At 35.8% G+C, this 72,089-nt stretch overlaps 3 protein-coding genes, 2 long non-coding RNA genes and 1 pseudogene across 7 annotated transcripts; 2 read left to right on the plus strand and 4 right to left on the minus strand.

Annotated features, from left to right (window-relative positions):
* Positions 1 to 550: 550 nt before the first annotated feature.
* On the minus strand, positions 551 to 7,866 carry LOC117314610. Its single transcript, XM_033868677.1, has 9 exons — positions 7,839 to 7,866; positions 7,062 to 7,226; positions 5,767 to 5,854; positions 5,253 to 5,440; positions 4,756 to 4,929; positions 4,106 to 4,122; positions 3,553 to 3,727; positions 1,337 to 1,498; positions 551 to 681 (listed from the first exon to the last, which is right to left on the minus strand). Exons 1-9 carry the CDS (start codon positions 7,864 to 7,866, stop codon positions 551 to 553), a joined length of 1,128 nt encoding a protein of 375 aa, XP_033724568.1.
* A 4,645-nt stretch (positions 7,867 to 12,511) lies between these two features.
* On the minus strand, positions 12,512 to 29,513 carry LOC117314611. The gene is made up of 11 exons (XM_033868679.1): positions 29,126 to 29,513; positions 19,914 to 20,104; positions 19,261 to 19,348; positions 18,277 to 18,318; positions 17,678 to 17,868; positions 16,864 to 17,021; positions 16,139 to 16,320; positions 15,191 to 15,253; positions 14,647 to 14,840; positions 13,643 to 13,806; positions 12,512 to 12,698 (listed from the first exon to the last, which is right to left on the minus strand). The coding sequence occupies exons 1-11, from the start codon at positions 29,511 to 29,513 to the stop codon at positions 12,512 to 12,514; spliced, it is 1,848 nt and encodes a 615-aa protein (XP_033724570.1).
* Positions 29,514 to 34,485: 4,972 nt separating this feature from the next.
* LOC117344989 lies at positions 34,486 to 49,379 on the plus strand. Of its 3 annotated transcripts, XM_033907901.1 has the most exons (7): positions 34,486 to 34,828; positions 35,209 to 35,272; positions 35,568 to 35,624; positions 36,627 to 36,819; positions 38,439 to 38,603; positions 47,993 to 48,084; positions 48,375 to 49,379. In XM_033907901.1, exons 5-7 carry the CDS (start codon positions 38,441 to 38,443, stop codon positions 48,789 to 48,791), a joined length of 672 nt encoding a protein of 223 aa, XP_033763792.1. In that variant the 5' UTR covers positions 34,486 to 34,828; positions 35,209 to 35,272; positions 35,568 to 35,624; positions 36,627 to 36,819; positions 38,439 to 38,440; the 3' UTR covers positions 48,792 to 49,379. The 3 variants fall into 3 exon arrangements, with proteins under 3 accessions (XP_033763792.1, XP_033763790.1, XP_033763791.1); XM_033907899.1 differs by having other exon boundaries at positions 35,209 to 35,624; XM_033907900.1 differs by lacking the exon at positions 35,568 to 35,624.
* Positions 44,305 to 45,249, minus strand: LOC117344991. The gene is made up of 2 exons (XR_004536319.1): positions 45,174 to 45,249; positions 44,305 to 44,618 (listed from the first exon to the last, which is right to left on the minus strand). It is a non-coding gene; the product is annotated as an uncharacterized LOC117344991 (long non-coding RNA).
* On the minus strand, positions 49,175 to 49,816 carry LOC117344990. The gene is made up of 2 exons (XR_004536318.1): positions 49,670 to 49,816; positions 49,175 to 49,305 (listed from the first exon to the last, which is right to left on the minus strand). It is a non-coding gene; the product is annotated as an uncharacterized LOC117344990 (long non-coding RNA).
* A 14,023-nt stretch (positions 49,817 to 63,839) lies between these two features.
* Positions 63,840 to 71,745, plus strand: LOC117344988 (annotated as a pseudogene).
* Positions 71,746 to 72,089: the final 344 nt, after the last annotated feature.

Consider the following 72,089-nt stretch of genomic DNA (forward strand, 5'->3'; position numbering starts at 1 on the left):
AGCTCAGCTAATGAAAAACGCTGCAGTGTATATTCCAGTAATGATATCTGCAAAAACATTCACTGGATAACCGGCCGATTAAGTCTATATGCAAATGTGCTTAATTAAATGACCGAGTATTTAATCTCCTTTTTTGTAGAATATCAAAGACGCTTTATTGAATGCCATGTATTTGGTATCACTATTCCATAGCACAAATCGTATATGGCAAAACTTCTTTGATTCCCAACAGTTAGATAGGAATTGAAAATAATTACTATTTAAGTTCATTTGAAAGATAATACAATATTTTATAACATTTATCAAAGCGCACATGACATAGATATATGCTTATGTGCATGCACAGATGTTTTAAAAGGTGACCAGTTCAACCTTGGTTCATGTCTTTTTCCACAACAAATTTTAGGAAGGTATTGTCACCCTATGCAGAATTCTATAATATCCTCACAAAGAGCTCATAACAGAATATTCCTTGAGCAAAAAAAAAAAAAAAAAACCTTTCTCGTACAGAAATTTCTTGTAGTATTCCCCCATTCCAGAAGAATTGATGCTAATCATCATAGATGATGATATAATTCAATTCCGGATCACAGAACATCGTAATGAAGAGAATAAGACACGCAATTAGGAAAGTGATCATTATAGGGATTAGACTGCACACAAGCGCCAGGAAGAACCAAGCTGCAAAATAACAGAGAGTAAAGTTAAACATTCTGTAGACACAAATATGTGTAATCCATCATTAGGTTAAATAAAACCTTAACAATCACACATACAGAAAGGAGATCTATGATGTGAAATATTTAATAATATCATCTAGTGCGTTTAAAAAATCGATGTTCTCATAAATTTGATTTCAGGCTTCGAAAAGACAAATATACTTGTGTATTTCACTTAAATGACATCATCAATATATTTTTTTTTTACAAAAAGTAGACCTTTGAGTATACTGTTAGGTGTTTTTCCAAATCGCTTTCATTTCAACAAGTTTTCTTTCACGAAATAGATATTGAGCAGAAAACTGAAACTGTACATAGACTTCACATATTATTTCTAATAAATACAAATGAGTATATAGTTATCACAACTACAGAGTACAAAGTGACATACATTGCTTTGGAATTGATTGTAGTAGTTCATATGATGTTTCATTCTATAGTTTATTTGATATTTGACATTCATTGATAATATTCAAGATTAAACACAAACAAGAAGATTCCTTCATCAAAGTCGAGAATCAAACTACTGTTTTTAGTATTGACAGTAAATCAGTATAGTTTCAGCAATACCATGACTTGAACTTACCAGTTAAGAAATGACTATAAAAACAACTTACATGGTGGAACGTAGGCATTTTCAAGGACGACGTTAGTAATATCGATGTCGATGAAGCTCATCGACGTCCCAGTGTCATCGGAACAGCATACTCTAAGCTTATAAAAATCGCTTATTTCTTTGTAGTCGAATGCGACACTGGCCGTCAGGAATATGTTGTATGCTGTGAAAGAGAGTAAACATTTGAATCTAAATGAAAAAATCGGTATCTTACATTTGCTGAAGGAAGTAAATTGTTAGCAGGATATCAAAACGAAAACGGTACTTAGAATAGGATATGTTAACAACCTGTATTTCTCCTACGCAAGATGTTAAATTAAAGACATAAAAAACATCGGGTATTGTGCCAAGTAACGGCTATGTTGATACAAACATAAGACGCTGACTCTTCTAAAACACCTGGTCTATTCTCCGGCGTTTCTATGAGAATGCATTTTTGTTCATATTATGCCAATCGATATTTTGAGTCGGTATTATGGCAGATGAATACCGACTTGTCTGTCAATCAACTATCAACACGACAGGTCACTACTCTTGTGGGATTATAAATTTGGGTCTTAACAGCAAACATTATGAGTACAATATTATCGTTTTTGTTCATCGTTAGTGTTAAAAAATATTTTTGTACAGCGCGTGAAATTTATGCATTTTGTTGTTTGTAACATGCAGTTAATAGGCTGTGGGCACTGTAGCATATTAAGGTTTCTGAAAATCTGGTCTTCTGGATACTGGAACAAATCCGAATACGAATGTTTTGACTGACACACTGCCGGGTGAACGGACACTTGAATAAAATAGAGCCCTTATGATCAGGGGCGCTAATAAGACATATTGCGAACATTAAATGGACTGTCATAGGTAAAGAAGCGGACTAATGTTTCTGTTTCTTGCTGGAAAGATATGGATGTAGTTCAGCTACTTTCCGGTGACGCAATGCTGCTCTATATCATAATCAGGTAGGTATAATCACTCGAAATATAATGAACTACCTGTCTTATGTTTTAAATCGGTGACGCGGTTATCAATTGTGTGTATATATGTGTATATGGTATTTAGAACACGTGTTCTCACAATCCATTGTTCCACATAGATATATATATATATACATATATATACAGTTGGATGGTCAAATTGTAATATGGTTATTAATTTGTCACTTCAAAGACTGTCCTCAAAAAGATTGTTATTTGTTATGACAAACTGCCGACGGCTTTTTATCAAAAAAAAAAAAAAAATGATGTCAACACCCCTATGCTGGAATGTGTGTATATATACATACATAACATCGCTTTATTACCTATTGAATAAATTAAAAACGCTAAAACGGCCACCAAATGCACATAATACCAGGGCCTGATTACGTCAAGATCATGATATAATGTTATGAAAAGATTAATTCCACATCAGTTATCAATCGATAATTACTTTCTCTACCATGGCTGTATCATTTAGTTTGGTATGTCTGAATACATTTTTCTTATGGGAGTAAGAGGCAAAAGACAAAAGTTAATAACATCCAAAAAGTCTATTACCCAGCAGTAACAATCGGTTTCTCGGAACATAAAACACAATAAAACGCAAGAGGAGGACTTAACAAAGTTGAATTTGGCTAGCTGTTTTATGTGGATCCATTTAAGTTTGTGATAATGAGACAATAAAATTAAAACAGTAATTTACATGATATGCAATACCTCTACATTGCAAAGGTTTCATATTTGAATCAAAGTTAGTTTGTAATAAGGAGCTAAGACAATTTGGTCACCAACTTTTCATATGTGGATCCATGAAAGTTTATAATAAAGAGGTACGAAAACTAATATATTTAGAATGTGAGATTACTGAATGTCCCATACGTGGATTTATGGAAGTGTATACAGTGTACAAAGACATTATCTACTATCTAAATAGTTGGAGTTTTCGAAACAAAGCACCTGCTGTCATTTCTGGTTATATACTAGTATAGCTTAGTTTAGCAGTCATTGCATTCAGAAAACAATCCATTAAACAAAGTAAAATTAGGAATAATAAACTGGCAGTACGTGTTCAAATATTAATGAACAATATTGATTTTTATTTTTGAATAATTGGCTTTTGTTCACTTCAAAATAGTTTTATTCAATTAACAGGGTATTATGTTTATACAGGACCTCTCTCCTAGGATACATACATCAAATTTCAGTTATTGTTTACTGGTGATACAATCATAAGAAAACTTACAGTTATTTGTAAATCTCATTTCGAAGTTGAAGGATGCTGGTTCCACTTTTGCCAAAGTACAGCAAATAGAATCGTTATCAGAAGGATCATACACATCTACTTGCCATACCAACCGTTGGTCTGAAACATCCTCGGCAATCGTAAGTTCTGTTGGCAGATTCAAGTACACAGGAGGCTGAAAATATACCAATATATTCCGCTAATAATCTTTCAAAAGTATTATACAGGACATGATAGGAATCAGTGAAATTATTTTTAACTTGAATTAGAAACTGACGTTATATGACATTGTATAGGTAAATAATGTTAAACCATTAATCTAAGATGGTGACAAATGTTAAGCATTGAGGTCAACTGAACATGACCCCTAAGCGGCCACCGTCAGATTGTCATAACGTAGTTTATAATGATGATATGTATTTTAGTCAGATTTCGTACTTACTGCATTGTACGTTGTTATGGTGTAGGTGGTGGTTGTCGATATACTACAGGTATCTGTAGACGTCAGTAGTATAGTGTAAACGTTGTAATCCTTCGGCAATTTTCGTTTTACTTGCAAAAACAAGCGTGCTAAAATTTAAAAAAAAGTAATTGAACCAAATGATACAACTGCATTGTATTCTAGTTCATTATCTAATTGACAATGTTATAACCTAAAGAAATGTTTTCATTCTGTTGCAGTATCGTAATCAAATGCAGATGTTATAAGTATAACATGAAACTAAAAATGTATATATAACATTGATATTTCTAATAAAGCCGAACCTCGATATCCCGGTGTCATTTCGATAATAATAAAGAACTTCGAGCTAACGATGTTTGCCTGTGGTAATATACAACTCAATATCTATAACCTCATATATATAGACTGATGTCTTTGAAACACACATTTGCATGAAATCACCTACTCGCCTATATGTTCGGAACATGCAACTTAATAGCCTCTTATTCATATGCCGCAGTTTCTACAGCTTAGATACTCGACACAGATGTTTGTGAATATCTGATGAAGGCAATGCATTGAGGGATTCCAGATTTAAGGATGATATTAAAGATTGATAATCGACTTCAAAAAATTAGACTTTAATTGAGGGCAAGCTCGTAAATGTTCTTGCTATAATAAGACTTCTCTGTTTAGTTTTAGGAAAGGCTTCTTACATTTTTAACTCAATTGTACAAACGAAAAAAATGATGTAATCTTACTTGGATCGTAAGTTGTGTTTAGTTCAAAGTAATCCTCTGCATGGTTAATTGAATGGGTAAGCGGGTCGCCTACTTCATCAGTGAATATCGTGTAGTCTATGGCAAATGTGCCTATTGGTTCATGGTCCTTTACGAATGCTGAAAACTCCGTCTGATTGACGTATGGTGCCGTATCTAAACGCAACAAAGTTTTGCTTAGCGAAAGATATATAGAACTAATTAATGGTATTCCACTTAACTTAAATTGGATGACACATCTAATGCAAAGTCTAAAGATGATATGGAAATCTTAAAGAACATCAAATCATTTCCTTTCCCTTTCAAATGAGAACTGATTATATTTCCCTCTTTGCTAGACTACGTGATTTTGATATGAAATGCAAACACAAATATAATCTTTAAATATTGGAATTATATTATTGTATTTGATTTTGTTAATTGATTAAAGACATATAATGCAAATCATGCTTGGTAAATTATTTTGAATGAATACCTACTTGCGTTAGTGTAAAACTTTATGGCATATGCTCGATCTGTTAGCGTATCCACGCTACCATGTGAACCCCAGGCAAACGAATCCCCAGCTGTTGGTTCGGATGCAAAGACTGCTTTCTTAGTAGCGTTGGGACACGTTTCTTCTCCCGTACAGGTAATAAATGGAATCATATTGGGACCAGATGTATACCTTAAACAGTAGATATTTTAATTAGGTAAATAGCTTTTTTCACATTTTTTTTAACTCAGCGGATGGACATGGCCTGTTAGACGTCTCTAACAGAAGATATTTTGCTTATGAATCACACACATTTTACACGCTTTTAGAGGGACTATCATGACAACAATTCGGGGATTTTGAAGTACATCACAACAAAAACTGTGCTTCATTACTGGAACAATATGAAGGCTTTCAGGAACAGGATAACAATACTAATGAAACGGAAAACCATGGTATATAATATAAATATTGAAGAGTCGGTAGTGTTCTAACGAGAAATATAACTAGAACGTTACCATCCGAGGTTGTCACCAGTTTTGGTTATCATTCTCTCGCCAAGCGGAAATGTGTAGTTTACTGCCAAGGTGCCGTTAGCTTCTTCCGCTGTAGGGTAAACATTACACTAAATACATCAACAAATGCAATTGAACTTGATATTGGATGCACGAAAGAATGGAGGTGAATACGACGCTGAATACACAAAACAATGGAAGAAGAAATTACAATTGATACACAAAACAATAGAAGTGGATATGACACTTTATACACAAAGCAATGGAAGGGTATATGGCACTTTATACACAAAACAATGGAAATGGATATCGCACTTTATACACAAAACAATGGAAATGGATATGACACTTTATACACAAAACAATGGAAATGGATATGACACTTTATACACAAAACAATGGAAGTGGATATGACACTTTATACAAAACAAAGGTAGTGGAAATGACACTTGTTACACAAAACAATGGAAGTGGATATGACACTTTATGCACAAAACAATGGAAGTGGATATGACACTTGATACACAAAATAATTCAAGTGGATATGGCACTTTATACAAAATAAAAAATGGAAGGGAATATGACACTTGATACACAAAACAATGGGAGTATGAAACTTGATACACAAAACATGGAACATGGAAGAGAATATGACATTTGATAAAAAAACAATGGGTGTGTGTGTGTGTTTGGGGTGGGGGTGGGGGGATGGGTCTAGGGCTGGGAGGGGGGGTGTAGGGGTAGAATAAGACACGGAATACACAAAAGAATACGAGTGAATACGACAATAAATTCACAAAAGTTAATATGACAGTTAATACAAACTAATGGAAGTAAACCTAGCACTGAATACACAAAAGTAGGTCGGAATGAACATGATGGTGAATAGAAAATAATGAAACTCAACTCAACGTTAAAACCCACAGCACAATAGTAGGGAATACGACATTTAATACATCGATTACACAAAAGAATGAATGTAAAAAATGATGAATAAAATAATCAACATACATGGAAAGTGAAGACCACATTGAACACACAAAACGAGGAACTGTAAACTTAGCACTTTATACCCATAACAATGGAAATGCAATTTTAAAATCCACATTACTAATAGATACTCAAAACATTTAATATAGGGTTAACAATGAAAACGCACAAAATTGGAAAGCTAGCTTGACATTGAATAACCGTGGTTCATTTCACAATCATAGCGAACAAAACATTTTATTTTATAATAACTTTAGTTAAACCCGTCACTTTGAACTGTTTAAGACAGTTTTACATAGATAACTTACCAGTTACAGCGTAGGATGCCGTCGCTACAACTGTATAGGAGCTCCCCGAAGCCCTCCATACAATAAAGGTTACTGTGCCTTCGTGTAATGGCATAAACTCGATAGCCTCCAAAACCTCACAGCAGATAATCTCCCACCAGGTGTTGGTCAATAGGAAACCAATTCCTACGGTGTTAATAATAAGGAGTATACACATTAATTTTGGAATGACTTACTGGCGTCATATCCTCAATAACCAAATTATCATTTAAAAAAAAGGTTTCTTAGCGTATTGATATGAATGCTGTTGAATATCATGATATAGTTTAGCTTTTGTCTCCTGACTGCTAACCTTCAACGGAATACTTAAAAAAGTGACTTCCGACATAATGACGAAACCGTCATTCTAACTCAACTTCGATAAACAAAATGCGAAAAAAAATTTTTTGGAAATCCTTGAACAATTGCAAGGACCAGATCCTCAGGAAGAGTAAGCGTCTTCTGTTTCCTCTGTGGCCTTACTAATATAGCTCGATGTGTTTTAGTTTAATATTTAATTGATAAAAACTAATATTCTCTTTGTCTCATATCATAGGCTCATATCTAATGGTCTTCGCATACAAATATTACCTCTTGATCATTACATGCCACTTAGTCTCTTATTCTTAAATTGTATTACTTCAAATAAACATTATGATAAATTATACGGATTTTATAATAATTATCATACTATACTTATTTGATGTAAATGACTTGTAACTAATGGAAATGATAACTGATGACAATTATATCACGTACCTGTTGAGGAGTCATTATATGACGTCATGTTTGCTGGTTCAAAGTCCTTGTATCCAGACGCGTGTTCACCGCAAGCTATGGGAGAGTGTTAAGAGACACTACGATTAATCCTAAATATTGAGAATATATATGGAATATATATATTAAAGTTGCAATCAGTAATAAGCAGTTTATATTTGTCGATAAAGTGTTTATTATATTTCTATTTTTTAAAGGATTTTTGTTTTCCAAAATAAGGAAAATGGTCATTTCAATATTGAAATCTTTCTATGATTTCACACAAGATCGACCTGTCTACATTCAGATAAATATGACAAAAATTGGATGAAATACATTGAAGAAGCTTTCATTTTCCAATAGATTAATTGAACATCCGATTTGATGATATTAATAATTTTTGATACATTCCGGAAATATTGGTATTAAAACTGCATACTACATATAGCCCAAGGAAAGACAGTGGAGTTTTGAATAAGTCTTCCAACTTTTGGCCAAAAAGAGTGTCGAACAGTATGTACATTCTGTATATCAAACAAGTGCTTAAATATCTCTTAAGTAATGGTACGAGTGTATGTGTTTCTATACGTGTAAGAGCCGTTCTGGTGTATCCGGTACACATTTCGATACGTGTAAGTGCGGTACTGGTGTATAGGATGCACATTTCGATACGTGTAGGTGCGGTACTGGTGTATAGGATGCACATTTCGATACGTGTAAGTGCGGTACTGGTGTATCGGGTACACATTTCGATACGTGTAAGTGCGGTACTGGTGTATCGGGTACACATTTCGATACGTGTCGTGTGAGTGCGGTACTGGTGTATCCGGTACACATTTCGATACGTGTAAGTGCGGTACTGGTGTATCGGGTACACATTTCGATACGTGTAAGTGCGGTACTGGTGAATCGGGTACACATTTCGATACGTGTAAGAGCCGTTCTGGTGTATCCGGTACACATTTCGATACGTGTAAGTGCGGTACTGGTGTATAGGATGCACATTTCGATACGTGTAGGTGCGGTACTGGTGTATAGGATGCACATTTCGATACGTGTAAGTGCGGTACTGGTGTATCGGGTACACATTTCGATACGTGTGAGTGCGGTACTGGTGTATATGATGCACATTTCGATACGTGTAAGTGCGGTACTGGTGTATCGGGTACACATTTCGATACGTGTAAGTGCGGTACTGGTGTATAGGATGCACATTTCGATACATGTAAGTGCGGTACTGGTGTATCGGGTACACATTTCGATACGTGTAGGTGCGGTACTGGTGTATAGGATGCACATTTCGATACGTGTAAGTGCGGTACTGGTGTATCGGGTACACATTTCGATACGTGTAGGTGCGGTACTGGTGTATAGGATGCACATTTCGATACGTGTAAGTGCGGTACTGGTGTATCGGGTACACATTTCGATACGTGTAAGTGCTGTGTTGGTGTATCGGGTACACATTTCGATACGTGTAAGTGCGGTACTGGTGTATCGGGTACACATTTCGATACGTGTAAGTGCGGTACTGGTATATCGGGTACACATTTCGATACGTGTAAGTGCTGTGTTGGTGTATCGGTGGTTTCATATGACCAAAGTCATCACGGTTGTAATATACTTACATGGACATGCGTTAGAGAAGCACGATTTGCTGTCGTCAAGAGTTTCTGTACAGCCGGTGCCTGGGTCTATCGGTAGGGGGTTGTCACATGTCCGGCTCCTTGTCCTGGTCCCGCCCCCACAGGTTACTGAACATAGTGACCAGGGCTGCCATGTGCTAACACCTCCAGTCCCTACAGGGTATTAGGTTATCATTATAGTGTTAGCCAAGGACAATCTTAAAGTAACGCTCGTATAATATGAATAAAAGTAATGACAGCATGAATTAATTTTAACATACATTAAAAACCTCATATCTAGGTAAGCAATATAGTGTTAACAACGGACAATGTTATCTTAAAGTAACGTTAAGTTTGTATGGTATGAATTAAAGCAACGATAGCATGAATCAATGTTAACAAACCTTAAAAACCTCATATCTCAAAGAAATAAATCGATGACTCGAAATAAGCATTCAGTATTGAATGTGTTCCATGTGAAATATATTCGGTTACCCCGATTACTTTGAGTGTAATAAATAGATAATATAGATACACAAATTAGTATTGTCATTGAATCACACATGCTAAAATACTAATAACGTCAGACATGTTATCATCAATAATGCCAATATTAAATAAACTTCCACAATAGTTGGTGTCATACTTTACATATAAAATGTAAGGATCTATACAAACCAAGGTTAACACTTACGTCCACATTTGAATGTAGCGTAACCAGAAATGTATGAACTAATGCAGGGATAGATGAGTTGAGTGCAGTAGTAACAGCTAGAACTAGTGTATCCGGTAAACATTGAATCATCGAAACTCACAGTACATGACACGGAGCCGTCACAGGCGGATTGTACTCGAGAAAGAGAATACGAATCGTGGCAGTCCGAATAGCTGATGGAACGGCCGTAATACGCTGTCTGAGAATATATGTCGAAGGTGTCAGGGCATGTCATCGTGTAGCTGTTGCCTTTTGTGAGAGTACCACTGGAATACACTGTAAAGCAAGGGGTAATACATTAAGATATGATTGAACGTGCCGACAATAACACGCTGACAACGTTATCATCACTGAATGTGACGTCGCAAACACACCACAAAGCCTGTCCTTGTAAATACATTTCACCGAACGTAATGTCATAAATACACTTGCAACATCATCATCACAGAACGTGTCGTCATCAACACAATAACAATGTCACCATCACAGAACGCGTCATCCAAGAACACTGGCAAAGCAATATCCCAGTATGTGACTTCATCGACACAACGTAACAATCACAAGTTGAAAGTTCAAAAGAGAAATAGTATTTCATGTTTTAAATAGGTATGTATGTATAAAATATGTAATTTGAGCTTAGAAAGGGTCAGATGGAAATAGGTAACCGTATACCAAATTATGAATGGAACTTCACAGTATCCAAGTACTTACACGGGCAAACTTCACTGTCAGGATCACAAACTTCACTTTCAGAGGAACTTCCGGAACACGTGGTACCTGACCCGGACGATGTGCCGTCACATGACCGAGAACGACTTCGCGTACCTTGGTCATGACAGGTTACGCTACATGACGACCAAGAACCCCAGTCCAACCAGTTGGCATCATCTTAGCAAAGAATCATAGCAGAAAGGAATTAATCCACACGTTAACATACATACAGTTGTAGTTTATACACGCCCGCTGACTGAAGATAGATTATAATGCGCATGATATCTTCGTACCATTGCAACCCATGGTAAATGGACGAATCTCTTTGAACTTAACTATTATGACTTACAGCCAGTCTAAGAACAAACTCGAATGGTAAGCGTTTCTGATCCTTAAAATGTATGCACATAACGGTTTTTCCTTAATACGATTACAGATATATTCAATAATGGCATACCTGGGATGGCCCATCAAAGCCTTAGAGGCTTTTGGTCATTATGGTCCCAATTAAAGAGTTATAAATCGGTTCGATATACTGATGATTACCAAGTTTGCAAGTGGTTATCAATAATAATTACACTTAGTGTTAATGAATGGTTCTATTATATTTCAGTACTGAAAGTTTTTTTTTTTTTTTTTTTTTTTCAATCATGCACACATAGGTTGTTGAAACTTACGATTGTCGCATACGGTTCCATAATAATCGCCGGCACACACGCACTGAAAGCGAATCCCTCGGTCATAGCAGGTAGCGCCGTTCTGGCATGGACTCAAACTACAGAAATCTTCAAACGCTAAACAAGATTTCAAATTTATGATTAAGAATCGATCAAAAGAAATAATGTTTTCTAAAGTTGTGAAATTTGATACATTAAATTATCCTTATTGACCATTAATAAATGTAATTGATTAATAAGTTAATATTTCAATAACTTTGTAATTGATGATATCAAACCCACTTATGGGGTATCAGATGATACCCATATTCAATTTGCATAAGTGTTATTTTGTGCAAATACGTGCGTGTGAAACCTAACAATACCATATCGTCGGCATATATACTTTCCTTAAATAAAGTTATATATCATAAGATTTATCAATTACCATTTGGTTGGCATTTCGACATATTCTAATGACAGTTCTTAAAATGTAAATGCATACGACTTACCGACGGAAATGACAAAGACATCAGCCAAATCCATACCTAAATATCAATGATGAATTCAATATTTAAAAAAATCATATGCATGAAACAGTCTACAAAATAAGGCACCACACACTTCAAATGTAAACGTATATGTATTCTGATGTAATATGAAGGGCGTTGCATGCGTATGCTTGATACAACTAACTACATTTCAAACTTTTAAAATACAACTCGACATTTCAGAGTTTTGTCACCGTTTTTGTAGTTTAAAGACAACTCGACATTACGGAGTATTTTCAGTGTTTGGGTAGTTTAAAGAGACCTCGACATTAAGGAATTTTGTCACCGTTTTTGTACATTGAATACAACTCAACATAAAGACTATTGTCAACGTTTTTGTAGTTAAAAGATTCTAAACACGCGTCTCCTTTATTGCATCGCCTATCTGTGCGTACGTTTTAAACGGGAAATAAAAGCCCTAATCATGCGTACCAGAATTCACTTCTTTCGTACTACCAGTATCACTGTATAAGGCATAGGGACTGGTGTATGTCGACTCCCAGGTACACGAACCACTACTCTCGGCTACAACCATCCAGCCATTGTCCACGTCACATCCGCCGTACGAGGAGTGTATGAAAAATCTTCGATAGTTAGATGAGTCTCTGTAATAATTTATGATTTATATAAGCAAGCACATTTGGCGAATTTTCCCCCATCGGATGTGCTATTATATGCAATGAACGCGCAGAAGTTGAATTTGAGTGGGAACTAATTCTAAACATTGAACGTTTGACACCATATTCAATAATTGAATCAGCGGTAACGAATTCATTAATATCAATCATGTTTGTAGGAGATATCACAAACAATGTCCGAAATACAATGAACCACGTCCCAAGTAAAACGTTCCAGTGACCGATAGTCAGGCGATCAGGCCCAAGCATTTATCTCTTTCTTATACATGTACGTAATAGACCAGGATGCCGGTCAGAACTACCTACCTAAGATATTATACACACCGCTTTGCCAAGTTGAAACCATGCTTAGTATAAAGTTCCTAAGGCAACAATACAGGAGAAAGAGCATGGAAAATGTGTTTGATAAAGGTCAGTGACCAATAGTTAGGTCATTGTGACGAACATTTGAGACCTGACAGACCGCCTTGTAGAGCTTAGACAAGGCTGGTCTACTTTTGGAACATAACACACCGTCATGTCCAGGTGATATCATGTCCCAAGTATTAAGGTCCAGTTACTAGTAGTGCAGGAGACGGGTCCCCGGAAAAGCTAAATTACGGAAAATTAGACGAACACAACCCAAAACCAGTGCCTCCCAGTTCCTGGTGGGTGACTAATGATACGGAACATCGTATGATATAGGAATCAACGCGGGTATGTATGACTATAACTGCTGTCCACGTAAACGTATTGATTTTAAAGTCGTTAATTAGATTAGATTAGTTTACCCTCTTATATTGTGATGTTATGGCTAACTAACATATCGTAAAGACAACGTTTAATCCTGTAGAATTCTCCCACCAGACAACATAGCAAAAGAAAGTAAAATTAATTTCCCACTTAAGGAGAAGTAAGTAGAGCTCACTTACCCACTTACGGAACAATACTCAAAGGTGTTACCGCGGTTAAGGTCGCTATAGCTACTGTATAGCAGTCTGTCAGAACAAGACAACCAGTCTGTTCGAGATGATGCATGAGCATCAAATACAAAAAAAGCGACTTCGGCTCCACTCTTGATCAAGGATATCCTTACCTTCAACATAAATTACAGATAACTTACTTACATTAGTCATTACAATTTTAAAGAGTGGTATTTCATGAGGAGAATAACGACATTTAAACGAAATCTTGGAACGAAATTGGTATGATACGGTATAGAAAGTTAGGTATGCTATGGTATGATATGGTATGGTATACTATGGCATGGTACGTATGGTATGGTATGGCATGGTATGGTATGGTATGGTATGGTATGGTATGGCATAGTATTGTGTGGCATGGCATGGTACTGTACGTAACGGCACGGCATGACATTGCATGGTTTGGTATAGTATAGTTTTTTTTGTTTAACGTCCTATTAACAGCCAGGGTCATTTAAGGAATTGTCAGGGTTTTTGGAGGTGCAAGAAAGCCGGAGTACCCGGAGATAAACCACCGGCCTACGGGTATTAAGCCGATTGTAGTTCAATTCGAATATAAAAGCGTTTTTAGATAAGGATGAAGCTTTATCTTGGAGGCATTATCTCAAAGCATAACCTCTGATCATTCATATGAAATCGTTCAGTGTTAATTTGACATCTGCATAAAAATGCACATTTGTATTTTGTTACCATGCGTGTTAGATTTTCTTATACCTAATTGATTTCATTTAATCTAAAAGCTAAACCCATGTATCATGTTCTCAATTTACCTCTCTGTTTTATGGTTTTACCTGGATTCCCTACTTATCTCACAATTTATATTCCATTTAGTCACCGTCTACTTAGTACCCGTTCTAGAAACCTCACGTAGTTACCATTATGGTTAATGTGAAGGTCACCAGTAGAACAGAAACATGTTCAAAAAGTTGGACTTAGGTCAACCTAAGACATACCGCACTTATATAGTAGCTAGTCCAGTTCTCAACGATTCTTGACCGATAGCTCGGGGTCCCGGAACTGAACGAATACGCACTGGAGTCGAATTCATTGATGTTGTAAGAGCTAGATGATGATATCCACAGGTAATATATACTACTGGCGGGTGAGGTAGACTGCCCATAAGCCACCTTCATTACTGGAAACCAGCCTAAAATGTAATGATATAATACACAACTTTCTTATAAGACACTACATTGTGAGTAGAAGATAGACAACATAGGTCAAACATGTAAAACAAAACATGAACATTATTATATATTTATGAATGGAAGAATCGTTTAATGAAATGTTCAGTAAAATCAATAGATACCAGTAATAACAAGAGCTAATATTTCTAAGAAGGGTCAATTCTTTTTCTTATAACTCAGAATTTTCCAAACAACTGCAATACATAAAATGTACTTAGCTCATCATATAATATCAAATTTTAATCTCTGGAAAATATATTAAGTATCCAAACACTCTTCAACGAAAAATATTGTCTAGAAATAAGCAAACCTTTCACGAACAAGCCCATCACATTAGCAGAAGGAAATCCAGCACTGTTCCAGGTCGATTCTCCTAAAGATAAGAAAAACAATTCAAAACATACAGCAAAAAGTTTTACAGGGCATCACATGGCAGAATACTGACTTTCCATTGGCTACGCACATGGTACTGAGACGTTGTCACATTGAACGTGAATTATTGTTGAGTCACTGTTACTGTTGTGCAGGATGCAGACGACTAAAATGACTGACGCTGACAGGCCCTTTGTGATGAATTTTTCAGTTGAATATTGAAATTATAAAAGGAATATGCAAATGTGATGTATTTAAACATATTGCCTTCTCCGACTCTGGTACTTTGCTATTCCTCGGCAACACTTTCAAATCATATTCTCAAAATCAGACAATATTATGTATCCTTTTTTCAGCAGATTTTATGTTCAGTGAAATGCTTAACTGATTTCTGAAACAATGCTATCTCACCAAATGTTTTATTCAAAAGGCGTTCTTCTCTTGAAAGCTATAGAAATTATTTGAAAAATACAAATATAAATATAAATCAAACCAAGCTTCCACAAAAAAAACAAGATAAACTCGTGCTAGGAAACATACAAATAGTTACGTTTGAACTTGGAATTACACATCATTAACGATGTTAAGAAGTATTGTAAATTGTAAAATCGATTATGTCGATATTAACCCTACAGTCTGGACAGGCTTAACCCTACAATATGGGTGACCATACCGTTATAGCAAAAGGACTAGATCCCTAATGTATTGTCAGATTTTATCCTGCAATATGGTCAGACTTAATCCTACTATTTCGGCAGGCGTCATCCTAGAACCAAGGCAATCCTAACCTTACGACAAGGTCAGGCTTAGGCCTACAACTAGGGCAGACTGAAACTTACAATGATTAACATCCTTAACCTTACAACCTGCAATAGCTTATTCATACCAGAGTCCGGATTCACACTGGTTGTGCCGCTGCTGTATAAGAAGTATGGTCTAGTTGTGACGTCCTGGTCAAATCCACATGGCTTATTGGTTACTCCAGCGTCCATTACCAACATCCAATGGTAGTCCGACGTACATCCAATACCGTGTGCGTCCGTCACCGTAAAATGTCGAATGGTGTCTCTACAAACAAATGTTCCGAGATACTAAACATGAATTTTGACCATTGTCGCCTATAAGGTGTGTAAACTATATCATACAATCTAATATCTTCTTTACGACTGACATGGTGCTATTTTTGTGTTCTGAGAAAGTCTACTTTGCTGTCAACCGCATTTGGCTACTACTAGAATGTACAACGATGTTGTATGTATGTGTATATTGCAGAAAACATTCTAAACCAATTGTCCCTCTTTATCAAATATAACAATGGTGAATAATTTGCCTCATTAACATTGAAACTTGAAATAGCTGAAATAATTATTCATGAAGATTAATTATTCATGAAGATTATCAGCAATTGACTACTGTTTCCACTACTACGATAATCGGTGACATTGTCTATACAATAATACACGTCTTACTTTACGAAAGCTCAAATCTAAAAACAAATATTAGAAGCGTCTATATTCAAAATACATGTATAAAGATATACTTCATAATGTACGAGAGGGTGGCACTGGTTTGAATTTGAAGGAACTGAACCGTTACAAAGTTAAGTTTTACCCAGCAATACTGCAGTAGAGAGGGGACGATGTCGATAAATCTGTGTACTTGCTAGCGATGATATTCGCTGCTGAAAAGAATGACGTTTTTGTAGAATCCATAGCTTTGAAAACAACATAGGCCTTCTCTTCCCCGTCATTGAAGAACGCGTACTTCACCTGCAGATGAAATAGAAATAACAGATAACTAAAAAACGTATCAACTAACCTTTTTGTTTTCAATTACCAAAGTCTCTTGCTACAAGCTACAATAGAAAAATAACAAAACGTTATAAGTACTACTGACATAATATCAAAGCCATAATTCAAACACAAAATATAAAAAACAAGGGCAAAATATCAACAAAATTATAGATTTACATGGGACTCCTGAAACAGTTCACGGAGAATGCGACCAGGTGCTCCAGAAGAATAAGCGTCTTCTGCTTCATCGACGAAACCAGCCATACAAATATAGATCAAATAAAGGTTAAGTAACATTCTGAAATAATGAGAGTTAGGGTGGTGACAACGGAACCACCAGACATAATAACAAGTATCAAACACGCCTTGCTTCATATCGCATCAGGAAATAGAAATGTATATAATGTGTTGTACATCAGCTAGTGATTTTCAATATTCAATCGTGGTTTATGTTGTACTATTCGCATAACACAATAAAACATTCACGCGCTGAGATAGAATGAACACAAATTGCTTAATATGAAATTTAATAAGTCATTTGCTTTCAATAATTCCTCATAAATTTGTAAAATAGATAACGAGATGAAATACCAAATCCATTTGAGGACAGAATTCAATCTAATGTAATATACTTGTTCAACGAGAGTGAAATCCTCCGTCCATATCTCAGCCAGGCCGTCCTTATAGTGGCTACTAGGGGAGGTAGTCAGGGTTTGTGCGGCACTCACGGCATCATTCTCGACAGTATCCCCCTCCCAGGAACTCTGAAGGGAGCCGGCACTGGGAGTGACACCCTCTATCCCCTTAAATACCATATACCACTCTGGAATAGCGAGCATATAATACATTGATGTAAGCACGAATGGATCATTTCAGAAAATACGTTTACTGTGTATTCATTTATTTCGTCATCTATCATAAAAAACATACTGTTTGGTATCAATAATTTCTGGTTTTATCACCTTATGTTAATCATGGTCTGCACTTAGAATTGTTTGGATTTCCGCCATGACATATTCCAGGAAAAAAGGAAATTAACACAACTATAGAGTATCCAGGATGATATCGGAGAATAACTACATGTATAAGATAATAACGTGCATTTTTCATCGGTCATCAAAAAGTGCTAATTGAAATAAACCATTTTTGTTGCCAACTCCTTATTTCAAACATGGTCTGTAATCTTCAACAGTATAGAATCGACCTTTCGAGATTGTCCTTAACAACTTACCCATAACGGACAGTGTGACAGCATCCGCATTACTCTTAGAATCTGCATGGAACATAGTAGAAATATATCAGATGTAGTTTGGTTGATACATTAATGTACATGGACAATAGTGGAAATTTGTCAATGGAAAGTTAGTTATCATATAATTCTAATTATTTTGACCTGAGAAACGAGGATACTTATCCTAATTTCCATCACAAAAACAAAACACACAGAAAATACACTGAAAAGGTAACGTTGGGTTTGAAAGAAGATGAATTTATTCCTTATTTATGTTAGTTTTTTTCTACAATTTTGATCTTCAAATTGCACGTTGGAAACCTTACCGTCCCAAACCGTGTATGTCGTCCCTGGAGCATACAATAATGTAACATAACTATAGGCGTAATCCCAAGAACATCCTGAGGTAGCGTCCGTATCCTTGACAATGAGCCAACCGTTATCACTTTCACAGCCTCCATTTCCTCTCTGGATTATAAAGTTTCTTCCGCTGTTTCTACAATAAATAAGTGAATGAATGTACCAGGGTATGTTTTGTTTGAGCTATTCTTTATAATATAGTAACATAGATCATCAAGTTTATCTAAATATTCCTAAATACGAGACTCATATGGCTATTGATATGTAATCAGATCAAAGGTTCATTCTTAAACCTACATTTCAAATTATTACATGGAGTATATGTATAGCAAAGGTTAATCAAAATAAAAGAATTGCAATATTCAAGAATATTTTCGAAAAGAAAGTACCTTGTCTTGGTAAAGATATCTGTATAATTATCTACACAACTTACGAAACTTGATATGTGGTTATTGTTTCGGTAAAAATATCTGTATAATTATCTACACAACTTACGAAACTTGGCAGGTGGATATTGTGTCGGTAAAGATATCTTTATAATTATCTACACAACTTACGAAACTTGACAGGTAGTTATTGTCTCGCTAAAGATATCTGTATAACTAGAGTCGATGATGTTATTACAGTCCATCCAATTGGACAACGTCTTCCCCATAGTACTAAACGTGAAGTAGGCTTTCTCCACATCATTATCCCATACCGCTAGGCGTACCTACAGCACAAAACATACACAAGATACCAACACCCTTCAAAACGAAATGATAGTTACAAAAGAAGTTAGTTATATTGCAGCAGGCATTTATTGTGTCCTTCTAGAGCTTATCGGTGTTGTTCCGGGCCTAAAGCTTTGATAATAAAGTGTTGTGGAGACCAAACACAAAGTTCGAAAAATATCAAAAGAAATGCCAAAAATTGGACGGCGAAGTGCACAAAACCAGCAATTTAATAAATTTGAAAAACTTGAATAAATTTCATAATTTCAAATATTGTATTTCAAAAGAACATTATGTATATGCAGGTATATATTGATAGTGGTTATTAATCAGATTGTGGTATGCTTAGTTTAACAGGCGGTAATTTCAAAACATTGTATTCATGACCTGCATAAAATCAATGCGTTCAAATATATTACAATTACATTTTATTCCTTAAACATCTACAACATGTCTTTGTCAAAATTCTGAATCACTCATTTCTTTCTCTTATTTTTTTGTGTTTGTTGTTGTTGTTATGTACGACGCCCAGTCACTTAAACCAAGTTACCACGCCTCACTTACTGCCGATATTGTCCTAGTGGTTCCCCAGTTGTCCAGGATGGTAGATCTATACCGTGTACCGGTAGAATACAGGTCTGTCATCACAGACACTGAAGTCTCTGATGATCCGCCAGGCGTGGTCAGGAAGTCTGCAGCACTCTCGTACCCCGACATGTAGTCATTACGATGTACTTTAAACACCAGTCGCCATGCTGTGTATAAATGTATATTTATTATATTTTTACCAGTGAAATATCGAAAATTATTCATTCTTGTTCTGATATTTTTCACAAAATTATCACTTTTTCGGATTTGACCAATCAGAACATTGCTTACAAACGACAATGTTGAAAATTAAGGTTTGCATATAGCTCTCCGCTATGTAATATGAAGTCATAATGCAAGATTGAATACATAACGTCACGATTTGGCCTACATTTGAATGAGAAAACCAGCCACCGCCAGTTTGTGGAGAGTGAAGATATCTTTTTGAATATTTGATATGCATCAAATAATATCAAAGTCTTCTGTTTTTGTTGTTGTGGAATGTATGATTATTTGTGTGAGGGTATGGAGAATGTGTGTATGTTGATGACATGTCATAATGTAAATGTGTTGATGATGATATTGGTTTGTTTTTGTTTAACGTCCTATTAACTGCCAGGGTCATTTAAGGACATGCCAGGTTTTGGAGGTGGAGGAAAGCCGGAGTACCCGGAAAAAAACCACCGGCCTACATTCAGAACCTGGCAACTGCCCCACGTAGGTTTCGAACTCGCAACCCAGAGGTGGAGGGCTAGTGATAAAGTGTCGGGACATCTTAACCACTCGGCCAACGCGGCCCCTGACATATACATTTTTAGACATAAAATGATAAGGATGATGATAACGATTATGATGATTTAATTATTTTACCGATGGATGATGATGATATTATAATGAATATATATTAGGATAATATTGTTGATGATGGTTTTGAATTTGGTTGTCTCTAGTCTGTAATCCTCTAAATAAATCCATCTGCTGAGGAAAAACTGCGGTTTAACGCCGACACCAATCGAGTAGCTATTTGCATGCCTTCAGTTTTGTCACGCTATATTATAAGGTGCAAATGTCGAAAGTGAACGTAACCACAGGAGTGTCGAATATGATATCAGAGAATGATTATAAAAATAAACTAATGTTGCAATGGTGCATATCTGGCTACTTCTGACATGCTCATACTGTCTTCAATAGGGGCATTTGGTGATGTACCTATATCAAAATGGCTAATTACACATATTGTACTTGTATTGTGTGTTAATGCGGTGCAATTAAGAGTATTAAAACAGATAATTTATCATCTGCAGAATTTGAAAACTATGTGAAATAGTTATTTTTCATTATTGATGATTCAGAGAATCAAGATCATTAATATGTATACTCACGTCCTCTCAGATGGTCTAGTTCTTGGCCTGTCGATAATGAAAAGCAAAAAAAAAAGTGAAAATTTTGGATCAATTCAGTGGACTAAGAAATCTGGATTTGTCGTATTGCATATGTGCTACAAAATTAGTGTAGTTGAACAACACATTAATTGACAAAATATAGTAACAGTGTAATATTTTTACAATTTGTCCAACGTTTGATGTAACCTGGAAGAGATCATTTATTAGACCTATAATGAACGCTACATTTTATGATATTTTCTTTGATGGATTTGAAAGTTATATGTAGTGGCAAACGCGCTAACCATAGAAAATATCCATGGCCATCTTCGGGCATACTACCGTATACGCAGTAACATTATTTGCAATCCGCCAAGTGTGATGTAATGATGAACCATCACTGACGCCAGGTGTGACTTTGTTATAACCCATCACTGAGGTCAGGTGTGACTTTGTTATGAACCATCACTGAGGTCAGGTGTGACTTTGTTATAAACCATCACTGACGTCAGGTGTGATTTTGTTATAAACCACCACTGACGTCAGGTGTGATTTGTTATGAACCATCACTGACGTCAGGTGTGACTTTGTTATAAACCATCACTGACGTCAGGTGTGATTTTGTTATAAACCACCACTGACGTCAGGTGTGATTTGTTATGAACCATCACTGACGTCAGGTGTGACTTTGTTATAAACCATCACTGACGTCAGGTGTGACTTTGGTATAACCAATCACTGACGTCAGGTGTGACTTTGTTATAAACCATCACTGACGTCAGGTGTGTTTTGTTATAACCCACCACTGACGTCAGGTGTGATTTGTTATAACCCACCACTGACGTCAGGTGTGACTTTGTTATAACCAATCACTGACGTCAGGTGTGACTTTGTTATAAACCATCACTGACGTCAGGTGTGACTTTGTTATAAACCATCACTGACGTCAGGTGTGATTTTGTTATAACCAATCACTGACGTCAGGTGTGACTTTGTTATAAACCCTCACTGACGTCAGGTGTGATTTTGGTATAACCCATCACCGACGTCAGGTGTGACTTTTTATAAACCATCACTGACGTCAGGTGTGATTTTGTTATAAACCATGATTGACGTCAGGTGTGACTTTGTTTTAAACCATCACTGACGTCAGGTATGATTTTGTTATAAACCATCACTGACGTCAGGTGTGACTTTGTTATAAACCATCACTGACGTCAGGTGCGACTTTGTTATACACCTCCACTGACGTCAGGTGTGATTTTGTTATATCCCACCACTGTCGTCAGGTGTGATTTTGTTATAAACCATTAGTGACATCAGGTGTGACTTTGTTACAAACCATCACTAACGTCAGATTTGACTTTGTTATAAACAATCACTGACATCAGATGTGATTTTGTTATAGCCCATCACTGACGTCAGGTGTGATTTTGTTATAACCCATCACTGACGTCAGGTGTGACTTTGTTATAACCCAACACTGACGTCAGGTGTGACTTTGTTATAAACCATGACTGACGTCAGGTGTGACTTTGTTATAACCCACCACTGACGTCAGGTGTGACTTTGTTATAACCCATCACTGACGTCAGGTGTGACTTTGTTATAAACCATCACTGACTGTCAGATTTGACTTTGTTATAAACAATCACTGACGTCAGGTGTGATTTTGTTATAAACTATTAGTGACATCAGGTGTGATTTTGTTATAACCCATCACTGACGTCAGGTGTGACTTTGCTATAAACCCTCACTGACGTCAGGTGTGATTTTGTTTATAACCCATCACTGACGTCAGGTGTGACTTTGTTATAACCCATCACCTGACGTCAGGTGTGAGTTTGTTATAAACCATCATTGACGTCAGGTGTGACTTTGTTATAAACCCTCACTGACGTCAGGTGTGACTTTGTTATAACCCATCACTGACGTCAGGTGTGATTTGTTATAACCCACTACTGACGTCAGGTGTGACTTTGTTATAAACCATCACTGACGTCAGGTGTGACTTTGTTATAAACCACCACTGACGTCAGGTGTGACTTTGTTATAAACCATCACTGACGTCAGATGTGACTTTGTTATAAACCATCACTGACGTCAGATTTGACTTTGTTATAAACAATCACTGACGTCAGGTGTGATTTTGTTATAAACCCTCACTGACGTCAGGTGTGACTTTGTTATAAACCATCACTGACGTCAGGTGTGATTTAACCAGAGGTTGCTTGATTTTTGCTTTGAGTTACAATCACATGTAATGTCACGAAACATCTCGACTGACGTCGTGTCTGTGACGGGAAAATTATGTCTTGCAATACTAGTGTGATATAAAGACACATCTTTGATGACAAATTGATAGGTGCAGTTTTATTTATTGATTTATTTATTTATTGTAAGTAGATCGATACGTTGGCAGTACATTATATTTTGTTTCCATACGTATATGATTAACAGTACAATATATCGGTGTCCATCAAGTGCATGCACAATAAGTTGATTGAATGCCAGAAGAGTAATTGATGAATATACTTATTATATTTCAACCCGGCAATAACATTACTTTGTGATTAATATTGGTTGATCTCCTGGAGTCTACGACACACACAGGCTTGGGAAGTACTCGTATCTCAGTCGAGGTCAGGACATTTAATGGCTATTGTTTTAACTAGGCCTCACGGAATAATCTGTTTACATCTGACATTGTTAGAATTTCAATACTATCAATCTATACAATGAACTCATCATTCTGGTAACACGAATCCTAACGGGTATTCTACAAGGCACAAAGACAGAAAAACGATGATCAACATGATAAACATGATCTATATTTCAAATGTTGATGTAAAGATTTGATTCAAGTGCCACTACGACAATGTGACTGGGTACAATGACTAAATAATGCTCTACATGTGATGATATAACTTCGTGTTAATCCTTTAAAGAAATCCTTGAATATTTGTCTGACATAAATATCTGTTTTAATGGTGTTTCATTTTAACATATTTCACTAAATCAACAAACTGGACATTATAAGATTTCCGTTCATTTTTATATTGTTTATCAAATATGTTCATACAGATATTAAATATGGTAACAAAGAGTGAGGTCTCGAGCATTTGACATATCTCCAAAACTCATTGTATTATACGTAACAAAAACATAAATTAGGGTCGACCTTCAACGATTAAAAATATACCGTAGCACACATGTTTCTGTATCAGTACATTTGTACTTCTGCTTACTTACAATGTTTAACAGCTAATCTGTAAGTACAAGTATATATAATAGACAGTAAAGACAGACAGCTTTTAATACATGAATTTAGTGAACCAGATAGTGACTTGTTTCCTAGTTATGTACATATAATTAATTTTCCATTGTATGAATGCAGATTGCGACTTTCTGATTGGTTTAGTTGTTTTTTTCATACCTCTATGACAGTCTATGGAAAAAATGTAAATGGCGCGAAAAACGTGACGTCACAATACGACAATTGACGTTACGTATGGATTTGTACAAAATAATCCCTTATTGCTTTAATTCGAGATACAGTTTCAGAAATTAATTATAAATATTGATGTCAATATTTTTAGCTTCATAGGTGTATTCAAATGTAACGCGGATTCATACAGTTTACTTTTCTTTTTTCATTTAAGCATTTTCATGGTAAATACTCAAATCTGATTGGTCGAAAAATTCTTTTCATTCTTCTATGAAAGAAATTCCGAGAATGGCGCGAAAAATGTGACGTCACAATACGACAATTGACGTTGCGTATTGATTTGAAAAAAAGAATCCCGTAAAATTGTACATAAAACATGTTTTTCAAAAATTAATTATAAGCGTTGATGTCAATTATTTTTTAGTTTCATTGGGGTATGAAACAAATTTTGTTTGCAAACTTCTGTAAGAATCCGCTACGCGGATTCATACAGTAAACAAAATTTGTTTCATATATGGATTGAATAGATTTTTTAAATTTTCATTGCGGCTATGAATACCAGTAGCTAGCTACATATCCCGTGGCGCGCGGTAGTACATAGAGTACATACATTCTCAACTCTATCAAATTACTCTGCGTTTAAAAACTTGTAAATGACTACAGATAGAAACAAATCCTATGGTTTAAGGCACGTACAACTGTTTGCATAGTTTGTGATTGTCGACATAGATATAGCCAGTACAGGCGTGAGCTTCATGTATCTATTCAATCAGAGCAAAAAAAAACATTAATCAAGGATAAACTAGTTTTAACACAACATAACCCATGTTTCTGTTTTCGTAAATGTGTATCTGATTTCAATCAAAACGTGATTACGAAATCACACTAAAAACTTTGAACATTTAGAACACATTAATCAGAATCTTCGTCTTATATAACAGGTAATCTGAATAATTAGTTAAATCTATGATCTGAAACGACAAACGAGCACATTTAAATGGCGAGATAAGGTTCGTATATGTTAACATTTGTTATTAATTATATTCGAGCGTTAGATAGATATCCTTTTGGAAAACTGTACGTACAACAAATAAATGGTTATCTTCTCTTTTATAGCTTCTAGTAGATCTTAAACTTAATTTCTGAAGAAAATATTAAAATTGACTCTGTAGCGATCAACTTCTTTTAAGCTAGAGAAGACGACACGAGTTATCTCCCCGTAACTCGACAAGAAGTGTACAGCTGAAAATTGAAATCCTCCGGAGTGATTTATCTTCCCCGTCGTAGTCCTGTTCAGTATCTTGTAGTAATTCAGTTAGAAGCTTATACTTTCTCTTAATTTCCTTAAGATATGAGTTCAACTATATTGTGTCATAGCTGTGATTCAAAGTCAGTATTTGGTTTTTATTCTAAGTTGTGAAAGAATATGATGGATTCAGTATGTAATACATTGAGTCAATACACTGATGATATTTACTATCTGAGTTGGAGGAAACTGTCTGAGCTTCTCGAATGGATGATAGCACCTATTCGAACGCTCTGTATTTTATTTAACCTTTGCCCAACGGTCAAATTCAAAAGGTGAACGCCGAGAATAATGAATTTTGCTGGAGTATACGAAGGGATATGTGTGAGTATGAAGAATATGGTCAAGAAATGTAATAAATAACAGCTAAATAACGACAAATCAACATATGTCACATCTTTTGATATCTATAGGACCTTAAATGGCACAACTAATAGGAAAATGCTACAGGTGTATTACAACTACTGGCAAAAATTAAACATGGACGAATCTGGACAATAGGTTGATTATCTGAAAAATGCCATGTCCTTACCCTCCCTGTATAACAAGATGACATGCATTATTCATTTCTGCTGGGAATTAATTTAAAAAAAAAAATTATTTTCATTTTTTGTCAAAATCAAACAAGAATGTATCAGCGAATAAACAGGTAAGTAGAGAAATGTCTATGAAGCAGATATACAAGTCTGTATCAGCTCAAAAAGTATATTATATGCTGGCGCTAGCTTAGTCTAATCCAATATTTTCTGTTGTCAAAACGGTGTTTAGATTTTTGTATTTCATTTTCGTCGCTATGTTGAAATGTTTCTCTTGTCCGAACTTTGTCCAGTATATCCTGTTTTTTAAGCTATGATTAGGATTTTTGTCAAATACTTAACAGAAGAACACAAACTATATACATTTTCCTCGCTTAATTTTGCAACGTTATGTGGTTTGTATAAGCTAGAAATAAACACAATAATTAAACTCAAAATTAAACTACATCTCTGTAAATAGATTTTATCTGACAGCTTAATGTTGTCGTCTTTTGTTTTGGCTCGAAATATCTTGACGTCTACAACATGATAACAAAGTTAACTTAAGTGTGTTACAAAGATGTGCTGGAGAGTAAGCCGTCAGAATAATGATACACTCTACCAGCACTGCCCAGCCCTATGTCGTAAGTCAATAAGTTGTGGCACTGGACAGAACAAACTAACGCGGGTTTTGTGTCCTTATTCAAATGAATCAATATTTAAATCCAAAACATTGAAGAAATTCTGGAATATCTGAACTTTCTGTATGTCTATTTCGAATCCAATCACAGGAACTCAACACTTTTAGCCTTAGAATCACGGAATATCCCTAGAAAGACCAAACCGTGTTGTGGTTTGTATCCAATATTCAACAGCCTGTAGGGAACATATTACTGTACAGATTAAAGTGTTGGTAAGTGTATCTTGCAAATTACTTGAGAACAACAATGTCGGAAGTCAAGAAATTTGTTAGTTTTAGGTGTTCTTGATAGGTTTATAGTGAAATACAGTATAAACCAGAACAAAACAAAAACAAAAAACAAAAAACAAAAAAAACAAAACCAAAACCAAAAAAACCAAAAACAAAACAAAAAAACTAAGAGAGGGAAGAAGGAAACGCACAAGTGAATAGGATCTTTTAAATTAATAAAAAAGATACCACAGGATAAGCTGGGTAATGCATAAAGGACTGCATCATACAAGTGTTTTGTCCACCTAAGACTCGGTCATGTCAGAGTCAAACACATTTTGAGTCCAAAACGAGAGTCAGATAAATAATTTAAAAAAACATAGAGCATAAAGGATTAAAAAAGGAATATGTTTTAATCGTTCAATGTGATGACATTCGTCTTTTTTTTGGATATTTGAGAACTTAAAACAAAGAGACATGTGTTTAAAAGAATCGCCTATCTATTTCCTTTAATAACTGTATGATCCCTTTGCCACAAGATGCATTTATTTTCATTTTTACAACTATTGGACAAATATTTCATAGTCATATTTTCGTTGAAGATGAAACAGCTTTTCAGTGGTAAAGAGAACTCAGAGAAAAAACATTGGCAGTGTTTTAGCTTTATCTGGATGTAGTCTGTTATACATACCAGTTATCCTTGTACAGATGAAAGTGATGATAAGTAAACACACTGGGGTACACCTCCCTGTAGATACCATGGTGAAGGTTTCACTTCACATCACGGTACTAGAAGCCGTATAATCCCTGAACGGTAAAATAAACAAACACCAGTCGATGCCGGGATTACCAAGTTACTACTGACGAGAATAATCACAGTTGCGGTACTACTAGATATTTAAATGAACCTTTAATGTTTTAATTACCCGATTTTCGTGATAACTGTAGCCGATCGTCTTTATGTGAACAACTGGCTTTAGAGTGAACAAAGCAATATGACCTACAAAGGATTGGTAATTAAAGATACAGATAAATAGAATAAACGATTCTGTATTATCAAATATGTGTACGGGACAATCAGTGCAGCTTGGTATAGTTCGAACGTTATCTGAAAGCTTTTAATGGCGATCATTTAATGGTTTACGTCTTCATGTATTACTATGTCTTCATGTGATAGTATATGTGTCTTCATGTAATAGTATATGTCTTCAAATAATACTATATATGTCTTCACGCAATACTATATATGTCTTCATATAATACTATACGTCATTATATAATGATATACGTCTCTATATTATATTATACGTCTTTATATAGTATTATTATACCTTTCCTTATTTTACATTATTATACCTTTCCTTATTTTAGACGATATAAAAGATAGACAATAGAACTGCCATTTGAAATATATCCTTCAAAAATGCTATTTACCAGGTAAATAGTCCATTTCCGCCTCGGAAAATGGTTCATGTCTCGAGGGATAATAAAAGTGCTATTTCCTTCACCAATACAATTACTGTATAATATAATACTATTCGTTTATAATACTATACGTCTTTAGATACTAATATACGCCTTTATAATATAATATACATCTTACTCTTTCTGTACCACAAAATCTTACTCTCCGAACCACCTGATCTTACTCTTTCCGGAGCTCCACGTCTTATTCTCTCCGGACCACCTGATCTTACTCTCTCCGGAGCTCCACGTCTTATTCTCTCCGGGCCACCAGGTCTTATTCTCTCCGGACCACCTGATCTTATTCTCTCCGGACCACCACGTCTTATTCTCTCAGGACCACCACGTCTTATTCTCTCCGGAGCTCCACGTCTTATTCTCTCCGGGCCACCAGGTCTTATTCTCTCAGGACCACCTTGTCTTATTCTCTCAGGACCACCTTGTCTTATTCTCTCCAGACCACCAGGTCTTATTCTCTCTGGACCACCTTGTCTTATTCTCCAGATATAACTCTCCCCCGACCAACAGGACTTACTCTCTCCAAACCACATGGACTTACTCTCTCTGGACCACCTTGTCTTATTCCCCAGATATAACTCTCCCCCGACCAACAGGACTTACCCTCTCCAAACCACATGGACTTACTGTCTCTGGACCACCTTGTCTTATTCTCCAGATATAACTCTCTCCCGACCAACAGGACTTACCCTCTCCAAACCACATGGACTTACTGTCTCTGGACCACCTTGTCTTATTCTCTAGCCCACCACGTGTTACTCTCTCCGGATCACCAGTTGTTACACTGTCCAGGCCATCTTGGGGTACTTTCTCCGGACCTCCAGGTGTTACTCTCCCCAGGCCACTTAAGGTTACTGTCTGCGGACCACGTTGTCTTAGCCTCCGGACCACTAGGTGTTAGTCCCTCTAGACTCTAGTATCTTACTCTCTCCGAACTACCGAATCTTACTTTCTCCCGATCACTAGGTCTTACTTTCTCCAGACTACATGGTTTTACTCCCTCCGGACCACATACTCTCCCGGGACCATGTTGGCTGATTCTCTGGACATCCAGGTCTTATTATCTCATGATCACCAGGTCTTACTATCTCCGGACCACATTGTCTTACCCTCCGGACCACCAGGTTTTACTGTCTCCGGACCACATTGTCTTACTCTCCGGACCACCAGGATTTACTGTCTCCGGACCACCAGGTTTTACTGTCTCCGGACCACCAGGTTTTACTGTCTCCAGACCACCAGGATTTACTGTCTTCAGACCACCAGGTGTTACTGTCTCCGGACCACCAGGATTTACTGTCTCCGGACCACCAGGATTTACTGTCTCCGGACCACCAGGATTTACTGTCTCCGGACCACCAGGATTTACTGTCTCCGGACCACCAGGTTTTACTGTCTCCAGACCACCAAGTTTTACTGTCTCCGGACCACCAGGTTTTACTGTCTCCAGACCACCATGCAGGATTTACTGTCTCCAGACCACCAGGTTTTACTGTCTCCGGACCACCAGGTTTTACTGTCTCCAGACCACCAGGAGGTTTTACTGTCTCCAGACCACCAGGATTTACTGTCTCCAGACCACCAGGTTTTACTGTCTCCAGACCACCCGGAGGTTTTACTGTCTCCGGACCACCAGGTTTTACTGTCTCCAGACCACCAGGTTTTACTGTCTCCAGACCACCAGGTTATACTGTCTCCGGACCACCAGGTTTTACTGTCTCCAGACCACCAGGTTTTACTGTCTCCAGACCACCAGGTTTTACTGTCTCCGGACCACCAGGTTTTACTGTCTCCAGACCACCAGGATTTACTGTCTCCGGACCACCAGGTGTTACTGTCTCCAGACCACCAGGTTTTACTGTCTCCGGACCACCAGGTTTTACTGTCTCCGGACCACCAGGTGTTACTGTCTCCAGACCACCAGGTGTTACTGTCTCCGGACCACCAGGTTTTACTGTCTCCGGACCACCAGGTTTTACTGTCTCCGGACCACCAGGTTTTACTGTCTCCAGACCACCAGGTTTTACTGTCTCCGGACCACCAGGATTTACTGTCTCCAGACCACCAGGTGTTAGTGTCTCCGGACCACCAGGATTTACTGTCTCCGGACCACCAGGTCTTTCCATCTCTGCACTACCAGGTCTTGCTCTCTCTCTGGACCACATTGTCTTACTCTCTGGACAACCAGGTGTAACTATCTCCGGACAACCAGGTGTAACTATCTACGGACAACCAGGTGTAACTATCTCCGAGCAACCAGGTGTAACTATCTTCGGACAACCAGGTGTAACTATCTCCGAGCAACCAGGTGTAACTATCTTCGGACAACCAGGTGTAACTATCTCCGAGCAACCAGGTGTAATTATCTCCGGACAACCAGCTTTTACGGAGGAGAGGGGGGATGATCCATTGTAAAAAAATATTTTTCGCAGTCCTCCTGCGACCACCAAATTACACTATATATAGCGAGCTAAAAGGAACACAGAGTTCTGTCCTAATTGTTCCATACTGTGGCATACTGGAGAACATAGCTCACCTTATGATCACGTGTCATAAGCATAGATGATAGGAATAGGAATCATCAATTCAAAATAAATATGAATTTCACAACTAACATTACAGTGAAATCAATTAATCTGTTGAGGTTCATAAGAAATCCGAGACAAATACATATCTAAAAAATATTTCTTCAGTTTAATTTAATCATGACCGCCGTCATATTGATTTATTATATGACGGTCGACATATTAATTTTGGGGTTTAGTCGATACCCAATTGTCAAATTCCTATATCTAGTATGCACATACATTATACGACTATATTTGCAATTTCATTCTGGTGTAGTGTATCAAATTACCTCCCCTATTTTTTCGAGTTATGCCCCCTCGCACAGTTTAAACAGACAAATCTAGATTACATGTATTTACAAGCTTCCGTAGATTTTTGTTTCAGCAAAACGTAAAGTAACCTTTCACTAGGTCAATACAGGTTAATAAAAAGATAGATAAAGAAAGTCAAATCATCAATCAAACCCCTTACAGAAGTCATTACACGGTAAAATAATAATAATAAATTATCAGAGCGCTATTTACACCACTCTCATAACATCAATCAATACCAATGATTTATGGGATATACAGCGCATCAAATGTTTAACCAAGAATAACTAAACATATTAGGACTATTCTAGCGACAATTGATAGTCAACTGTCAAAGTTCCTGTATCCTGTTCACATATTAGGACTAGTCTAGTGACATTTGATAGTCAACTGTCAAAGTTTCTATATCCTGTTCACATATTAGGACTATTCTAGTGACAATTGATAGTCAACTGTCAAAGTTCCTGTATCCTGTTCACATATTAGGACTGTTCTAGTGACATTTGATAGTCAACTGTCAAAGTTCCTGTATCCTGTTCACATATTAGGACTATTCTAGTGACAATTGATAGTCAACTGTCAAAGTTTCTATATCCTGTTCACATATTAGGACTATTCTAGTGACATTTGATAGTCAACTGTCAAAGCTCCTGTATCCTGTTCACATATTAGGACTATTCTAGTGACATTTGATAGTCAACTGTCAAAGCTCCTGTATCCTGTTCACATATTAGGACTATTCTAGTGACAATTGATAGTCAACTGTCAAAGTTCCTGTATCCTGTCCAAAGTGTAGGACTATTCTAGTGACATTTGATAGTCAACTGTCAAAGCTCCTGTATCCTGTTCTCAGATTAGGACTATTCTAGTGACAATTGATAGTCAACTGTCAAAGTTCCTGTATCATGTCCAAAGTGTAGGACTATTCTAGCGACAATTGATAGTCAACTGTCAAAGTTCCTGTATCCTGTTCACATATTAGGACTGTTCTAGTGACAATTGATAGTCAACTGTCAAAGCTCCTGTATCCTGTCCAAAGTGTAGGACTATTCTAGCGACAATTGATAGTCAACTGTCAAAGTTCCTGTATCCTGTTCACATATTAGGACTAGTCTAGTGACATTTGATAGTCAACTGTCAAAGCTCCTGTATCCTGTCCAAAGTGTAGGACTATTCTAGTGACATTTGATAGTCAACTGTCAAAGTTCCTGTATCCTGTTCACATATTAGGACTAGTCTAGTGACATTTGATAGTCAACTGTCAAAGCTCCTGTATCCTGTCCAAAGTGTAGGACTATTCTAGCGACAATTGATAGTCAACTGTCAAAGTTCCTGTATCATGTTCACAGATTAGGACTAGTCTAGTGACATTTGATAGTCAACTGTCAAAGCTCCTGTATCCTGTCCAAAGTGTAGGACTATTCTAGCGACAATTGATAGTCAACTGTCAAAGTTCCTGTATCATGTTCACAGATTAGGACTAGTCTAGTGACAATTGATAGTCAACTGTCAAAGCTCCTGTATCCTGTCCAAAGAGTAGGACTATTCTAGCGACATTTGATAGTCAACTGTCAAAGCTTTTGTGTCCTGTCGAGTTCCCCCCCTTCCACCACACATAGCCCGCCCGAATCAACTTAAGGCCTATGGTTTCGAATTCAATTTTCTTTTTTTACTTTAATGTCTAACAACTTTTATTAACAAGAAGAAATCAGTGTCCAGATACTATATATAAAGACACAATACTGTTCAGTTCAACACTTTTACTTTTGTAGTTAAAAGGACGAATTACAAAAATGTAGTCTCGTTTGTCTTATCCATTAAGCCAGATACAAATGAGTACGTGATATATACGTTTGTGATCAAGCTTATAAGTAAAATATATCAGACTCAACTTTGCATATCATTGCATTTTCATGCACATATATATATATGTCCTTTTTACAATTATCTAAACCGTATCAGTTTACGAGACCAAACCCAGGAACAGAATCAATGCACCTGCACAATTTGACATAAACCGTAACCCCCTCTTTTTATTAAGGTCACCTTGAGAAGAGAACCTGGACACTGAGTGTTCTATAAAATACTTCTATGATACATCTGTTACTCGAAATCCCACCACTGAGTCCTAGCTGTGTCCCGTCCGACAGACACACTAATTGTTAATAACTATACCATTTGATCTGGAGCAAGAGGTCAGTATCTACTTTTGACTTGATGGATTTTTTTTTTGAATAACGTTTTTGTTTTAATTTCTGTCATTATATTTAAACTACTCATCCGGGCGGAGTTATTATAATTAGTTGATATATCTCATCATATTGTATCTTGTTTCGCAGTTGTTGTACAAACATTGTTCACGAAGCAATTTTGTCGATATTACTGGACAATTTGTATATTCCTTTTTTAAGGAGCCACGTTTTTAGTGATATTGGGATCAAATAAATGGTCATGTTATGCCAAGTATACTTCCAAACCCTGCATTTGAATCTATTCTAAATGAACATGAAGCGTGATTTCTGATTTGAGAATCTCAACATTGATACACTGTTTAATATTTCGTTATCAGGTAATGTGCAAATGTTACAAGGTGAATTGTACATACTTTGTAGTTACTATGTATGTTATTGGTTTCCTAATGCTTAGTATAGTAGTCGTGGATCACATGATAATCACGTGATCTCGAATATTTTGTATACGCTATATTAGTGTCATTTTTACGAGTTAGTTTTATTAACATTTCTAATATAATTCAGATCATCATTGATATGTACTAAAATTAAGGAAAATGTAAAACATTAATTTCCGGAACCTTCCGATCTATTTTTGACCAATCGGGTTGGAGCGGTCAGTTTAAATACAAGGCCTTTGTTACTGGTCAGTACAATATCAGACAGCTGACAATCAACAGGTGGATCAAGTTTTCAAGTTTCTCCAGTAATCTATTCCGGATAAAAAAATATATCATTGTGAGTAATTCATCTATTTATGATTCAGTATAAGTATTTGCAAAATAGTTAGTAGATATAGAGACCATTAGATCGTTTTGTAAATTCGTTTTAGCTGTACATGTATTGGTGATGATTTCTATTTATATGTGGTGAATTATATTTATAGATATAAAGCTCATTGCAAGTGTCTATGAGTATATTAATTACCTGTATATGATAACACACGTGATGGTGTAATGGATAACACCGAAGCTTTATAATTGAATCCAAGTCTCGTATTTATGAGATCGAATCCTGGAGGCTAGTAAATTTTATTTATGTTGTATTTTATAATATTGAAATGTACATTTACTCGCATGTTAGTGTGTGATTGAACACTTGTATATTTGTTATCACAGGTTGTTGAAATCAATTCACAACAAGAAAATGTAACGGGGAACTCCCATCTTTACTTTACTTAGGGTGAGTTATACTGTTGTATTAGATTACGTTAAATACTATTGTCGTATTATAACATACTGTCACTCACAGGGTATTTTATGACAGGTATATAAGTTCATATGTAATCTGAACGTACATGAAATGAATGAGTATATGTAAGTGTATGAATAACTTGATTAATGTAATTTAGTGAATGCAATTACATTATTATCAAAATGTTATCATTTACCATTCTTTTATTATTTTTATCATGAATAATTGATTTGTCAAATATATTGTCTGCGAGGAACTGAATGTTTTTCTAATATGTTTGCAGACAAATGCCAGAAAACACGTGATGGACAATAAATAACATGGAATGAAAACATCTTGTGTATGTGATTTTTACATGTGACACAAAACATAGTTTTTTTTAGAGAGAAAAGTGACTTCAATTCGGTTAAATTGGAATGATGCTACCTCTCCTATCACATTTGGCGCCAAACTAAATACCACAGGGACCTGATAATTTGTTAAAGTATATGTATGACTTTCTTGAGGGATGTATATACAAACTGTATATGCATTATGTAGATATATTTACATTTGGTGTGGCAATGCCCTTATATATTACTAGTAAATCCCTACCAAAAGCAGCTTCATCTATGAGAGTATAACTGAAGTTGCCCTGACGGTAGAAAGCGGGAAATTTGAATTTTGGAAGATTTTTTTCATATTTTTTTATTTTTGCGATTCATTAATAGAACGTAAATATAAGCGATAAACTGCCTAGATGCAGCAGACCTACTGGTATAACTGCCACATGTGTCACAGACAAACAATCATGGTGCGCTAGCGCGCACCATTCAGTTTGTCTGTGACACATGTGGCAGTTATACCAGTAGGTCTGCCGCATCTAGGCAGTTTATTGCTTAAATACGTTCATGATGTGTTGTTTAACCGTTAATGACGTAAATGTCACCTCTCTCTATATATATGTAAATGTCAGTCTACCTTCAACCGAACATCATACATTATATACATTACAAAATGGAGAGATTATTAAATCCATCGTGTGTGCAGTCAACCGAATGACTTTAAAGTGTAAGATGTATCGCGGTGTCACACTGAGGCAATACGATACAAATCTATTAGTGCATATACACGCGTACTACCGGAGACTTCTGACTGTTAGTCCCGTCTCTGCTACTACATGCACGATGAACATAAAAAACGAGACAACATAGAAGTCGTTACAGTTCATTCTCTTGACAGGATTCCTAAGTCGAGAAAGTTGTAACAAAAAAAACTCAATTAAAACTTCTATCAGAGGTAATTCTGAGTTAATTCAGCTAACCTGGTACTTGCATGTACATACATAGTGTTTTTTATTCAGGGACAGACATTCTGCAGACAGAATGACGGTTACTCCAAAACTGATGGTCACTTTATTAGAGTGTGGTCTGGCCGATGTCCATGCGTTCCGGGTGGTGGATTTGACCCACGAGTTGAGTGACACGACCCTTTTGGCCTGGAAATCCGCAGTACAATTTAACCATACTGGCCAGGGGACAGTTCGGCGGATTTTGGTAAGTCATCAATTTTAATACAGTATGTCTGCCCTAAGTTAGTATAAGTAGTGGAAGTTATCAAGCAGGTGTCAGTTTTTTAGGGGGCGGGATATGCTAACATTTAGAAACCATTATACCCAAGACCCTAGTACATACTGTGTATACAATCTAATTAAAATGGAATGTACATTTGCACTACGCTACTCTCCGTATGAAAACTGTATGAAAAATGTACTGTATACATTCATATCGACCGTGTGTTGGCGTGCCAGGTAATATCATCCATGTGCGAGATTAATAGTATCTATTTATCTGTACTTGCTAGGTTTCGTCTCGCCTATTAAGTTTTCCGTCGACGGTATGAGTGCATGAACTTTCGCAGATGAATACTTAGACTTTTCTGATTCGTAAGTTTTTGTGGAAAAATAATAATCGGAACAAAGTGAGAACCCACGATGGCATTTCAAAGGCAATATGTATGCAGGAACACCTAACACTGCCTACTTCCCAACTCTCACAATGGAAACGCGTGGGTAATCACTTGCTGTCACAGTCCACTGCACAATTAACCCCCTTCCGTGGATAACCATGATCACATGACCATAAACTGGGATGGCGTGACTTGCCTGCAACAGAAAAAGGGAGATAATAAACACCAAGTCACTGATACACGTTAGAAAATTATTTAATGATTTATCAGTTTTTTACAACGTCATTTTAATTTCTTTGTCTCCTATTTTCAGTAGAACACTTTTTACACGTTTTGTAACCATGATTTCCAAAACTTCATCATTGTATAGTGGAACAGTCTCCTTCATGTCTGCTGAATGAGTAGCTCTGTCCGGTGGAATAGAGCTTGTTTCAGTCCTCTCTGTTTTTCCGGGAGGCTGAATAGCATTCGATACATTTGTCGACATTGATTCCGATGGTCTTTTATATTGCATCACCCCGGTGCCCATTTCTTGTAGTTCTTTCTTTGTCATTTACTCCGCCATTGTATAAGGAATTAAAAGCAGTACATCCTCTCTGAACGGTTGAGGATACTTCTTCCTGTTCTCAGTTTTTTGCAGGAACAAACATATTTTTCATGTACTTGGAGAGTGTATTGACACCTATGGGCCGAGATGAAAATCTCGGAGGTCTCATATAAAATGTAAGACGTCGATATAGGGTACCTCATGGAAGTATTCTTCAAATTGATCAACAATATACCCGGGGTTTGTATAGTCTGAATGTTACACTTTGGTTCCACACGGTGATTAGTAAGACTAGACTACCACGGAAAAAAATAGAAAGAATTCATTAAGTTTGATCTTCACTATAAACGGGTTGTAGTAAGTTAAGAGAAAGGTTATGTGTGTAACATTTAAAAAAAAAAGAGTCATATACCTGCATAGGGACCAGCTACCATCAGCTCGGCTTGTTCAGAAACAAGGCGACACATCAGTTACTTAAGTGAAAGATCCCTTAGTCCCAACGATACAATAGAGAATTCCTCCAGTAATACGCAGGGATTGGCGTTTTTGGCCTCAGTCCAGATCTTGGACACATTGCAAAACATGTCGCGAAATAGTTGAGATTTACACGAGTTACCTCCCTTGGTCGAAACCACGTGATAAGCTGACAATTTTTTTTAGAAATGGCGGAACTTACAGATCACCGGCAGTGTCGTCAACGGATCCCGACATTGGAGCACAGATCTAGAGCAACAACTTCAACTAGATCTTCATCATCTGCATCCAGATTTTGGCCTGTAAGGATAGCAGATGAAAACGAGGACAGGATAAAAATCCACTACATTGGTAATTAACTTGTTTTATTTTTAAAATCGTTTTTTATTTTGTCTAGCTAGAATCTAGGGACCTACTCGTTTATCTTACAGCACACTGTTTTTTTTTAACTTTTCATAATCTCAGCTTGTTATATAATTTATTTTATCAAATTCATGCTTTTTCACATTTTCATTTCGAAATTGATGAAGAACACATATCGCTAAAGACATTCATATCATGATCTAGAAGAAGAAAGTAAATGGCTCCTTATACGCAACAAGTTCTTTGGCTTACCAAACGTCACCGCCGAGCGGAAGTTCGGGTAATTTATCCCATAGTGCATTGCTGCTCCTACTGTTTAGACGCCATATTGAAGGTACGCCTGAAACACGGTCAGCTTTATGGCAGCTCATAGAAGACTATTGTCCGATAACAAATCACGGGAATCAAACGTAAGTGCAATTATTTTTTATATAAACTGGTGTTTCAAACGTATTCCGTCGTACTTTATGTTCGGAAGACTGCACATGTGACCGTTCTTTTCACGGCGATTACCACGCTGGTTAGCTTATGTCTGGTGTTAAAGACGATGCTACATGGTTTTAGTTTACTTGTTAAACTCCTTTTTTATTTATTTACCAATTTCAAAATGGTTTTCAAATAATTGTTGCTCGATAGTTACTGTATCGCGTTTAGTCAAATTTGTTGTGTAATTCATTGTGAATATTTAGTTATTGCCCAGTGAAAATATACTGTGAATGGCTGGTGTTAAGGACAGTGTAGGGACTTCAGTTATCGCTAGATAGCGTGAAAAGGGAGGTAACTGTAATGTCTAAATTCGCCATGACAGTTGGTCCGAACACATGTTATTTGAAGTATATTTGAAATAAGCCTTGATGCTTAGTGTCACAGTAAGGAAGGAGGTCACCAGTTATCTATGACTTATAAGGTATTTTCTCGTTTCTCAGGTTAAGTGAAATACTTGTTCTTTCATCCATAAAACGTATTGATCGCCAATATCCCGTACCTGAGAGTGGTATGTTCGTTTGAGTTTTTGTTTTTTTGAACAAGAAAATATTTGTGGTCGATAAAAGTCTATATGCTAAATGAAAGGTCATATATCAAGGTATTTTAAGTGAATTTTTCAAGCTTCTAAATGGCAGCGGAGAAAGGCGATTAATATTTTAATAAAATCACACTAACTGTTACCTCCCTTCGTGGTATAGCCTTTTCCAGAAAAATGTATTTACATAAACGTTTTTGTTGTAAATTGGCGTGAAGTATTTATAACAAACAACTCGTGATATACGAAGATATTTGATCATATTATGCTGCCTTATGTACTGTATTGACCTTACTTTTAACACTTAAGTAACGATAAAAAACAGTTTTGAATTTATTTGTTCAGCACCAGAGAAACAGACTATACTGTAGGAGTTATTTCCCTTCCGTTACGAATACTCTATGAAAGCTTCTCGTTATATTTGAGTTATCCCCCTTGTTGATCGTGACCCAGTTAATAACACATTGATTAAATTGCAAATTGTAATTAATCTACAGTCAAACAATCCAAGAAAATATTTATTCTTGACTTTGGATGACTTTCTTCATCTATATAAGCAGTTTTCATAATTTTTTGTAATTTTTTAAATTTTTAACTGGAGTCCCTAGACAGTGCTACATGGTTTCAGTTTAACTCCTTTTTTATTTATTGACCAATTTCAAAATGGTTTTCAAATAATTGTTGATCGATAGTTACTGTATCGCGTTTAGTCAAATTTGTTGTGTAATTCATTGTGAATATTAAGTTATTGCCCAGTGAAAATAAGTAAACAAAACAAATTATGGTTATACTGTGAATGGCTGGTGTTAAGGACAGTGCTACATGGTTTCAGTTTATATAATTAACTCCTTTTTTATTTATTGACCAATTTCAAAATGGTTTTCAAATAATTGTTGCTCGATAGTTACTGTATCGCGTTTAGTCAAATTTGTTGTGTAATTCATTGTCTTTAATATCATATTTATAATTAGATTAGTGATTTGATAGCTATAATCTGTAAAATTTTATATAGTATAATCATGATTTCTGTTAACATTGATCTCATGAATAATAAAGCCATTATTGAAAGAAATGCATTAATTGAAACTAATTGAAAAAAACATAAATCAGTCTAATGTAAATTAAATTAAATATTATACTTTTTGTTAATTATTTAGTGTTTCAAAACAGATATTTGATACAGAATTGCAGGGATTGATCGAGGAATGAGTGTGTTGGAATATAATAGCTATGATATCTTTTGCACATAGCAAAACATTAAATACTGCGGTATATATTTTATTGTATTGTGTGGGATATTAATGAAATCAAAAGGTTATATATATTTTTTTTTTCCCATTATGACCGATATATATATACCCCCCCCCCCCCCCCCCCCCAACCTTTGGGGCATTGATCACACCTCACCTTTGATAAAAACATTAACACCTTTGATTGATTGATTGATTGATGGGGCTTAACGTCCTTGTTCCGGTTATAACCGAGCCTAGGACACTAAGGGGAAAGGGGTGGGTCGGGGCACTAAATAGGGAGCAATTTCGCATTTCGTCATCGCCAAATGATCTAATATGAGAGGGACAGACGATTATCTCTATGTCTAAAAAAAAAAAAAAAAAAATCATAAACATTAACACCTGGTCATGGGGCATCTAATAAACTCAAAGGGGGGTCCATTCAGAATATATGTAGAGTATATACCAGTATGTACCTGTACTTCTGGGTCTACAGAAAAAAATATTGTCATGGTGATCACCTGGGCTCCCCCACTCCATCCAAACCATAGGGACATTGACCACACCTTTATTACCTTTGAGATATACATGAATCAACAGGTGTGTCTCATTGTCAACACCTGTCCTGAGGCTGGCCATGTCCATCTCCCCAAAATACTAGAGTTCACTAAAGGCATGCTGTGCAGTATACAATCTAAATATTTACCTGTACTCTGGAAGACAAAAACCCCTCAGGTTTGTCCTCATTCCCTAATTAAACTTAAATGGGTCCATTCGTATTTAGATATATATGTTTTTAGGTTAATTTTGAATTTACGAATCTGTTTAATCAACATTTGGGGTATATGAATTTACTGCAGGGTATTTGAAATTTGAATGTTTCAAATTTTAATCTTATAGAAGCTTCTCTGCCTATTCTATACCATAATGTATCAATACTTATTAAACTTTATTTTTTTTTCAGAAAGCCAAAGAAGAAAAGATCTACCATTGGTACATGACCTAAGCACTATCAAAGTTTTCAATACTAAATAATAAAATATTATCAATCATCAAACATGACAGTGGTTTTTTTTTTCATTTTACTTAAGACTTTTGCTATAGCATTTGTCTAATAAACAAGAAATATCTGCAAAAAAAGATAAAAGGCGTAGTTTTAATGGTGGTTTTTATACTGTAAAACTGCTGGTGAAATAAATCAACGAATCACTGGTCTAGTGGTGGGTGCAGATGAGCTCTAAGGCCTATAGGTATATAAGATATATAACATTAAACAACTACAGATGTGTACAGGAGAGTGTTACATGAAAACTGTTCAATATAAAATTATCTACACTAATAATTTTTTTCTTTTGCAAGCCAAGTATAGATATTAACCTAAATTTGACAACTCTCTAACATTATTAACAGATAATAGTTGGATTAATTTAAAAACAGAATGTCTTTTGTGGTAATATTGTTTTATACATTTTACCCTCATACCTGTATATAATGGACATATCAAAATAAAATGAAACTCATCCTCAATGTCACACAAATCACAATTGTTACAGGTTCTATTTCTTTGGGTATTATTATTATGTCTACCTATTTCTATATTTAATTTGTGTGAGGATGCTCCACATACATTTATATTAAGTTTCTATAGGTTTAAAACCGTACACAGTGGCTATCTATCAGATATCGATATATAATCTACCTTTCGACGAACTAGATATCTGTTAACATGTTTTGTTTTGTAACATCGGTCAATCTCAGCTCAATGCTTTTAAAAGCATAGTCTACTGGTGAATTAGAATAAAACATGTACTCAATACCTAAAGTGGCTAATTCATTCTTAATGTCACATATCCACACATCATTCTCATTTACCATTTCATCAAGACATGTTTTCAATACCAGATTATCCGACTGTTTCACCAATATTTGAACACTCTTAATTTTCTCATAATAGTTAATGGTAATCTACCCAATTCACAGTAAACAAAGTCATTGCATGTTGATTTAGGCACCTTATTAAGTTAAGTACTTTTTTTTTTACAGAATTTCTAATGTACGCTTTCGACATCCGGTGCTTTATGAAATCCCCATATTTCCGAAGCATAACGTAAAATACTAGTCTATTTACATACGAATCAAAAATAGAACAATAAGTTTCTACATTCAAGCAATGATTTCTAAGAGAAGTTGTCAGAGAAAATAAAGCTTTTCTGCCTTGTTCTGTAAAATGTTTTTGTGTTTTGTAAAACTTCCCATTGTAGTTGAACAGCATACCCAAGTATTTAAAACTGTCAACAATTTCTATATTGTCATTATTATTCATTATTATATTTCCATGGCTCATTATTTCTTATTTGTCCACAATTTCTAAACACCATGATTTTAGTTATATCAACATTGACCTCCAGATTCCATTTTATGGTATATGCATATAAAGAATCCAACATAATTTGTAAATCTTCTGGGCAGTTAACAAATAAAGCCATGTCGTCGGTATACATTAGCAAGAAAAGATCAAGCATCTGTAATTCAATACTTGGACAGTTGTCATTAATAAAGTGTATTTAGATACAAAGAAAATAACACATGTGATTATATTTCCCCTTGTAAGAGTCCGGTATAATTAGGGAAGCACTGACTGAAGTCAGTATCACTATCGAAAATATAAGAATCGTCGTCAGTATATTTCTCTATACATCTAAATTTAGATCATCGTCTAATGGCAGAAAATCGGACGACATTTTCCATATGTTTCTATATGAATCTTTAACGGAAAAATGGTGCTTTTTTCGGTTAGACACTACTTAAATATCGTTGTTCACATCTGCCGATATACATTACAGTGCATAGGTATAACTATCGCCAGTGTGAAGTTATCTCGGCCAAACGCGGTGACACATGTGCACAGACAGTCGTCGCCATCTCTTGGCACGGCACATGTCACTAATATAAACAACTCCGATATCCACCTATTGCGCAGCTGCAGCGCTTGGTCTCGCTAGATCTCGTGCTAAATATACCTCCGGTTATGAGAACAATAGGTGAGGTCGTGACTCTGCGAGAAAAGCGGTTGTTGCGAATCCCTAGTATATAGGTCTCTGTTATAATTAATGCATGCATGATATGCACATGCTCTCATTCACGTAATCATTAGCTTTATGTTGTCAAATTATTTTATTATGTGAGCAATAAATCATACCTTTTACAGCGCTGCGCGCTGAAGTGTGTACGGTACTTTTTCAATAGTAGTACAGCAACTGTTGATTGTATTGAATCGCCAACCGATAAGTTTGAAACAATGTATCGACCTTCCTGATTGGTTCTGTGCCGAAAGGGGCGGGGCGAACACGGAGTATGTACTGTACCAGGACCGTGGCTGTGTATACACACGTGTGCGATTATATATAATTACATGACTATGCAAAACAACGACAACTTTTACGTTAAGTTTTAAGCATTTAATAAAGATCTGGTACTCGTTGAACACATGGGTTGTTACACACATATATATGCCATGTTGTTATGAACAACTTATATGATACCTTCCGTGATTATACATATCCACACTGTCGGAAAAATCCAGGCATGAACGAAGCAGGGAAATCCAGAGCATCTTAAATACTTGGCTCACATTTCTTTTTGAATTCGATGAATTCCATAACATCTTGAGTCACCTTTTTACTTTTCAGTGGTTGACGATGGGCGCTAAAGACTTAGTCGCATAAAAAATCTTCATAATTTTGCGACATCCTGATTAGACAAACCGGTCTTATCACTGATGGCTGAATATGAGAGTCCTTCTGAATGTAGATTGTAAACAGTTTTTTCTCGTTTTTTTATCTTCACTTTTCCCTCTGGTGTAAACACGGCCCTTGGAATTTTACATGTTTGAAGTAGTACGTTATATGCGTACCGTCGTGTACACCGTCTAGACCTATAGTTTCACTGTTTTTTTGTCAGACATGTAAGTAACCAAGGTGATTTGCATTACATGTATAAGCTCACAACTACATGAGTATAACTGCAACTTGCAAGGTTTAACCAGCTAAATGTACAATATATCTAATATTTATACACTTAAATGTTTATTATGCAGATGTTCTTCAATATGGACAACACAGTCAGTGTATTTTGAAAATTACGCACGTATTGATTGATGATCGTCAAGCTAACCAGCCCTTCGAACTTTGTCACCAGCTGACCAGGTCGACCCTTCAGTTCGGTGATATATTTTCCCAATACACTGATTTGAGAGTGGGAAAGTCCATTGTATAGGGCAGATAGCATTTGCACTTCCTTTCACACCTCGTGTACAAGCTAAACTATCTGGGTCACGATAGCGATTCAGTTTACATGTAATTTGGAAGGGTCAAACATCGGACAAAACTGGGTTCCGGAGCACAGGGGCTTGGCACGATGGTGATGACGTTCCATATATGTATGTATAGTATATACATAAAGAATACATGGTCAGTGTCTTAAAATATAAGCTGTATTTTGGCGAGGGTAAAGAAATCGCCACTTTTGTCTTTCTGTCCCGAGCCAGAAATACAGCTTATATTTTAAAACACTGACTATGTATTCTATTTATCCTCCAACAGTCATGAAAATAATCATCAAAAATAATCATTTTTATGTGAAACGGTGTCAAATATCACAGAAATATGTTCGTCTTTTAAACGTAGTTTCACTTTGAAGTAGGTCAGTCGAACTGACGCACGTGCTAAGATTCCAAAATACAGCTGTTTTCCGTCACTGCCGTATATACAGCAAAAATATATATACGGTGGGTGTATTCCGAGTGCTGAGAAAGGTGTGTGCATTCAGTTCGACCAATCAAATCAACGCTTACTCAGCGCGATCGACTTTGTTAGAGTACTGTCGATACACAGTAATGTAGTACCAATACCTGTCGTACTTGTGTTACACTTTGACCGTACACACTTCAGCGCGCAGCGCTGTAATACTTATATTAGTCTTCATTGCTGTGAATGATATGTAAGATATTGGTGAAGTAGTGCTGTATTTATCAGCTGCAACAAGGGTACATTTTTAGCCCACCATCATCAGATGGTGGGCTATTCAAATCGCCCTGCGTCCGTGGTCCGTGGTCCGTCCCTCCGTCCGTCCGTCCGTCCGTAAACAATTCTTGTTATCGCTAATCCTCAGAAAGTACTGAAAGGATTTTTCTCAAATTTCATATGTATGTTCCCCTTGGTGTCTAGTTATGCATATTGCATTTTGAGACCAATCGGAAAACAACATGGCCGACAGGCAGCCATCTTGGATTTTGACAATTGAAGTTTGTTATCGCTATTTCTGAGAAAGTACTGAAGGGATCTTTCTCAAATTTCATATGTATGTTTCTCTTGGTGCCTAGTTATGCATATTGCATTTTGAGACCAATCAGAAAACAACATGGCCGACAGGCAGCCATCTTGGATTTTGATAATTGAAGTTTGTTATCGCTATTTCTGAGAAAGAACTGAAGGGATCTTTCTCAAATTTCATATGTAGGCTCCCCTTGGTGCCTAATTATGCATATTGCATTTTGAGACCAATCAGAAAACAACATGGCCGACAGGCAGCCATCTTGGATTTTGATAATTGAAGTTTGTTATCGCTATTTCTGAGAAAGTACTGAAGGGATCTTTCTCAAATTTCATATGTAGATTCCCCTTGGTGCCTAGTTATGCATATTGCATTTTGAGACCAATCAGAAAACAACATGGCCGACAGGCAGCCATCTTGGATTTTGATAATTGAAGTTTGTTATCGCTATTTCTGAGAAAGTACTGAAGGGATCTTTCTCAAATTTCATATGTAGGCTCCCCTTGGTGCCTAGTTATGCATATTGCATTTTGAGACCAATCGGAAAACAACATGGCCGACAGGCAGCCATCTTGGATTTTGATAATTGAAGTTTGTTATCGCTATTTCTGAGAAAGTGCTGAAGGGATCTTTCTCAAATTTCATATGTAGGTTCCCCTTGGTGCCTAGTTATGCATATTGCATTTTAAGACCTATCGGAAAACAACATGGCCGACAGGCAGCCATCTGGATTTTGACAATTGAAGTTTGTTATCGCTATTTCTCAGAAAGTACTGAAGGGATCTTTCTCAAATTTCATATATAGGTTCCCCTTGGTGCCTAGTTATGCATATTACATTTTGAGACCAATCGGAAAACAACATGGCCGACTGGCAGCCATCTTGGATTTTGACAATTGAAGTTTGTTATCGCTATTTCTGAGAAAGTACTGAAGGGATCTTTCTCAAACGTTTTTGTAAGTTGCCCTTGGTCTGTAGTTCTGCATATTGCATCTTGGGACCAATAGGAAAACAACATGGCCGACAGGCAGCCATCTTGGATTTTGACAATTCAAGTTTGTTGTCGCTATTTATCAGAAATTGCTGAAGGGATCTTTCTGAAATTTCATTTGTAGGTTGCCCTCTGTGCCTAGTTATGCATATTGGATTTTGAGACCAGTCAGAAAACAACCTGCCCGACAGGCAGCCATCTTGTATTTTGACAATTGAAGTTTGTTATCGCTATTTTACAGAAGGTACTGAAGGGATCTTTCTCGAATTTCATATGTAGGCTCCCCTTGGTCCCTGGTGTTGCATTTTCGGACCAATCCGAAAACAACAGACAGCCATTATCGCTAAATCTTAAATTGTTTGCAAAGTACTAGAGGGCTGTTTCTGAATTTACACAGATTAGTAAGACTTAGAGGAAGGGAAAAGTAGAGAAAAGATCAATCTGACATGGAACCTATAAAGATCATTCAATGGTGGGCGCCAAGATCCCTCTGGGATCTCTTGTTATATTATGCAGCATAAAAAACAGGCCATTCACATGATTGTTAGAATTTGACATTATACTTTATAGATCTATCATTACCATTAAATGAGCTAGACATGCCAGATGATTTGGTTTGTTCTAACTGCAGAACATCATGTTCCATTTCAAGAGAATGGCTGGCTTGTAACGAAACAACCAGAACAATATGTTAATTTCATTTCAACAATGTCTACAGTATATATACTAGCTATATACTGTAGGTATATAGTTACTGGTTGCCCGGGTCTGTTGAATAACTTTGAAAAAAATATTTATTCCAGGCTGGCCTAAATCCTACGATGAATGGAGGGTGAGGGAGGATGTAAAGGAAATATCCAACATAAGAGACAATGCTCTGTGCAAGCAACTAAGTGTAAGTATGCATTATATACCCTGCCATGAACTTGGGGGCATTATATTCTCATACTCTGGACACCCAGAGTTATCCGCAATTTCAACTGCTACTGCTACATGTATGTTGGGGCACAATTCAGAGTTGCATAACATATCATCAATATCATATGACAATGTCAATATTGCCTCATTTTTAGATTACATTCAGATTGTCTACTGCTAATCTGTCATGTACCTGGTAAGTTTTTGCTGTTGGTTTGGTAATTATATAATGTTGATATATTTGTCACTTTGTTATTTCTATTGCAGGTCCAGATCAAAGAACATTTAAATTCCAAGTCATTACAAAATGACTCCAAGATAAGTCTAAAGATACCTGTTATAGATACGGAAGAGTTTCAGAATTTGCAAAGGAGTGGGAAAATATATAAAGTGACACCCCACAAAGTTGTTTACAATATCAAACATAGACACGACTTAGAAAAAATCCTAGGTGTTGGATGGGATTACAGAGTAATCAGTGAGAATGGCGATAACTTTTTTGTAAAGACAGAGACAGTAAAATTTTGGATTTACAAACGGAAGCCACTTAAAGAATTTATCTTATATCCTGGTCACCAAGAAGAGTCCCTCATCGACAGAGGAATATGTCTTACTTTCACATTTGTGGTGTGCTCTGGAAATAGGGGAAAACTTCCCTTTTTACAAAATGCAGATGTTTTGTAGACACTTCACAATCACATCAGGTATCATATCAGTAGATACATTTCACACTGTTCTGCTTACTTTTAAGTAATAAGTTTAATTAATACAATTAATTCAGTATTTTCACATTTTGTGTGAATTCTGAAATGTCTAGATTTACTTATTTGTATCTAAAGACTGTAAAGTGCAGTTATAGATAATCCTAGGTTGTTTCCAAGCCAATTTTGAAAAGATGTATATCAGTAAGTACACACTTTTCAATATTCTGAAATCCAATTTTTGGAACAAGTCTTTATCCAATGACGCCTCGGTTTTTCTTTGATCTTTTGTTGGCGATATATTGCATACTCTTGAGGCGGGGCCAATTTCAAATGTAGGCGTGACAAATGAACAAAGACAGGAAATGCATTTCAAACAAAATTTAATGAAATACGAGTGCCGTTTAGAAATTTTCCGTCTTCTTTCTTCACCTTATATGCACGTACAGCCCTGCTGCGATGTACCGTTCTGTCCATAATGAGTTGTTCATCAAAACCTGACCAAACAGAATATAAAACCCTGTTCATATTTTATTAAGTAAAATCTATTTTAACAGGTCAGTAAAAAAAAGCATACATTACATGATTACATATAAAATTTCAGTCATTAAAAAAAAAAATGGTTATACAGATTACGCTAAATGTAACAATATACTTTCGTTGCACAAAAATCCTATCATAAACAAAATAGTGATGAAAATGATAACAAGACGAGTGGATAAAAACACAGATTAACCGATTCATTGATTTCTTTAAACAATTTCACGGATTTTGAAAGGATTTTGTGACATTGTGAACGTCGAAATTTACGAAAAATATTTCATTTCACAATTTGTTCAAACGATATGATTTTAGACTTACCTGCTTGGTAAAGGGAAGTAGCGCAGGTCCTCTTTCCGGAATGGTTTATGTAATTTCCCTCGAATCCTGCAGCCTTTCACATGTTTTTCACATTACCATTCAGTTCATTTACAACAATTGGCTGAGCTAATTGCTTGGTATCAACTATTCCAAAGTCAGTAGCTACCGTGTCACTATCTTCAAGTTCATACTCATACTTATCTACGGCCTGTGATAATGTTATATCGTTGAGGTCAGTGAACACATCGACATCAGTGATCAGTACCTGATCCTTCATGGTTGACCGTCTCACTAGAAATGAATGGGCTACTGTGACAGAAAACAAAACGTGTCAGAAATTGGCGGGAAACATATCACAGTGACAGGGTCTGATAAATTGTATAGCTCCACCCCTAGGCACGTGGGTGACAAAACCTCGGCTGTCATTGGATAAAACAGATACAAAATGGGTACTCGTGACGTATCGCATATATCACACTCGTGCTATGCACTCGTGTGATATATCCTATACATCACTTGTACTCATTATGTATCTATTACATATCTAATTCTTAAATCTTGTACAATGTAGAAGTTTGAATTAACATAGTTTTGTCATGTTCTTGTATTATGTACAAATGATATTTTTTGCAAGCTAAGACATTAATCTACATGGTAAATGTCATTGAATGTTTTTGATATTGGAGAATTTATCATTAATATTGTGCATTTAAAATGTTTGAAGTAATATGGGTGTGTTATGTTCTGGTACATGTAATTACCAGTATTGATATTTTAGTACACAAAGACATCAATTTACATAGTTACCAGTAATGTTAATGAATGTATTTTGCATTCAATGATTCATCTTACAGTTCAGAACTTTGAAGTGATATCTTTTTGCTATGCTATTGCATCAATGTAATTAATGTTTTAATTGTCATAATTGATGTGTTTTAAACATTCCGTTTTTTATTTGTAACTATTATTTTTTATCAGCCATTATAAGTAAAACCAGTCATGATCATTTACATTCAGATGTGATTTGTATTTGCTGTTTTTATTATTTTGTTTGTTATTCTTTTATATATAAATATAATTTTTATTTACATATACACACCAAGACATGGTGCTATTAATTACATCCTTATTTCTAGAAATCAAACTGTGTCTGTGGTTGAAAGAAATGTGAAATGGTGGTTAATGTCATTGAATGTTTTTGATATTGTAGAATTTATCTTAAATCTTGTGCATTTTATATGGGGGTGTTATGTTCTGGTACATGTAAATTGTAATTACCAGTATTGATATTTTTGTACACAAAGACATCAATTTACATAGTTACCAGTAATGTTAATGAATGTATTTTGCATTCAATGATTCATCTTACAGTTCAGAACTTTGAAGTGATATCTTTTTGCTATGCTATTGGCTCAATTGTCATAATTAATGTGTTTTAAACATTCCGTTTTTTATTTGTAACTATTATTTTTTATCAGCCATTATAAGTTAAACCAGTCATGATCATTTACATTCATGTGAGTTTTATTTGCTGTTTTTATTATTTTGTTGATTTACATAAATTTATACACCAAGACATGGTGCTAACCTAAAAATAATTAAAAAATTAATTATTTGTTATTGTTAACATTAAAATGATATTAAAGGACAAAAAAAAAAAATTAAAAAAAAAATCATGATATTTGTTCTTGTGTCATCAAATTGTGTCGGATAGGGTATGAATTTGCCCTCACACCGGCCGATTTCTGTGGTTGAAAGAAACGTGAAATGACGACTCTAAATTTGATTGGTCGATATTTTTAATACTCTGCATCCATTTTTAGCTCACCTGGACCGAAGGTCCGGTGAGCTTATGCCATGGCGCAGCGTCCGTCGTCCGTCCGTCCGTCGTCCGTCCGTCCGTCCGTCCGTCCGTCCGTCAACATTTGCTTCAAATCGCTACTAGTCATACAGTTCTTATTGGATTTTGACCAAATTTGGCCAGAAACATCCTTGGCAAAATGGGAACAGATTTTGCATAAATGGTGACTCTGACCCCTGAGGGGCCAAAGGGGCGGGGCCCAATAGGGGAAATAGAGGTAATTCCTTTAAATCGCTACTAGTCATAAATTTATGAATGGATTTCAACCCAATTTGGTCAGAAACATCCTTGGGGGAAGGGGAACAGATTTTGCATAAATGGTGATTCTGACCCCCGAGGGGCCAAAGGGGCGGGGCCAAATATGGGAAATAGAGGTAATTCCTCTAAATCTCTACTAGTCATAAAGTTATGAATGGATTTGAACCCAATTTGGTCAGAAACATCCTTGGGGGAAGAGGAAGAGATTTTGCATAAATGGTGGCTCTGACCCCCAAGGGGCCAAAGGGGCGGGGCCAAATATGGGAAATAGAGGTAATTCCTTTGAATCTCTACTAGTCATCAAGTTATGAATGGATTTGAACCCAATTTGGTCAGAAACATCCTTGGGGGAAGGGGAAAAGATTTTGCATAAATGGTGGCTCTGAACCCCGAGGGGCCAAAGGGGCGGGGCCCAATAGGGGAAATTAAGGTAATTCCTTTAAATCGCTACTTGTCATAAAGTTATGAATGGATTTCAACCCAATTTGGTCAGAAACATCCTTGGGGGAAGGGGAAGAGATTTTGCATAAATGGTGGCTCTGACCCCCGGGGGCCAAAGGGGCGGGGCCCAATAGGGGTAATAGAGGTAATTCCTTTAAATCACTACTAGTCATAAAGTTATGAATGGATTTGAACCTAATTTGGTCAGAAACATTCTTGGGGGAAGGGGAACAGATTTTGCATAAATGGTGACTCTGACCCCCAAGGGGCCAAAGGGGCGGGGCCAAATATGGGAAATAGAGGTAATTCCTCTAAATCTCTACTAGTCATAAAGTTGTGAAGGGATTTGAACCCAATTTGGTCAGAAACATCCTTGGGGGAAGGGGAACAGATTTTGCATAAATGGTGGCTCTGACCCTAAAGGGGCCAAAAGGGAGGGGCCCAGTGGGGGAAATAGAGGTAATTCCTTTGAATCGCTACTAGTCATCAAGTTATGAATGGATTTGAACCCAATTTGGTCAGAAACAGGGGAACAGATTTTGCATAAATGGTGACTCTGACCCCCGAATGGCCAAAGGGGCGGGCCCAATAGGTGAAATAGAGGTAATTCCTTTAAATCGCTACTAGTCATAAAGTGATGAATGCATGTTCTATAAACAATTCTTGAGGTCTTTCAGACCTTAGAGAGTCTGGACTTCATTAATCTTTAAAGCAGTTCGGATTCCCACACTATAACCATATACAGTGCAACTTCCGAAAACCGAACCTTCTAAAAACCGAACACCTCTGAATACCGAACGAATTGTCATTGTACGGAATTGGTCCTTCTTTATTATAGTATTAAAAAACTTCCAAATACCGATCCCTCTGAATTCCGAACACCGGACTGATTTTGTGTCCGGTTCCTTTTAAAATATACCAAAAATTACTTCTGAAAACGGCCTTACCTGGGCGATTATGACACGAGGTCAGGCCAGTCAACCGTGAAACAACAACTGTGACGGGTATTGTGTGAAGCCTTATTGTCTCGGGACCTACGTAGGTGATTTGTACAGGTATCCAATATATACCCCAAGGGGGCATTATGACGGAAGGCCTAGTGTATAATCAACACGACAATTATGAAACAATGCCACACTTCATTGAAGCGCGTCGGTTCGTTTATCTTCTCAATGCAAGTAGAGCTAGAAGCCTGAGTTTAGACAACAGCGATGTCGGAAATACGACCAGTATCATCTGATCAATTGTAATTGATATTGAAACAAAACATCTTCACACCCTTTAATATTATTTGATGTGTAAAATATTCTGTATCGGACTATTGGCCCCATCCACATGACGAGGCTTCACCGGATGTAACAAAATGTAGGCCGATCGTAAAGTGTAGTTGTACATGTGAAAATACTGTTTAAAACTATTGTTATAGTCATTTGCCTTTCTTATATATTCTGCAATATAAACATTGATTAACTTTCATAATATGCATATTATTCAGACAATCCAAATTGTCTAAGTATGTACGTGCCGTTTTGGAATCGGGTGCATTCTAATAAAACATCGTCCAACCAATTATATCCGGAATTTGACCGGTCATTTTTCAATCAACTTCTCCAAACCGAACCCTCTATAAACCGAACAAATAGTCATGTCCCATGCATGTTCGGTTTATAGAGGTTCCACTGTATAGCATTGTTAGAGTTTTACAAATAAAACAATTTGAATATGAACATTATTTCAACATTTGGTCTAATCCAACCAGGTGAGCGATACAGGCCCCATGGGCCTCTTGTTAGATATATAACGGGGATTTCTATGGCAAGCCAAAGTGGAAAAAAAGTCACTATTTATGGATATCCATAACTGAATTATGGATATCCATAATTCATTTATGGATATCCATAAATAATTCTTAATATCCATAATTAATTCTAATATCCATAATTCGATTTATGGATATCCATAAATACTTATTTATGGATATCCATAAATCAACTTTAATTATGGATATCCATAATTCATTTATGGATATCCATAATTCATTTATGGATATTAAGATACGAATTATGGATATTTACAGGCGATTTATGAATATCCATAATTCATCGCGTTTTTTAAATATCCGTAAATCATTTTTAAATATCCATAAATCAGCGATCCCTATGTCTGGTTGCACTATTAGAGGAGTTCCGAAAAAAAAAGACATGCGCATATTAAATATCCATAAATCAGTGAGGCGAGTGTCGTTTACGATCTAAGAACCTCGTTAAGCACCTTGCTCTGATTGGCTGAAAAACACACTGCCAATCTATCGCGCTCGTTTATTGGTCAATAACAATAGAAAACGAAAATAGCTTTCAATATAGTTCGGATACACGTACATGTAGATTTACTTTTCCACCTCATCCACAACTTCACTGATAGATTTTATATTTAACGTTAATCACACAAATTACTAATCTTCCATCGAAAGAAAACACAGCAAACTTTACGAGCCTGAAACAAAATGTTTTTGTTGTGATCAGACATCGTATATCGTCGCTTTGTTTTTTTAAGACCGCGATCTTTTATTGTTCATACATTTTGTATATTTATTTTGAGATCCCTCCCTACTTACGTTGTGGTTTCAACAAGTTTTATTGTGACAACAAAAGGATTAGACAACAGGCAGTGTCTTTATATCAATATACATTTACACAATAAAATAGAATAATTTGTTCTAAAGCGAAAAAAAGCCCCAACATTTGACACTTTTGACTGCCTTTTCGGAAAACATTCAACAGTTTCAAATGTTTTTTTTTTCACCAACAAGAGTAGATACATATACATGAATATTCAAATACAATCCGAACCATTGACTACTATGTATACGTACGCAGCATCTAAATAAATAGGCTGTCTTCTCATAAGTTGAATCACCTTCGAAGTTGAAGTTGAATATTGAAATTGGACGTTTTAATCAGATAGATAGAATTTGTAATTGTGCAACTGTGGTGATATTGAAGACGAGTACCGTTTCATAATAAAATGTAGCTTTTACGCAAATATCAGAAAACGTTTCATCAAACCGTACTACTAACGAAAACCTAGTATGCAGAAATATGAACTTTTAGAAACAAGAAATATTAAAGATATTTCAAATCTAGGGAAATTTATCATTTTCGACAACAAAAGACAATTGTTTCTAGAAATTTAATAGCAATAATAATAATTGAAAAAAAAAATGAAATCACTCTCTAAACTAGCGCTGCGGTAACTGTTTGGCAACACAATTATTCAGTAATTTATATTGTTACATATGATCATTGTAAATTTGTGAAATTTTATTGTTAATACAAGTAATGATAAAATGATTATTAAATAGTCTTTGATTTAAGATAATCAATTCAAAATAAATATGTAAATGCAATTAATATATACATGTTTGTGTAATTAAATGCATTTATTTTTTTAAATCAATACGTTTTAAATATAGGTCCTGGAGGCTATCCCTACCCCTAGGGACTTATAGCTTCTAAAAAAAAAACATTGGCATCCCCACCCTATAACCATTTATAGTATTGCTGCATGGGCATCAAGAAATAAACACAATCCTGTTGTAAATATAGGCATTGGGGTATTTCCCCATCCCTAGGGACTACTATTCGATTTATGGATTTATGGATATCCATAATTCGATATATGGATATCCATAATTCGATTTATGGATATCCATAATTCGATATATGGATATCCATAATTCGATTTATGGATATCCATAATTCGATATATGGATATCCATAATTCGATTTATGGATATCCATAAATCGAATTATAAATATGCAAAATAAACTCATTGTAAAGATAATTAATTTTTTCCAAACAATAAGTTTAGGCTGTAGGCTGATGGTGTTACAACTTATCAAACATTTCACGTCTAATATTCATGTAGTTTTGACAATGGGAAAAGTAATGAAAAGAGATTTCACATTGGTTACAACATGCACATGAAGGTGATTCTACTCAATTCGGCGGATCTGGAGGGGATCGAATGGACCTGAGCGGGATATTAGCTGTATTATAGCTAAGCTTTTGTTTCATTTTAGTGTTAAGTGCAAGAATGAGTGTCGCGATATAAAATGAAGATTTTATTCATAAAATTATCAATTGGTAATGTTATCTCGAGCTTTATATATGGGACTTAGGACTTAACTGCAATCAATGTAAGATGTACGTACCAGATAACCAAATACAATTTTTAAAAAGTGAGTATTTAACCGATTAATAGAATAAATTCTTATTATCAATTTCCTTGCATTAAACACTGAAATATTGCACAAACTTCTCCGTCTCGTTCAGGTCCACCATGTTTGTCGATTCAATGATTACCAACCTATTAAGCTTGAAAACGCATCATTAAAAAAATTCATATATAAATGGTAATATTATATACGAAAGCCTATTTGTGTCGATTAAATGAAATATACATGTTATAACGCGGGGGAAAAACACGTTATTCCGGAAATAAAGCCGCTTGTTTGCGTTATAACGTGAAAAAAGACCTAATAACGCGAAAAAAAATCACGAAATAACGCGAAAAAACCCTGATAACGCGAAAATAATTACGAAATAACGCAAATCAAAACACTAATAAGGAAAAGAAATTTCTTCATTAACATTATCTAAAACGCTTGTCGTTTGTTTGATACAATTTCCATTGACACCTAGAATATTTAAAACGATCTGGGTATCGTTTCAAAGCTTCGTAATTAACGAATTTTGCGTAAGTCATATTTACGAATTACTATGAATTACTATGCACTTCACACAAAAATCGTAACTTACGAACGTTCGCAAGCAGCTCTTGCTTCCCTCGCTAAGCTCAAAAGTTCCAACACACTCCATCGAAGGCTTTTTCAAAGTCAACAAATATACAATATAACTTGATTTCCATCATTTGGGTCATATTAATCAAGCTTGACGACAAATATGATCAATTGTCGAATAATTTAAACGAAATCCGGACCGGTTTTCACATATCAAGCTGACATCCTCTGAATATTTCTGTAGCATTTGATTTAGTATAGATGTACTTTTGAACAACTTTCCCATACAACTGACGATTTTAATCCGCCTGTAATTTCATGTTTGATATATCTATTCATACCATTGTCATTAGATTTGTTAACAGAGGAAATACGATGTATTTAATTGAATAAGTTGTACAATTTATGCCCAATCCCGTTGCTTAAAGGCAATACAATATGTTTAAATCAAATTAAATTTAAGTGTCATTCATTTTAAATACATTGAAGTACATTGTACACCAATCACATACATATAATACAATAAAATGTCCTACATTACGAGACACTATAAACATTAAAATTTTAGCGTTCTTCCGTTACCTTTCAACATATAAGAGTCACCTGTGACATGGGGGCGTACATAGAAACCAAGATATTAAATCAACTGTACGGAGTTGCCATCCGCCTTCTTGTAAATTGATTTATTCGGGGGAAAATGAATAAGAAAAAAAACAAAAACCCTTGGATTAGATAAGAAAGCGTGACATGGTTAGAATTGTGGATTCTCAGCAAAACCTGTAAGGTGGCGCTGCTTTACAGTTTACAAAGAAAAGAAAATTGACCTAAATGATATGTTCCTTCATTTTCATGTTGGACAATGTTAGTTATTTCATCAAACATCACACAAAATTCGATTTATGAGTTACAAATTGATGAAATCCATAATTTATGGATATCCATGATTCGAATAATGAATAAAATCGAATTATGGATATATATCCATAAATCGAATTATGGATATCCATAATTCGATTTATGGATATCCATAATTCAAGGTACGTTTCTTTTTACTGGCTTCTTTTTGATTAACTTCAATGGGTAGACACGTAACTTATAAATAACTACAAGGCACGAACTGTTCATGTTAAAAACTGTGGATGATTCAAACTATTGAAAATTAAAGATACATATGCATATAATTATATGTGTCACCAATTTTCGTAGTACAGTAAAGTTGACCACCGTTAGGGTCACCTTGCCAATCCACCGAGCAATTAGCAAATCAGTGTCATCCAACGTATTGGGCACAGGTAAGTTTTCATATATTAATAAATTTGCACCATGAATTATTAACTATATTTTCTTTATATTGCTAATAATAAGTTGATTGTACTCTCATATATGTAAATCATTTTTTGAATCGAGGCTTCTTCTTGCACCACCGTAATAGATGCATATAAGCAAATACGATAAAAATTCTTCATATGACAGGATGAAAATTATAAACATTTAAATAGCCCGTGTGTGAGACATAAGACGATCAAACCAGTCCCTAAATTTTGCTTCCAGTTACTTACATGTTTCTTGTCTCCTCTTGCTGCAATAGAAGTTAGTAACAATACTTAAATAATCTGTATACAGCGAGGACGACTCAATCACGGGTTTAAGGCTTCTAGGATATACGTGTATTTGGTAGACTAGAAAAACCGCCGAAAATAACTTTAATGTTGAATTCGATGGGTTATCTATAGGTTGAATTGAAATAACACCTTATACCTATTTATTGATTTACATAAATTGATTTATGAATATTTACTTTTATAATTATGGATATATCGATATTGATATATCGGAATCTACCCTTTGCAGTTGAAATAAGAACAACTTATTTCTTCTACATCGTGCTTAATACCGAATGAATAATTAAATTGAAAGTAAGCATAAGTCCATATCAATCGATTAGTTGCTCGTTTAAATAAAAATGATAATTTGTTTCAAGTGATAAGGATTTTAATCATATAAAGCATATGTTGTATCTCAAGTTATCATACCCCGACGCAGGTCATTACTCCTAATGCCTGTGATAATATTCCAATGTGTGATTAACGACATTTTATTAAAAAATAGAAACAAAACAAAAACAAGAGAGAGAGAAAAGAACAACAAACTGAAATAATTTGTTATAACATATATCATTTGATAGGCATTTTTATCAATATATATAGTCAGACCTTCTTTATTAATTCAAATTATAAGAAATAAGTCCACCGAAAAAGTTATTGAAAGCTGGAATCACTGTTTTAATGGGGATGGTCTCATAAAATATTCTAGTTCAATTTAGACATTATTTAATTAATAAATTAATTTTTTTTTCGTTTTATTGCAAGTATTTTGTAATATAACTGTGAAAGAATATGACGAATCGTTTCATTAAATGTTGAAGTCTTCTATAAAAAAAAGGAAATTATGATAAATTTTGCGAATGTCAAATATATATACATGAATTTTATAAGAATTATTTAATATAGTCATAAGTACTTAGAGTTACCTCCCCTGAATTACAGAGATTACTGCACTTCCTGTACCTTATCGGAGCAAAACAATGTCAAAAGTCACAAAAAGAACATAAACATCTGTTAAAAATCAAGTGTCACTGTTTCATGATGAACATAGTCACTACACTTAGGTCTATAAGTTGCAGTCGGCGAAGGGAATACTAATCAGACGTGTGCAGGCCTGCTACAAATAATATAAGTTCCACGTCTGAAATAATGAAACATAAATGACCATATAGTCTGTTCTCTGATCATATTTCTATGTACGTGATATGCCACCTCTTAAGTACAAAAATTTGTTCATAAATCATTTAGTACATCTACTGCAATGCAAGATGTAAACAAAGTTTGTTTATAATTTATGTTGTAGATCTACGTACGTACACCAACGACAGGTACATTCTACACTCTACGAACACTATGATTCATACGCTGTCAAATAGAGACATGAATGATTTTTCTTCAATTCAATATTCATTTCTATGTGCGTTTAAAGTACCTCTCATACAATGTGCATATTACCGATTTCAAATCTAGATTAAAATTACTAAAACAAAAACACAAATAACTTCTAAAAAGTCAAAGGAGTTCCGATATTGACAATCAAGAGTTGTCTACCCTGCTAGCCGTGGTTCGATTTATGGATATCCATAATTCATTTTTAAATATCCATAAATAAGTCGAATTATGGATATCCATAAATGAATTATGGATATCCATAAATTATTTATGGATATCCATAATTCATTTATGGATATTCAAAAATGATTTATGGATATTCGAAATGATTTATGGATATCCATAAATAGTGACTTTTTTCCACTTTGGCTTGCCATAGATTTCTGTATAGAGAGTTAGTTGATTGGTGAAGATATTTTAAAAATAGAACACATTCTTTCGGAAGGGAAGGCCAAGATGGCTGATGAAGCATGCAGTACATGTATGCTTCGACCACATATGAAAACATAAGAAATGACGACACATTTTTAATATTCTGTCCTATCGGAATGGTCTTAAAATGCAAATTAATAGATACTGTAGTGGATGCGAAGGGATTAGGCGTGAAATGTTAATGTTGCAGTCATACTTCGGCAATGAAGTCCTATTTGCTGGTATTTCAAGCGGATATTTGGCATGTGCCGACAGACAAGGGAGATAATCCACGATTCAAAACGAAGCTCAGTTATTTCGGCGTATGGTGATATATTTTTGGTATCTTTTTGGACTGTTGCGGAACAGGCTGTCTATTTTTTTTTACACAAGGGCAGCAATCCATAGTAGGGTGACTGTGTCTGAGACATTGAAGGATCCAGTATCTTAACTGTCCACTAAATTAACACATATAATCAATGAATACATGCACGTGAAATGAAATGAAAATTGTTTGATCGCACGACATCATGCGCACATGGACTCAGTTGTGCGACGTGTGATTGAAAACATCAGAGCAGATTCGTGAGATTTGACGATCAGTATTGCGAAACGTCGTACATCTGTATATATGCTGATTGCAATAGCAATTTTGATTGCGTTTTCAATTTAGATCCGTGAGAATAAAAGAAAAATTATAAGCTTTAATATCAGCATAGACCTATGGAGTAATGAGTAACGATATGTACGTATTTGTATGTTCGACGTCTGGGATCTAATGTATTGTATTGTACATACTGCAGCCACGGCGTATTCCCAAAGTTTTGGAGAACAAAGATGAATAGATGTGTAAGACTATTGAAAGCAGTTATAGTCAGTTTCTTACTTACAACGAATAAAAACATGTAATCATGCAAGTAAATTCATTTGAAATAGAGTATAATCCAGCGTCGGTCTAGATCTCACGGGAAGGGGATGATCCCGGAGTCAAATAATTCAACATTTCTAGTGTCTTTTATTTACCAACACAATATGGCATGGATTATATCGTGATGTTGTGAGTTCTTGCGTTGATTATATATATGTCAGCTCTTGAAGTGTGTTGTATATTCCATTGGATATTCAGTATGGCTTCTCTATATGTGGCACCCGACACTTCACGCCTCCATTGTGAGTGATAATGATAATGGCATCATCTGATTTTATTTAAAAAATTCTAAAATCGGATAAATTGGATAAGCTGATATATATAATTGCATGAAGGATATGATAGAAACTATTTCTATATCACCTTTTTATCAAAACCGTTCCGAACATTTTAACATTAATTGCAATCCGTTCCTAATGAGGTACGGCGCATATTGACCTGTTTCGATCTAACAGTGACCGTATTCAAAATCAAAATATAGATTGTGAAAAATCTGAGTTTTTTAATACAAACCTTAAATATATAACATGAATGTTCTTGTTTAGAGAAAATGTTTTTGTTAATTGCAATGTATATTTCCTTAAATGACCTTAAAATTGTATCATCGGGCTATTTAGCAACTTTCGATGGATGTTTCCAGCATTCAAATCATTTTTTTACATAGAGCGCATCGGAAGACCAACTTTACAATGTCTTATTGTATTTTATGTGCAAAAATACAACTAAAATCCTATTCGTTAAATGGCTGGCCCTCCATACACTGGTATCGAAAAAAAAAATGTAGTTGATAAAATATTTTGATTTAACATTAACTATACTGACTATAACTTCACATTTCCATACAAATGACAGAACCATCGCTTAGCAACCCGGCGTTCTGGAGTTCGAATTATTAAGATGTATCTTTTCATATTTTGTTGTATTTCTTAACACCATTAATTTTTTCCTGGTCGTTTTGAAAGATATTTTCAATATCATATGCATATCTAATATAAGGAATTTCGCATTAATTTAAAAAAAAGTTATGACAGAAAATTTTCACTTGGGTAAAAACAGGAGTGAAATAACCGAGTTATTCCGTATCATTCAAAGTAAAATGTAAATGAACTGCAGTGTCGACAACAGGCACACATGGAGGGGTAGTGTAAATTCCTATTTAATGTGTCAGTTTTACTTTTTTTCATTTGGTACTTATTGACTGCATAATCCGTTAACAGCGCAGAGCGCGCAAATGGAGTTACCTGTACCTTAACCCAGACTGTCGCTATATACGTGGCCTAGATCATGATAAGCAGAGAACGACCCTACTTCTTTGTATCAACTACGATAGCGATCGCACACACTTCGTTCCGATCGTCCAACGCGCGCACATTCGCCTGCACGATACATTTATTTCATCATACGTACATCGTGCAGACATCGTGTGCCAATCGCACATTGTGTAATGTTGTATGATCTCACAACTTTACCATGTCCACAAACCTACCCGAGAATGGCGCCTATTGGAGGAAGCACATGTGATAGACCATAAATGTTATCGGTGAGTTCATGCCGCCACTGTTTAAAGAAAACATAGACAGTAATATAATGACAGTAGTTATAGTCTCTTTCATATATAAAATATAGGGAAAATTATAGTCTCGTTTGTCTTATCCATTAAGCCAGATACGAATGAGTACGTGATATATACGTTTGTGATCAAGCTTATAAGTAAAATATATCAGACTCAACTTTGCATATTATTGCATTTTCATGCACATATATATATGTCCTTTTTACAATTATCTAAACCGTATCAGTTTACGAGACCAAACCCATTACCATGGCTTCATGAACAGAATCAATGCACCTGCACAATTTGACATAAACCGTAACCCCCTCTTTTTATTAAGGTCACCTTGAGAAGAGAAGCTGGACACTGAGTGTTTTATAAAATACTTCTATGATACATCTGTTACTCGAAATCCCACCACCGAGTCCTAGCCGTGTCCCGTCCGACAGACACACTAATTGTTAATAACTATACCATTTGATCTGGAGCAAGAGGTCAGTATCTACTTTCGACTTGATGGATTTTCTTTTTTTGAATAACGTTTTTGTTTTAATTTATTGTGACGTTTACAAATGGGTTCGTCACTACCTCTAATAGATCCTGGTTAGTGACTAGTCTACAGATGCAAATATATACAAATATTACTACTATTTGGTAGCCTTTAACATTTAACGAGAACAAACAACACATAAAATATAAGTTTTATATATACAGTGGTCTGTCTGACCGCTGACACCTAATCTTAATACTATATAAGCACCGTTTGCTTACATCTAAAACTAGTACCCGACTATGACTCGTCCCGCACCACTCACAACGGCTAGTTACTGGTCGCCGGTCTGTGACCGCTGACTATACGGGGAGTCAGTGACTAGCAATTATGTTTAATCGAACATGACATGACGCTCTGACTGTTCCTATTTATTATCATCGGCCACCTAACCCCTGGTGTTTGCTGCTGACTACCAACACTACTTATAGTATGGTCGCTGACATGCCCGCCGACTACCTTGTAGTCGCTGACTTGACCGTCGACTACCTGCTTGTAGTCGCCAATTACTTTGTAGTCGCTTACCTATCAGCCTCTGCAACACTCTGTGTTAAAATGACTAGTTGATGGATCAAGGAGAAGACCGTGGTCACATCTATCTTTCCACAACTAACTGCCTTTCTAATGACCCGGATGAACACATGTAAACAATACACAACGATGCCTGATCGGTATGTATTATCTATTTTCATTACATTATGTCATTATATTTCAACTCCCCGTCCGGGCGGAGTTATTATAATTAGTTGATATATCTCATCATATTGTAACTTGTTTCGCAGTTGTTGTACAAACATTGTTCACGACGCAATTTTGTCGATATTACTGGACAATTTGTATATTCCTTTTTTAAGGAGCCACGTTTTTAGTGATATTGGGATAAAATAAATGGTCATGTTATGCCAAGTAAACTTCCAAACCCTGTATTTGAATCTATTCTAAATGAACATGAAGCGTGATTTCTCATTTGAGATCTGATTTGTAGTATCTTAACATTGATACACTGTTTAATATTTCGTTATCAGGTAATGTGCAAAACATAGTTTTTTTAGAGAGGAAAGTGACTTCAATTCGGTTAAATTGGAATGATGCTTCCTCTCCTATTACATTTGGCGCCAAACTAAATACCACAGGGACCTGATAATTTGTTAAAGTATATGTATGACTTTCTTGAGGGATGTATATACATTATGTAGATATACGTACATGATGTATTGTTTAATCGGTTGATGACGTAAATGTCACCTCTCTCTATATATATGTAAATGTCAGTCTACATTCAACCGAACATCATACATTATATACATTACAAAATGGAGAGATTATTAAATCCATCGTGTGTGCAGTCAACCGAATGACTTTAAAGTGTAAGATGTATCGCGGTGTCACACTGAGGTAATACACGCGTACTACCGGAGACTTCTGACTGTTAGTCCCGTCTCTGCTACTACAGGCACGGTGAACATAAAAAACGAGACAACATAGAAGTCGTTACAGTTCATTCTCTTGACAGGATTCCTAAGTCGAGAAAGTTGTAACAAAAAAAACCTCAATTTAAAACTTCTACCAGAGGTAATTCTGAGGTAATTCAGCTAACCTGGTACTTGCATGTACATACATAGTGTTTTTTTATTCAGGGACAGACATTCTGCAGACAGAATGACGGTTACTCCAAAACTGATGGTCACTTTATTAGAGTGTGGTCTGGCCGATGTCCATGCGTTCCGGGTGGTGGATTTGACCCACGAGTTGAGTGACACGACCCTTTTGGCCTGGAAATCCGCAGTACAATTTATCCATACTGGCCAGGGGACAGTTCGGCGGATTTTGGTTAGTCATCAATTTTAATACAGTATGTTTGCCCTAAGTTAGTATAAGTAGTGGAAGTTATCAAGCAGGTGTCAGTTTTTTAGGGGGCGGGATATGCTAACATTTAGAAACCATTATACCCAAGACCCTAGTACATACTGTGTATACAATCTAATTAAAATGGAATGTACATTTGCACTACGCTACTCTCCGTATGAAAAAGATTGATACTGTATACATTCATATCGACCGTGGGTTGGTGTGCCAGGTAATATCATCAGTAACGTTGCTGTTATACTACAAGCTAGTTACCTCGCTGTTGGTCACACTATCTGGTTCACAATGGAAGTCACTGTATATCACCACGGGTCGCTGGACAGGACAGGTCAGGATAAGGTGATGATATAGCAGTCGAATACATGTCCAATAGAATATACTGGCTTAGTGTCCTAGCTAAAAGTCCAGAGCACTAAGGGTAATCACTTGCTGCCACAGTCCACTGCACAATTAACCCCCTTCCATGGATAACCATGATCACATGACCATGAACTGGGATGGCGTGACTTGCCTGCAACAGAAAAAGGGAGATGATAAACACCAAGTCACTGATACACGTTAGAAAATCATTTAATGATTTATCAGTTTTTTACAACGTCATTTTAATTTCTTTGTCTCCTATTTTCAGTAGAACACTTTTTACACGTTTTGTAACCATGATTTCCAAAACTTCATCATTGTATAGTGGAACAGTCTCCTTCATGTCTGCTGAATGAGTAGCTCTGTCCGGTTCAATTATAACAAAAACTTTTAGTGAAAATAAACGCTTGTATTGTTGTTTTGTTGATTTTCGTAAAGCGTTTGATAGTGTAGACAGAATAGACCTGTGGTATAAACTGTTCATAGCGCAAACAACATCGTTTCCTTTGTTTTTGTAAATATCGTGTTTCGTAAAAACGAATGTTATATGCGATTCTTTTACAAATTTAAGTCAACGCTAGGCTGTTTAAAACATTTCATATGAGCGAAATCTCGCGGTGAATCACGCCTCGATGACGTATTTTACAACTGTGTCAACATTGCGAAGGATTCAAAGTTACCTAGAAGAGAAACTTTGAATCCTTCGCAATGTTGACACAGTTGTAAAATACGTCATCGAGGCGTGATTCACCGCGAGATTTCGCTCATATGAAATGTTTTAAACAGCCTAGCGTTGACTTAAATTTGTAAAAGAATCGCATATAACATTCGTTTTTACGAAACACGATATTTACAAAAACAAAGGAAACGATGTTGTTTGCGCTATGAACTGGTCTCCTAAATCGTATAGCAAGTTAACCCAAAAATGTTACGTATTGGCGAGATTACGTAAAAAGAGTGGCGTTCAAAAGCATTGTTTATGAATTATAGACATACAAATATATTAGTAAATTTTATCAAATTGATTTAGTATTAAATCAACTCTGTAAAAGGTGGGCTCAAGATTCCAAAGTTTCATTGTTAACAAGAGCTCACGTATACATAATACCAGTGATACATGGAGGATAGTTAATACACTTTTACAATATTTCATGCAAAACATAAATCTACAACTTTTTGTAAAGACTTTTGCATCAAATACATTGAAAATCTGCATTTTAATTTTTTAAAGTTAATGTAGTATTTTGGAATATATCCATAACCAATATCCAATTTAAACAAATAACAAATTCTCTCGTGACGAGACCCAGATGCAAATCTGTTTGGAAAAGGACCTCAAACCATGCTTTTATAGGGATAATGAACTCACCAGTCATCGTCCCGAGAGGGAGTCACTGTAACTTTAAGTCAGTGATCTTCAGTTTATGCTTCAGTACGTATGATTTCAGCTTCCAATGCGAAATATTAGTAGCACCGCACGCATGTCTCATTTACATACATGTATACTGTAATGTAACGCCCACACACCTTGATGCTAATCTGTCCTTTGGTCTATATAAGAAGTCACATAGTGCAGTTCATTTGCTGCAAAGTAGTACAAGTACGTTTTCCGAACAAAGGCACATGAATAAATCAAGGTTAATGCAAAATTTTCGCTCGACTGGGTAATTACTCAGGAAAATGATATGCACTGAAAATCAATTGACTATTTCATAGGCTTTTAGTTAGAGATTTATAAGCTGTACATGTATGTTGGAAAACGAGAGTCATGAAAGTTTGTAGATATAATATCCTTACTAACGCGTACGGTATGTGATGATTTTATATAGATGCATTCACCTGAAACAAATGACCTACATTCCGATACAAACTGACCATCGTTTAGCTAATTTAGGGCAGTGATCCAAGGGTATGTCGCCGAACTTCTCACTGTATGCTCACAAACAGGCCCCAGTTTTTATATTGATACCTTTAGTTATATGTCAGAGGAAACTAGGTTCATTCACATTATGAATTGTGAACAATTGCAAAAGGACCTTGCTAAAACACTTTTTACTTCCATATATAATTATATATAAGGAAAAAGTTTACTTACAACTGATGATGTGAAAAAATTAGTACCCTACATATACTCCAGTATATATCCTCCTGAAATTAAATGTCTTTATCTTCACAACCCAAATTTAAGTGTTAGATTCATATACAGTATATATAGTGATGTTGATACCCTGTGATATTTTATTCAATTAGAAGAGTTACGGAGCATGAATATCATGTCCTTGAAACTGTGACTCAAGTGATTTCTATGTATATATAATCTATTTTGATAAAAAAAACCATATAGAGTGAACTTGATACTTTCCAATATTAGCGCGAGCTAATGGTTTTGGGGAATTTCACCCCCTTTTAACGTAGTGATGTTGATATTTCACAGCATAAGGATAGACTAGAAAAGCTCTACAACATGAACATTGTTTCCGGCAAAAGATATACAGTATATCTTATTCTAATATTGGAAATGTAAATGTTTATAGTGTCTCGTAAGTCTGATGAGGATTGACATTTTAATGTACTCTATGTTTGTGATTGATGTACCTTTGTGTATGTAAGTGTGATACTTAAATAAAATATATCTTATCCTTTCTTATCAGCATTCCTGAACACGAGGAAAGTCCCCAACTTATTAAATTCCATCGGATTTAAGTAAAAATAATCATAGTTAATACATTTTCTTAAATTCTTTGATGCTTTCCAATGGAGAATTTTGATTGAAGTGGGTTCCCTTAAGGACATGAAGTTATTTTTGCACCTGTTTACCCCATACATATTGTGGAGATGACAAAGGATGACCTGATCATCAGCATACTTAAATTGAGTTTTTCATGATCCAGCTGTCCTGGGATGGTACTAGTGGTCGATACTTTTCATGTAAACATGATATTACGTGCTTAATTAAAAACTGAAAAAACTGATATTGAACAAAACGGGAATATAATTATATGTGAAATATGCAAACGATGGCAAATGGAGTTTCCCCAACAAGTGACGGTTGTTAATTATGTTTATATATAGAGGATATTGAATGGTTTCCCGTTCAATACATGTATAAATAGAGGTTACACAACGAGTGGTTGTTGTATATGGAATTTATTTCACACGAGTAAGTTATTTTCTAAAAGTTACAAAAGACACGAGCTTTAGCGAGTGTTTTTTACAACTTTTAAAAATAACTTACGAGTGTGAAATAAATTCCATATCCAACAATTTCGAGTCGTGTGACCTGTTTCTACCACAATAATATCGGCTTGAATCAAAGGGAAACGTGGCCAAGTATAATTTCACGTATGCAAATAAAGTGTACCGGTGACGTCATGGACCTGGTGATGTGACGTCATTAGATTATTGATGACGCCAATAACAATTGCAGCTTGGGTCAAAGTTCACCGTGTTAGCCAATCAAAATGCGTACAGAGTTTAAACCACGTGTGGTATAAACAGATTGTTAATCAGCAGCTGTAATGATTAACTGATGGTCTGAGAGTTGAATAACACAGGGTATTGTGGTAGAATATATATTTCACGAGTATGACAGAATTTCGATATTTTCACGAGTGGAAAATATCAAAATATTCTGTCATACGATTCAGTTTTCGTTTTATTGCATTTCATATATTTAAAACAAAATCTAAGATATCGAAAACTAATAGTGTCAAAAAGTGAGGAAATCAGTAACAAATTTCACGACGTCGTCCCTTTGTGACGTTACTCCACGTCAACTTGAGGGCGCCGTTTTGAAAGGACTGATCAACACAATTTAAGCGTTTTCTCCTGTTATCGGAGAATCTGGGCATGAATAGCTAACGTCAAGTGAGTATTTTGTCAAAAACTAGTCTGCATATTTCAGAAATACAGCAAAATAACCAATTTATCTATTTTCGTTTCGATTAGAAAAACCGGTTTCAATGAGGTGAATACAAACGTTCGTTCTGATTGGTCAAAAGCGAAAAACTTATATTTTCACTCCAAATTTTTTTATTTTCACTGCAAAATTTTATATTTTCACTGCTCATCGCTGCAGTGAAAATATAAGTTATATTAGTTTGATAAATTTCTATATTTCACTGTCAAAAATGCAATAAAACTTTCGTTATACAAGATTTAGAAAAGACACGAGCTTAAACTCTCACAGGGGATTTATTCAGTACATTATGTATTTCAACAAATATTTCTGAAACCGAGCTTGTGTCTTAAGCAATTTGTGTATTTCAGGTTTGTCAGTGTGTTTACGAGAAATCCGATCAGTTTATTGGCACGAAACAAGTATTCCAAAATATGAGTTTTTACATTTTTGTGTTTGGGATATAAGTTCGTAATAAAGGGTAAGTGAAATGGAAAATAAGTGTTTCTCTGTGCCGAATGACACCGATCAATTACCACTGAACTAGAGAAAAGGGAAGCTCGAATCTTGGGCCTACTTTAAATTCTATGACCGTTTCATTCAAATGGCTATGATGAGGGACAGCAATCTAACCATTATGTCCTACATTTGTTATTTGTTTTGATGATTTATTCATGGTTATCGGTGTCCACTTCATATGGAGGCGGGGTGTGGCATGGGGATGTCAATTTTGGTTCGCCATGATCAATGCAATATCTTGGTTCCATGCGTAGTCTGTTTTACAATATTAAATTCTATTTCGTACGACTAAAACCCAAGATTTATCGACGCCAGCAACGTCACTATTGACAACGACAGTAATGTTGACCGTTTAAGACGACAGGGTTACTTAGGTGTCTAGAGGCATGCTTATATGCCAATACAACTTTTTTATTGGTATACTATCTACTTTGTTTTGTTTTCGTTTTATCACATCAGGAGAAAAACAGCGATTCGTAAAATGCATTAACGAGGGCAATATTTTGGTGAAAGTATCAACACCACAAATTAGCATAGGACATATACCAATTCACACAATAGTTTGTATATTTGTTATAATATAACGGAGAAATAAATGTGTATACATAACTAATTAACTGTTACAGGTACGAATCCAACTACATTGCACAGTCCGAGCATGGCGGTACACACATTGATGCGCCTGCGCACTTTTACGAGACGGCGTGGCGTACACATCAGATACCGATGGAAAGACTGACAGGACCGGCTGTAATCATTGACGTAAAGGAAAAAGCTCGAAGTAACCCGGATTACCGAGTACAGTTAAGTGATATAACAAGCTGGGAATCAGTCAATGGAAAGATTCCTGACAAGGCCGCTGTCATTATGAATTCTGGATGGGGGTAACTGGATGGGGGCGAACAAGACAGCTGTGTTTTGGACAGAAACACCAGATTTGCCAAGTACCTTCCATTTTCCCGCCTGGCATCAAGACACGGTCAGGTGGCTCATGAACAACCGGTATGTGAATATGATTGGTGTGGACACACCATCCACAGACTTCGGCCAATCAACAGACTTTCTAGCTCATGTTGTGATTGCTAAGCATAATGTGGTTGGTTTAGAAAATATCGCTTATCTTGATCAACTTCCAGTTACTGGGTCCCGTCTTTTTGCAGCTGTTATTAAAACTAAAGGCGGAAGTGGAGGCCCCGCCAGAATTTTTGCAACCATTTCACACGATGACGTAGAATGTGCTAATACCGGGTCTATCCGACTTCCGTTGTCAATACCAGTTTAAGAACTTTTCACTTTGTGTGTCGCCAACATTGTTTTGTGCCGTCATTTCTGATAGACTGTCCATCGAGATTTTGAAGTCCATATGAGTGCATCCTGCAACAATTCACATTACTTTAAATCTATTTTAGGGCATGGGATTCAGCCTTTACATCCTGATATGAGAAAAAAGATGGGCGATGCAGATCCCTTATAACTCTTTTTCTTACATTGCAAAATATATTCAATTTTGATAAATCGTTCACCCCGTATGCTGTACATACAGGTAATGCTAAGGAAGCCATTTTTTCCATATCCTAACATAATATGTAGCAGAGAACGTCTTCTTCACAAATGAAAAAAGGCAATCATTTTCACCGAGTCATATTGGTGTACTTCAGTTATGGGATCGCACAACGCACCGAAAACATCATGCAGACATCGTGCTTACATCGATCGATATCGTGCGCACAGTTGAATTTCGTAAGATAGGATAATCAATATTGCGAACCGATAAAGATTCGGAATGGTCGTTTCGAGGCCGTATTTGGATAGCAATCGCATTTTTGATTGTGTATTAAATTTTAGTAAAATGTACAGATGTGTATGAATTCAACGTCTGTAGGTTTAATTTATTGTGCTGTATTGCGATGGATTTCTCAGTTTCTTGCTTACCACAGGTAAAAAACATGTAACAAACAGTTAAATTCATAAAAGAATA

The sequence above is a fragment of the Pecten maximus genome, chromosome 16, assembly GCF_902652985.1.
Source record: "Pecten maximus chromosome 16, xPecMax1.1, whole genome shotgun sequence".
Classification (NCBI taxonomy): Eukaryota; Metazoa; Mollusca; class Bivalvia; order Pectinida; family Pectinidae; genus Pecten; species Pecten maximus.

Bases quoted from the DNA above. Each gene is read 5' to 3' on its own strand.
- LOC117314610 (XM_033868677.1), bottom strand. From the start codon at position 7,866: ATGACGTCATATAATGACTCCTCAACAG. The intron at 5,441-5,766 runs GTAACGTTCTAG...CTACTGTTTAAG, and splicing joins ACTGGTGACAACCTCGGATG to GTATACATCTGGTCCCAATA. The intron at 1,499-3,552 runs GTAAGTTTTCTT...TCTCTTTCACAG, and splicing joins AATGAGATTTACAAATAACT to CATACAACATATTCCTGACG.
- LOC117314611 (XM_033868679.1), bottom strand. From the start codon at position 29,513: ATGTGGTTTGGAGAGAGTAAGTCCTGTTGGTCGGGGGAGAGTTATATC. The intron at 17,022-17,677 runs GTATATTACATT...TTTCATCTGCAG, and splicing joins ATTTCACTCTCGTTGAACAA to GTGAAGTACGCGTTCTTCAA. The intron at 14,841-15,190 runs GTTTGCTTATTT...ATTACATTTTAG, and splicing joins GATGGGCTTGTTCGTGAAAG to GCTGGTTTCCAGTAATGAAG.
- LOC117344989 (XM_033907899.1), top strand. From the start codon at position 38,441: ATGGCGGAACTTACAGATCACCGGCAGTGTCGTCAACGGATCCCGACA. The intron at 38,604-47,992 runs GTAATTAACTTG...TATTTATTCCAG, and splicing joins GATAAAAATCCACTACATTG to GCTGGCCTAAATCCTACGAT. The intron at 48,085-48,374 runs GTAAGTATGCAT...TTTCTATTGCAG, and splicing joins CTCTGTGCAAGCAACTAAGT to GTCCAGATCAAAGAACATTT.